We start from the raw sequence: 72,089 nt of genomic DNA on the forward strand, positions 1-72,089 counted from the left end.
TAACCCAGAAGACGCTGGGCCAAATGTTCGCCGCCCTATGGGACTCCCGATCATGGCCGGTTGTGATACAGCCGGGGATCAAACCCGGGTCTTAGAACTCTGCGCCACTCGGTCCCCCCGGGATGAGATTTTTATATGGGGGCCCATTGAACAACGCATGGGTGGGTGAACTCTGGGTGAGCTGCTGAACTTGTACCTTAAATAACGCAGATAAAAATAAAAGTCTGTACTGTTTCTGGAGATGCTGACGCGTTTCGGACAACACTGCATGGTACTTAGCAACCTCCTCCCGTGACAAACGCCCCTTAACGTGTGCCGAATACCCAGCATGGCATGCATTCTGCATCTAGGTCCTTTCATTACATCTCCTAAATAAGTCCTGCATTACCTCCGCTCGTCCGGACAGTTATAGGGATGGAACGGTGGGTGTGTCCGAATGGTGTAACTATAGAAACAAACAAACCAAGCTTTTTATATAACTGTATAACCCCAATGGTTATTTACTCTATTTCTACGGTTTAAGAAAGTATTTCTGTTTCGCTCCAAGCAGGATAGTGTTTCCTCTCTAGTTGTCATCCAACCCAGGCAGTACTGTAGTTCATTATGGACCATTAAATTGTTCCAGGGGTTAAATGCTAAGTAGAAAATGCTAGCAGTGACTGCCAAAAGAGTTGCGCTGAGTGTATGTGCTGCCTGTGGATGCTGCTAATAAGGGTCATTAGCCTAGGATTAGCCTAGCATTAGCACAAGCCTAGCATTAGCCTAGGCAGGGTCTACAGTCAATCACGGACTACAAGATGAAATCCAGCCCAGTCACGGACCAGGATGTCTTGCTCCCAGGCAGACTAAATAACTTTTTTGCCCGCTTTGAGGACAATACAGTGCCACTGACACGGCCTGCAACGGAAACATGCAGTCTCTCCTTCACTGCAGCCGAGGTGAGTAAGACATTTAAACGTGTTAACCCTCGCAAGGCTGCAGGCCCAGACGGCATCCCCAGCCGCGCCCTCCGAGCATGCGCAGACCAGCTGGCCGGTGTGTTTACGGACATATTCAATCAATCCCTATACCAGTCTGCTGTTCCCACATGCTTCAAGAGGGCCACCATTGTTCCTGTTCCCAAGAAAGCTAAGGTAACTGAGCTAAACGACTACCGCCCCGTAGCACTCACTTCCGTCATCATGAAGTGCTTTGAGAGACTAGTCAAGGACCATATCACCTCCACCCTACCTGACACCCTAGACCCACTCCAATTTGCTTACCGCCCAAATAGGTCCACAGACGATGCAATCTCAACCACACTGGACAAGAGGAATACCTATGTGAGAATGCTGTTCATCGACTACAGCTCGGCATTCAACACCATAGTACCCTCCAAGCTCGTCATCAAGCTCGAGACCCTGGGTCTCGACCCCGCCCTGTGCAACTGGGTACTGGACTTCCTGACGGGCCGCCCCCAGGTGGTGAGGGTAGGCAACAACATCTCCTCCCCGCTGATCCTCAACACGGGGGCCCCACAAGGGTGCGTTCTGAGCCCTCTCCTGTACTCCCTGTTCACCCACGACTGCGTGGCCACGCACGCCTCCAACTCAATCATCAAGTTTGCGGACGACACAACAGTGGTAGGCTTGATTACCAACAACGACGAGACGGCCTACAGGGAGGAGGTGAGGGCCCTTGGAGTGTGGTGTCAGGAAAATAACCTCACACTCAACGTCAACAAAACTAAGGAGATGATTGTGGACTTCAGGAAACAGCAGAGGGAACACCCCCTATCCACATCGATGGAACAGTAGTGGAGAGGGTAGCTAGTTTTAAGTTCCTCGGCATACACATCACAGACAAACTGAATTGGTCCACTCACACTGACAGCGTCGTGAAGAAGGCGCAGCAGCGCCTATTCAACCTCAGGAGGCTGAAAAAATTCGGCTTGTCACCAAAAGCACTCACAAACTTCTACAGATGCACAATCGAGAGCATCCTGGCGGGCTGTTGGTACGGCAACTGCTCCGCCCTCAACCGTAAGGCTCTCCAGAGGGTAGTGAGGACTGCACAACGCATCACCGGGGGCAAACTACCTGCCCTCCAGGACACCTACACCACCCGTTGTTACAGGAAGGCCATAAAGATCATCAAGGACATCAACCACCCGAACCACTGCCTGTTCACCCCGCTATCATCCAGAAGGCGAGGTCAGTACAGGTGCATCAAAGCTGGGACCGAGAGACTGAAAAACAGCTTCTATCTCAAGGCCATCAGACTGTTAAATAGCCACCACTAACATTGAGTGGCTGCTGCCAACACACTGTCATTGACACTGACCCAACTCCAGCCATTTTAATAATGGGAATTGATGGAAATGATGTAAATATATCACTAGCCACTTTAAACAATGCTACCTTATATAATGTTACTTACCCTACATTATTCATCTCATATGCATATGTATATACTGTACTCTACAACATCGACTGCATCCTTATGTAACACATGTATCACTAGCCACTTTAACTATGCCACTTTGTTTACTTTGTCTACACACTCATCTCATATGTATATACTGTACTCGATACCATCTACTGTATGCTGCTCTGTACCATCACTCATTCATATATCCTTATGTACATGTTCCTTATCCCCTTACACTGTGTATAAGACAGTAGTTTTTTTTGGAATTGTTAGTTAGATTACTTGTTGGTTATCACTGCATTGTCGGAACTAGAAGCACAAGCATTTCGCTACACTCGCATTAACATCTGCTAACCATGTGTATGTGACAAATAAAATTTGATTTGATTTGATTTAGCCATAGCTGTTGAGTCACAGTACAGTAACAGTATATAACACATGGCATAGTGCTGACTGACTCATTAGCTTGACTGTACTGTATCAATGGCCGACTTGTGTGAGGTTTACCTTCTCTGTTCCCTTGGAACCATGCTCTTAATGATGGCCTTTGGTAAACAGAGAGAGGTTGGGCAGGGGCCAGGTCATTCAGCTCCTGCTGCTGCCAGGTCTCACTTCACCATCCTGGGGACAGGCACACGATGACAGACCCTTAATGACCCATGATGGATGGAGAACAAAGCCGAAGTGTATTCTCAAATCCCCCTCTTTCCTCCCTAGAAGAGATTGGGAATTCCTACTGTCTATGTCATGCTTGACTTTTGCAGCAGTTGTTCGTTCCACTAAGGTGAAGTCAAATTGAGGTCCAGGCAGAAGCTTACATGACTCATGCTTTCCGGTAATGTATATTTTCCCCATGTTCCACATTTTCCCATTACAACCATCTAGGACTTTAAGGTTCTATCTGCATTTTAGTCCAAATTGAATTATTGCCATAGCCTTGTTCTGTTCAATGTTCTCTGCCTATATAGTATCTAAATACCCCAATTCATTTGTTAAGTTCCAAAGAATACAAGATACAAATCACTGACACCATTCAAGCCAATGAGGGTTCGGTACTTAAAATCCAATTATCTCAGAATCGTCTTTTTGCAGATATAAACTTAAAGGGGATTTTTTAAACTTTAAACTCGGACAAAACAGAGATACTAGTTTTAGGTCCCAAGAAACACAGAGATCTTCTGTTGGATCTGACAATTAATCTTGACGGTTGTACAGTCGTCTCAAATAAAACTGTGAAGGACCTCTGCGTTACTCTTGAACCCTGATCTCTGTTTTGACGAACATATCAAGAATATTTCAAGGACAGCTTTTTTTTAAAATCTTCGCAACACTGAAAGAATCTGAAACTTTCTGTCCAAAGATTATGCAGAAACATGTATCCATGTTTTTATCCCTTCAAGATTAGACTACGGCAATGCTCTATTTTCCAGCTACCTGGATAAAGCACTAAATAAACATCAGTTAGTGCTAAACACGGCTGCTAGAATCCTGACTAGAACCAAAACATTTGAACATATTACTCCACTGTTAGCCTCTCTACTCTGGATTCCTGTTAAGGCAAGGGCTGATTTCAATGTTTTTACTGCTAACCTACAAAGCATTACATGGTCCTGCTCCTACCTATTTTTCTGATTTGGTCCTGTCTGTACATACCTACATCTATGCTACGGTCACAAGACCTCCTTACTGTCCCTTGAATTTCTAAGAAAACAGCTGGAGCAGGGCTTTATAGAGCTCCATTTTTATGGAATGGTCTGCCTATCCATGTGAAAGATGCAGACTAGGTCTCAACCTTTAAGTCTTTATTGAAGACTCATCTCTTCAGTAGGTCCTATGATTGAGTGTAGACTGGCTCAGGAGTTTGAAGGTGAAAGGAAAGGCACTGGAGCGACTACTGCCCCTTGCTGTTTCTGCCTGGCCGGTTCCCCTCTCTCACTGGCTTACTGGTGCTCTTCCATGCTGTCCCTAGGAGGGGTGGGTCACTTGAGTGAGTTGAGTCACTGACGTGATCTTCCTGTCCGGGTTGGCACCCCCCTTGGGTTCGTGCCGTGGTCGACATCTTCATGGGCTGTAATCGGCCTTGTCTCAGGGTAGTAAGTTGGTGGTTGAAGATATCTCTCTATTGGTATGGGGGCTGTACTTTGGCAAAGTGGGTGGGGTTATATCCTGCCTAGTTGGCCCTTTCCAGGGGTATCGTCAGACGGGGCCAGAGTGTCTCCAAAACCCCTACCTGTGTCAGCCTCAAGTATTTATGCTGCAATGCTTTGTGCGGGGGGCTAGGGTCAGTCTGTTTTATCTCCTGTCTTATCCGGTGTCCTGTGTGAATTTAAGTATGCTCCCTCTAATTCTCTCTCTTTTTCTATTTTTCTCCTTCTCTCTCTCTTTCTCTCTGAGGACCTGAGCCCAAGGACCATGCATCAAGACTACCTGGCCTGATGACTCCTTGCTGTCCCCAGTCCACCTGATCGTGCTGCTGCTCCAGTTTCAACTGTTCTGCCTGCGGCTATGGAACCCTGACCTGTTCACCAGACGTGCTTCCTTGTCCAGGACCTGCTGTTTTGGACTCTCTCTCTCTACCGAACCTGCTGTCTCGAACTCTGAATGATCGGCTATTAAAAGCCAAATGACATTTACTCCTGAGGTGCTGACCTGTTGCACCCTCTACAACCATTGTGATTATTATTATCTGACTCTGCTGGTCATCTATGAACATTTGAACATCTTGGCCGTGTTCTGTTATAATTTCCAACCGGCACAGCCAGAAAAGAACTAGCCACCCCTTAGAGCCTGGTTCCTCTCTAGGTTTCTTACTCGGTTCCGACCTTTCTAGGGACCTTTTCCTAGCCACTGTGCTTCTACATCTGCATTGCTTGCTGTTCGGGGTTAGATTTGATTGATTGATAATCCCAAGTGCTCACATAATTTTGTCTTTATCTTCCATGAATTTGATTTACAGAAGTCCCTAACAAATGACTAGTCATGCATATACATTGCCAAACATCTATCATGTACACTGAGTACACCAAACATTAGGAACACCTCCCTAACATTGAGTTGGGATATTAAGAGTAACCTGGCAAAGAATATAAAGAAAAATCATTTAATTATATAATCTACATTCATGTGGAAAAAAAGGTGCTATCTGGAACCTAAAAGGGTTCTCCAGCTGTCCCCATAGGATAACCCTTTTTGGTTCCAGGTAGACCCTTTCCACAGAGGGTTCTACATGACACCCAAAAGGTTTCTACCTGGATCCAAAAAGGGTTATCCTATGGGGACAGCCGGAGAACCCATTTGGAACCCTTTTTTTCTAAGATTGTAGGCTACCATATAAGGACATAAATATTTGTTTTACTTTAGCATTATATATGTCTGTATATTCCTAGCCATGTCCATGACACCACTTACTTCTGCGTACTGCTGTGTGCTGAAGCACCACCACCTCGCCGTGTAGGTTGTCTGGTCATATCTGTCACACTGTGTTCACGCCGGGTTTAAAAACATTCTTTGCATTCTGAACAAGTCCGTAAATTTATATAGCACTTGAACATCTCATAACCTGTACATCATGGTGTTGATGAATGGGTTGTTACAGCTGCACGCGACAGTTGTGGACATGCATCCCTGTAGGACAATGTCAGTAGTGAAGGGGAGTAACGTTACTGGTAGAGGACATACTGTTATTTTACTAGGCTGCACAGTGCTCACCTTTGCGCCATCAAAGCTGCTGTGCTAATGGCAGCCCAATACTGCTAATGGCAGCCCAAGCTGCCGTGCCTTTACACAGGCAGCCCAATACTGATTTGCGTTTCACTGATTGGTCTTTTGACCAATCAGATTAGTTCTGAAAAAGATCTGATGTGATTTGTAAATGACCAATCAGTGGAAAATGATCCGCATTTGTCTGCCTGTGTAAACGCAGCCCTAATCACCCACAGTTTTGCACTCAAGTGAGCAAGCTTAGTCAGGTCTGTTAATAAATGTGAAGCAGATGCTGAGGTGGGGGATCGGACAGTGAGGAGACAGACAGGATTTTCTGGTGCTCACCACTCAGAGGCTTTTATTTACAATATTAACAGGTGCAGGACAAACTGGCCAATATACGTTGTACAGAAAATAACAAACAGGACGTTGACAAAGACTTGAATCTTTTTATTTTATCAAAGATATTCTCAGTAAAAACTATTCAGGCAACAACTATTTGCCCATAACAAAACTCACGTATGGCTCTACTCTAGCCAACCTGCTACCTGCCCAGCCTGTACTCTATCCAGGAACTCCTTTCAGGAATGTTCCAACATGATAGCCCACAAGACCTTTCTATCACAAATGCATCATTTCACATGGACATCCCAACGTATCATAAACAACGGTTTTCCATAATTTCACATGGACACATTGGGGGTTCTACTAAGTTAACACATGGAATTGTTTTAAGATGGTCATACCAAGGATCATTTAGATATTTGATTTTGAATTTTAGGTCCCTTGTAGCTATAAAAAAAAACATTATTTGATAAAAATATTGAATTTAAGCTTTACTACTTCTTGGCGATACATTGCAGTGACAATTAATAAAGAGTCTTTATCAAACCAATCATTTGTTTCTGTGTCTACTTCACACTAAATTCAGTCACCTCATACTTGGATCTTGTCACAGAAAATCCTACTTCAGTGAACCTATGGGCCCTGGCATTTCTAGTGGAGAACCTGGAACTGTAATCTACATGAGGGTCAAACCTTGCATCTTGGGGGAAGTGGGAAGGGGACTGTACAGTTGCAGTGGGGTGGAATGTTTTCTTAGTTGTGCATGGAGTGTCCTATATAGCAGAGCTGGGTCTGCAGCTGCTGTTCAGGCAAGAGCCATGCACCCTGCCAGGACGCTGTCTGCCACAGTTACAGTATATTACATAGGAATGTTACACTGTACTGTGTCGTTGAATGACCAGACTAGCCCACTTGTCCATGCTGTCCCCATTCTGTCAGGTATAAAGTTACTGTAATGGCTTACACTCGTGGGAATTGGCCTATAAGGATCGGGCGAAATGAAGATGTTTCTTACAGAAGAAATATGGAAAGCGTATGTTAGACTAAATTAGACTAAAGGACAAAACAGTCAATCTGACACAAGACTGAATCCAAAAATTACAGTGTTGATTTTATGTGCATTTGACATTTACTGTACTTTCCCCCACATTTGTTGATAACGAAATCTGAAACACTCTGGACACATTCAGTAACATAAGAATATTCATGGGACATTTGGGGTAGGTACAACATAAGACAACAAAAAGACCCCAAAAAAGTGTTTGAGTGAGGGACTAAATGGTTTCTTTCCCCAGGTGGCCACACACCTCTTCAAAGTAATGTCAATGCACTTTTATGACTCAGAGTCTTTACCTATAAGTTGTTGTTTTTCAGCTCTCCTAGCTGCTGTTGAGGAACAAGAGGAAGAAGACTTGTTGAACACTGGCCCGTTTTCCCAGCATCACACAAGTACTGTTGTTTACACATTCCAAAAAAGCTCCATTATGAATCCACATCTGGTCAGGGGGGCATCATTTGAAAGTGTGTTCTGTTGCCAACATGACTTAAGTTACAAAATGCCTTTGTTGTTGTTGAGTGCCCCAACTCCTTTTTATCTTGAATGAGTCCTCTAGGAAGTTTTTCTTGGTAAGCCATTCTTACGATCTTACAGTGTTAGGCTTTCACAAGGAAATTCAGAGAAGCAGATTGTAATTTTGGTGTGCATAGAATAGTCACGAGTGCATTCGGATGCTTGTTCCACGCCAAATTTCTTCACAATATGACAAAACAGTGTAACGATCTGAGTGTAGTGGGTGAGGAGTCAAGCGCAGGAAGCAGAGAGTTCAGGGGAGTGCTATTTTAATGCACTGAGAAACGCTGAACATAAGCCAACCCTCACAAAAACACAGGGCGTACTGAACGAACAAATGCCCCAAACAGGGGGGCTAAACTGTCCAGGAAAAAAAACACAAAATGGGAAAACACAAAACCCATAGACGTGCACACAAGTACACCAAACAGACGATCACAATAATGAATCAAGCACAAGGAAACCCTGCAGGCCGGCTGACTAATAAAGCCTTACTACCTAACTCAAAACAGGTGCACTCAATCAACACATAAGGAGGGGGAGGAAATAATCAGTAGTAGCTAGTAGGCCGCCGAACAAACAGGCTCATATATATATTTTTAATTATTATACACAATTATCAACAACTTACATCTCTACATAAAACATGTCTAACAAAAACAAAACACAGGTATAAACAAGAAAAAACTAAATACATTAAAATTAAAAAAATATATTAAAGTGCAATTGTATTCACTGAAAAAAATGGCATTATAATGATTCAGTAAGATGTTATTCTTTGTTATTCACTATGGATAATATCTTAACAAGATGATTAAATTCAATCAAAATTATTTGTCATTTTTGTTTGTGTATAAAGTATTTGGCAACAAGCATTTTAAAAAATCACTATTATTTCAATGGTCTTGTTATCATTGCAATAGTAACATATTATATCATCCTTGTTAAAAACACGAGTAGTGTTCAAAACGGTAAATACATGGTAAATACATATTCAGCAAGGTTTCCCCAAAAATCAGAAAACGCAGATATCATCAATAGATGTAGAAACGAGGTCATTCTGTTCAGAACAACCCAGGGTATGACGCCATGTCATCTTGTAACTGTACATCAAGCTTAGTGATCATAACCGTTGACACTGTGTAAGACATGAGTTTTATGATATGGAAATGTGAAGTGTACATTTGGACTAACTGGTGTTTGGCTTGTATGACATCAAGGCGGTATATTTATTCTAATCCTAATCACCTCGTCTTTCAAAATACATGGACTCCTCTTTATTTACAGCATTTCCCTCACTCAGACAACACCATTTTTGTTGTTGTTGCGTGCAGTGTTCAAATTCAGAACCGCTGTCAGTCAAAACCAATACTGAACTGTGAAGTGGAGACCTTGAACTCTGACTCCATGTATAGCATGTTACTGTACAGCCATCGCATCCAATTTAAACGCTTATCAGTGTCCAAATCTGCTATTTTGAACCCGTGTACACTCCTTCAAATTAGTGGTTTTTGTCAGACACCCGTTGATGATAGGTGTATAAAATCACACAGTCATGCAATATTCATAAACAAACACTGGCAGTAGAATGGCCTTATTGAATAGCTCAATGACTTTCAATGTGACACCATCATAGGATGCCACCTTTCCAGTCAGTTCGTCAAATTTCAGCCCTGCTAGAGATGCCCCTGTCAACTGTAAGTGCTGTTATTGTGAAGTGGAAACTTCTAGGAGCAACAACGGCTCAACCGCGAAGTGGTAGGCCACACAAGCTCACAGAACGGGACTGCATCGTGAAATGGATTTCCATAGGAGAGCATCCGCACACAACCCTAAGATCACCATGCGCAATGCCAAACGTTTGGCTGGAGGAGCAGGAGCTGTGGAAACACTTTCTCTGGAGTGATGAATCACTCTTCACCATCTGGCAGTCCGACGGACGAATCTGTGTTTGGCGGATGCCAGGAGAATGCTACCTGCCCCAATGCATAGTGCCAACTGTAAAGTTTGGTGGAGGAGGAATAATGGTAATGGGGCTGTTTTTCATGTTTTGGGCTAGGACCCTTAGTTCCAGTGAAGGGAAATCTTAACGCTACAGCATACAATGACATTCTAGACCATTTTGTGCTTCCAATTTTGTGGCAACAGTTTGGGGAAATCCCTTTCCTGTTTCAGCATGACAATGCCCCCTTTCGTAAACAGAGATCCATACAGAAATGGTTTGTCGAGATCGGCGTGAAAGAACTTAACTGGCCTGCACAACCCTGACCTCAATCCCATCAACCACCTTTGGAACGTCGACTGTGAGCCAGGCCTTATTGCCCAACAGGTGTCCACATACTTTTGGTCATGTAGTGTATGTTTAGAAGGTCCAATATACCAGATTCTGAACAGGGAGAAGTTCTGGTGGCCACCTTCTTGCCCTGATCACCTCTGATAAGCCCCCCTCCACATCCTCAGAATAGCACCCAGAAAGAGGGTCCACCATAACCCCTTTCTCTTTGCTTTCACCCTTTGACGCAAGCATCCGAATCATCCGGCCCTCCTGTAAAAATAAACAGCGTATAAATAGGGGATACCAAGAAGGATCCGAATACATTTGGATCCGGTTCAGTTCAGGGAGAGGATGGGAGGAGGAGGGTAGTATTCTGCCTCCTTTAGCTGGTTGGCGCGAGGCCCCAATGACTGTGGTCAGGTTTGAAGGGTATGAGCCTGCATTCCAGTGCCTCTCCTGCCGTCACGAACTCACCACAAGGCCCAACGCAGCATTTCAGCTCTTAATGGTGGATTAAGATGTAAAAACCACCCGATTGGTCCGCTGGCTGTAGGGACTGGTGTTATCACCTGGCGTTGTCACTAGGCAGAACAGGACAGAAGCCCTGGAGACAAGCTTCATATAGCACCTGGAACAGGCCCAAAAACTAGGCAAGACTAGACTTTAAAAAGTATGTATGATAACGATAGTCATAAGTAAGCGTTAATGCACAAGACTGTGCATTGTCAGGGAATAACTACACCTCCAGCGGTGTGAGAAGGCACACGGGCCGAAGGAGTTCACCCTGAAGGAGTTGTAGCTACAATGTCCTGGTCCATCCATGTTCCAAGGCTATATTCAAGGTCATGATGAGCTAGCTCTTGAACGCCAGTCCAGCTAAAAGAGCCCTGCTAGAGACTTGAGGGAGTGCTGAACTGCAGCCCCAGGAATGTGTGGCAGAGTGTCAGGGAATTCCTGTCTTTTAACGCTGTCACTTTGAAGCGAACGCATTTGCACCTGTAGCCCGTGTTTACACTTACCAAAACTTGACCGGCTGGATCGGAGGTGGGATGCTGGACAGTTGGCCGGTCAGCAAGAAGAAATTACATGTTTGAGACTATGGGAACCTTGTTACAATGACAGCTATTTTAAAAAGGTTTCTTGAAATGTTTTTTTCCCCCTTGAATAATCTGAGAGAAGGAAGTGTTGTCTCCACGCTGTCACGCCTTGGTCATTGTATCTTGTGTTTTTGTTATATGTTTGGGTAGGCCAGGGTGTGACATGGGTTTATATGTTGTATTTCGTATTGGGGTTTGTATTAATTGGGAGTGTGTATTATTAGGGGTGTGTCTAGTTAGGCTTGGCTGCCTGAGGCGATTCCTAGTTGGAGTCAGCTGATTCTCGTTGTCTCGGATTGGGAACCGTATTTAGGTAGCCTGAGTGCGCGTTGTATTTCGTGGGTGATTGTACCTGTCTCTGTGTTAGTCACCAGATAGGCTGTAATTAGTTTCACTCGTTTGTTGTTTTCTTCTTCAGTTATTTCATGTACCGCATTATCTTCATTAAAAGTCATGAGTAACCTACACGCTGCATTTCGGTCTGACTCTCTTCAAACAACAGACGAACTTCGTTACACACGATTTTAGAAAAACCACAACTAACTAGATGCTGCAGATGTTTTTTGATAGATTTATTAAAATGTACAAACAAGAGAAACAGGTGTTCTAGACAGAGCATTATTTATTGAAACGTCTTCTAGACAACTTAGCTTTTTACATTTTATTTGTGTCAAGATTTCAGACTTAAAAAAGTGACACACTACATTGGGATGTTTGTGAATGAGTGTGTAGAAAGAGTATAAACTATCCTTTAAAGAAAATAGTTTTCAGTTGTTGCCCATGTCCCACCTCTCCCAGCTGTTTCTCCCTAAAGACATATTTCCTATTACACCTCTCCCAGCTGTTTCTCCCTAAAGACATACTTCCTATTACACCTCTCCCAGCTGTTTCTCCCTAAAGACATACTTCCTATTACACCTCTCCCAGCTGTTTCTCCCTAAAGACATATTTCCTATTACACCTCTTCCAGCTGTTTCTCCCTAAAGACATACTTCCTATTACACCTCTCCCAGCTGTTTCTCCCTAAAGACATACTTCCTATTACACCTCTCCCAGCTGTTTCTCCCTAAAGACATACTTCCTATTACACCTCTCCCAGCTGTTTCTTTGTCATAGCGAAGCTATATAACAGTATCACTTTAATTTCCCCTGGATCATGAACCAACACTGCTATCTTCTTAGCTAAATTGTTTATAGACAGAGAAAACATCAACTTAACCAACTAGCCTATATATATGAATTGAAAGAAATACTTTGTTTTCAGGCGTTTCCGATGAATTTCTTCAGTCTAAAGAACACAAAGAAAACAATGTGGAAGTCAGCATGAAGTCATTGGGTCACTTACGATTCAAATGATTCATTTTGTTGTGCAGAACAGTTATTCATCTGTAAAGCACTTAGCTTCAACCTTTGCTAATCCTGCTTTGTAATCGATGGGAGCGTCACGATGGGGAGATCAACCTGGGCTACCTTTCAGGGCTTTTTAACTTTCTCCTCAGTTTTCTCCATCTATATTTCTACCTGGCTGGATTTTCCTGGAAAGTTGTGTCCTTAGTCATCCTGTGACACCACTATCCTGGCTCTCGTCAACTGTAACCCCCTGCCATACCTTCTGTTTTGACCATGTTTACGTGGCCTCTGACCTTTGACACCTGTGCTGAAACATCTGTTTGCGGGACAGGATACCGGACATGGGGGGGGGGGGGGGGGGAACTATTGAATTGATTTATGATGACCCTTTTATGGATTCTTCGATCCGGTGTATGCCCCCTAGGTGTGAAGACCGTGGAGTTGAGGTGGTTCAACTCCTTAAAAAGCCATTGATGACTACGACTAGATTAACTTCAAGGTTGACAAAAAGCTGCGTGTACAGATTTCATACATAAAACTTCTACATACCCAAATAAGAATTGAAGGCAGCTAACAGATGCTTATTGGATATCTATGGAGTGGAGTACATCACCAAATCAATGGAAACCGACCATGCTGTAGGAGTGTCTCATCCGCACAGCTCTTATATCCTGCCGTTGCACTTTCAAATGTGACCCCCCCCCCCCCGGTAATCTCAAAAGCATGCAATAAAAAGGAGACCAGGTAACAGAGAACAGCTTTATGTGATTACTAAGAGGCTGATTGCATATTGCAGAGCTTTATGTGATTACTAAGAGGCTGATTGCATATTGCAGAGCTTATGTGATTACTAAGGGTCTGATTGCATATTGCAGGTCAGGTGAGCTCTCGCACAGCTCTGGCTGGGCTAAACTGAGCTAAAGTTGAGCCATATAGGAACAGATAGGGATCTGTGTGGAGAGAACCCCCAGTTAGGCAGTTACTATAGTGAAGGAGAAACCTAGTCACTGAAAGGCTTGACATTCCACTGGGGATTTAGTGACTCTGGGGGAAATGCTACTAAGGCTAACCTGAGTCCAGCGAGAGACTACCACCTCCTCAATCTGGTCTCTGAACAAGAGCTCAAATGCTGGGTTACAAAAAGTAGTGATTACAATTGATTAGATTGCTCACATTGTAGTAAGGCCTAGGAGTCAAGTGTTTGAACTGTAGCGGAGGTAAGTTTCCACCTATCATTTTGTTAACGGATAGTAATAGACCAAAACCTCAGCCTGTTTTCAGTCTCATTACCTACAACCTGCATTAACCTGTTTACTACCGTCACCTTTACCCCCCTCTAAAAACCGACTGGAAACTAAGTGAAATCCAAAATCCTTTGTCCTAAACTGACTATGACATCACAGAGGGAACGTTTCAAACATGACAATTTATCACCGCTCTTTCCATCTCCTCTGGGCTTTTACAGCGTGCAGTAAAGCAGATCTGGCCTTTTGGAAACGTCCACTCGTCATCACAACGGTCTCCTCTAAACTACCTGTTCCACGCAGTCGATATTCCTACACTGCATGGTAGAATACAATAGAACTGTAATTGTCCATTTTGTCAGAAGACGTTTCCATAAAGACATTGTTGGAAACACTTAATGAATGAAAGGGCAATGCATGTGTCTAAGCTAATTACCTACCTATTAGTATGGGCATGTAAAAACAGCTAAATAACCAATGAGAGAAAATAACTAGGGACGCAAAACCTGTTTGATCTGACAGATTAACAACTGAAAGGTTAAGTGCTGAAAAGTTGAATAGCTAATCGTAATATCTTTTAGCAATGCAGCGATTTCCTACATATTTAGTATGCAGTTGTTAATATCAATGTGAAAGCTTGCTGAGGAAGAACACAACCGCAAGTTTATTTAAAGGTACAGTGTTTCTTCTAATAGGTTTATGTGCAATATAAACATAGTGCATTACATTAACAACAACAAAAGCCAAATTCATCATAGTCATGAATATGCACAGCCCTGCGTCAACTCGCATTACTTATTTCTCAACTAGTAACATTTCACTATCAAACATCCCCATTTTAAAACCACCATAAACACACACATCAAAATGTAGCAATAGTGGCAGAAGTGTAACATACTTAAAGCGTTAATTTAAAGTAAACTGTTCTTACACCTGGAGAGTGGGGAGAAAAGTCCCCCAACTGAGATGACTAACACACTGAAAGACACAGGCATATTAAGCCGTGGTGTGACTCGTCAGTTTGGGCCTGAGGAAGGAATGTTGGGGGTTGGAGCTGATGCTTGAGGCGATACCAGCAGGTGAATGTCCATCTTTCACCAAGTCTCTGATCACAGTAGGCCCAGAGGCCCGGAGAGTAGGTTCGACCCAGGAGGAGTGGACAGGAATGCTAAAACAACCAATTTTGTTGGATGGGGACACCGGCTGAAAATACAACAAGCAGAAGATGGTGACAGGTCTATACATACTATTGAAGTCACAGACAGTATAACGTTATGGGGATGGGCATTAAACTGTTATGGCTGCTGCTCCTTCCAAACAGTGTGCCTCCAGGACACGATCTGACCACATGGGGACTGTCAATGAGATCAGAACGATGACTGGTTTGGTACTATGACGTCAGTCCATCCAGAGATAGTAAGATAGTTTGAAATACCATGCTTTCTCTTGACTGATGTAGATATTTGGTTATGGCTCATGAGAATAGTAATACCGTATCAGGAACTAAGACTAAATCCATCCACAGTACTTATTGCTTTGTACATAGAAAGGTGACAGTATTTGTGAATGAGTGTGGAGAAGGCATCACCAGGGCCCAGTTATCCATCTAGATTTCACCTATCGGATAGGATTAAATGCATAGAAATAGAATGAATAGAACATAGTAATTATTGACTTGAATTGGGACACCTGTTCTATTAATTTAAATGGTATCCGATTGCCAAAATCCAGCTAGATAACTTTTGAAAAACTGAGCCTAGGGTCTCTAGAGGAGCTGAAAGGATCGGCCACTTCCCTAATCCGGCATTTGGCAGGCGGACTCAATTCCCCGGAGATTATCTGGATAATCCTGCCCCAGGGGAATTCTGTTCAGTAAACAAAGCCTGACATTAGTTCTGCAGACTACTAGAGACGTTCGACTAACTGCACCTCCCAACTCCCCACAAATTATTTTCTGAACTCATAGTAGGTACTCAGAGCACTGACTGTTTGTAAAACAACTGGAAGTGACAGATGGTGTTGGTCAGATGAACTGTAAGGGTTTTGTTCAATGGCTGGATTATTTTCCTTCATTGTTAGTCTAGGATACCAGATTTCAACTTCAGAGTATAAATACGTATAGTATAGATCTTAATTTGATCATCCTGTTGCAGGAGAACTTTCCTGCAATGCATGACATTTAAAACTCGTGGACTATTTGAGGTTCAAAAAGGTTTAGTAATTCTACGATGAAATTTTAGACTTGATTTTCCCTTACGAAATATGTATTTACCCCTACAAAAATTTAGATGAATTATAATCCACATTTCCTGTTGCAAACTGTCTCAAATTAAGATCCTACATCTGCAATAGACTGCCCTTTGGCCTGGTCTCCTTTGTAAAGCTCAATGGAACATCCGGATGCAATAATAGAATAGAGTAGTAGCCTCTATCTCTAGGATATAGTGTCTGGGCTATCTATAGTGTCTGGGCAAAGTGGGCATCACATCATAGCATGCTACCAGATCACACACAATGTCAAGGGCTACTGCTAGCCGCAATGAAGGTAGGTGCTATTCGAAAAACCCTGTGTCGAACAACTGGCCCCTATTTAGAGAACTGGGTGATCCCTGATAAGCTAAGCTACCAAGGTGTAAATACCATTTCCATGTAGCATATCAAACTTATAGCCATATTATTTTATTGCCTTTCTATCGTCTGCTTTCCTTTGTTGACAGACCGGTATTATTATTATTTAGCTCCTAAAGCGAAGTCAATAATGGTGTGTGTCTTACAGCACTTGGCAACCAGCGGTCTGCTAGCATAGCGGGAATACAAGAGAGAGAAGGGAAAATGTGACAGCTACGGTGGAACTCTTGGGAAGAGTCTAAAATAAACACTCAAAAAAGGTCAGAGGTCACCGTCCTCTGACATCCATCAAAGATGGGTAAGGTAGAGGGTATGGTGAACAATGAAATTGTAAAAGTGAGCTCATAAGAATTATCTTCCTTTACCTGGCTTGTGTGTGTGTGTGTGGCATCTTTTTATTTTATAGGTGCAATATGCAGAAATTTTCTGGTTGCTAAAATTCTAATAGTTAGCCTAATTTTAGTTTATGTGACCAAACATGCAATGTATAGTGTAGAGAATCATTATACCATCTAAACCGCTGTGAAATATCTTGTTAAAATACAAAAAAATATGTTCTGTTTGAAGCTGGTGTATGAAACAGAAAGTAAAATTCGCAACAACAAAAGGTAAGAACGGGAAGCATAGAAATAATGCACCTAGAACATATCTACCACTTCTTAGAGTTGAGAATGTCACATTTCTATGTGAATTTTGTCATGCCCCCCAAACAGTTACATATTGCAGCTTTAAGTGTGTGCAGGTCTAGATGTTCCTTGAGGACAATTCCCTCTAGCTCAACCTCTGCATGGACATGTCTCAGTGACCACTAAAGAATGTGGGTGTGTCTCCTAGGACACAGGGAGTACATCACTCTCCTCCTTGTGGTCAGCGTATACCCTTTAATTAGGCTGCGCTGACCTCTGACCTTTTCATTTAGCTTCACCGCAAAGGGTCACTGAAGGTCAAGGAACCCAAGCAGGAAGTTGGACCGACCCCACCTAGCGGTTTGTGATGTGGAGACAAGTTCAGGAGGTGAACACGTGAGATGTGTGTGGTATTATACAAACTAGATCTGACTGACCTCTGGACCAGATAGCAGTGGTAAACACACTGCCGATATGACTAATGGGTTGGGTCATGGTTTCAGGTCACGTAAAGGTGAGATACTTCCTTTCATAAAGAGAGGCACAGTATAGTGTGTAAAAATATCAGACCAGGGCTAGCAATAGATACTCAAATAAATGTCTCAATTATAATCCCTTGTATTCTACAGAAAGCTAATGAACAAGGCTAATCAGCTTACTACGCAACAAGAGTTTGATAGCAATGGAAGGCTATATTTTAGGCGACTATATGAGTATGATTAAACAGCTAAACTATAATTCAAACACAGAGTGAGAGAGAGAGAGCGAGAGAGAGAGAAAGAGAGAAAGAGAGCGAGAAAGAGACAGTGGTTGGAGGAGGTTGTAGTTCCTCATTGGTTATAGATAGCTCTCAAGCATCTGTTTGACTTGACCCCATTTGTCAAGGTTTCAGCTTCTTCTACAAAGGCAAGCCGTGACCACATAATGGGGCTTGCTTTCAAAACAACCTGCCTCTAAATTGTTTGGAAAGCCATGTCCTCTAGCATAGGCTACACATGAAGGTTGACATGGTGTTAACATTGGTGGAGCTCCATAATAGTCAATGAGCCTAACGGTATCTAAACTAGCTAAGGTGTTATCAGAATTTTGTCTTTGATTGACTTGTATACTTAGGGTTGTTACAGCAAACAACTGCCACTAAATCAACTGGCTGAACTAGAAAATGTCTTTTTCACTCAGTTATTGGATTTTTCACAAGATTAATTTGACACCCAGGTTGCTCTGACCTCTGCCACAGAAAGTAATAGTGTTTCAATGGCGAGCAGCTAGCTAGCTACATTCGCTACATTCCACCCACACCAGCAGCTGTGTACGGTACTGTGAGGCAGGGCTGCATCCTACCATTTAAATATAGTAATGGTTAAATACACTAATGGTTTCATTGAGTGTTGGTAAAAAAAAATATATAAAAATAAAAAACAGGAAAATGGCGAATGGCTACGACCAGGTCATGACAGATGCAAGGCTAACAGGAAGCCTTGGGTGAGCCAAATGTTTATAGTACATTAATTAGCACCTGTAAGTGGCCCTCTTGTAAATTTACCCTCTTGCATTCTAAACACATTTAGATCGTCCGAAACACGCCTGACCGCTAAAGCCAAAGGAAAAGACAGCTGGGTTGCAGTTGTAGGAAGTGTTTCTGTCTACCAAAAAAAGTGAATATACTCCCACGTGGAATATTTATTTATTTATTTATTTAACCTTTATTAAACTAGGCAAGTCAGTAAAGAACTAATTATAATTTACAATGACGGCCTACCAAAAGGCACAAGTCCTCCTGCGGGGACAAGGTCTGGGATTAAAAATTAAAATTGGACAAAAACACACATCACGACAAGAAAGAAAACACAGCACTACATAAAGAGAGACCTAGGACAACACAGCACGGTAGCAACACAACATGGAAGCAGCACAAAATATGGTACAAACATTATTGGCACAGACAACAGCACAAAGGCTAAGGTAGAGACAACAATACATCACACAAAGCAGCCACAACTGTCAGGAAGAGTCTCAAAGATTGAATAAACAGTGCATTCAGAAAGCATTCAGACCCCTTAACTTGTTCCACATTTGTTACTTTACAGCCTTATTCTAAAATGGATTACATTTTATCCCATCATCAATCTACACACAATACCCCATAATGACAAAGAGAAAACAGGTTTTAGAAATGTATTAGGAAAATAATTTACTTACATAAGTATTCAGACCCTTCTCTGTGAGACTCAAAACTTTGCTCAGGTGCATCCTGTTTCCATTGATCATCCTTGAAATGTTTCTACAAATTCATTTGAGTCTACCTATAGTAAACTCAATTGATTGGACATGATTTGGAAAGGCACACACCTGTCTATATAAGGTCCCACAGTTGACCGTGCACTTCAGAGCAAAAACCAAGCCATGATGTAGAAGGAATTGTCCGTAGAGCTCTGAGACAGGATTGTGTCGAGGCAGAGATCTGGGGAATGGTACCAGATCTCTTGGTACCAGACGCTTGTTGCGTCATACCTAAGAAGACATGAGGCTGTAATCGCTGCCAAAGGTGCTTCAACAAAGTACAGAGTAAAGGGTCTGCGTACTTATGTAAAATGTGATATTTCAGTTATTTGCAAACCTGTTTTTGCTTTGTTTTTATGGGGTATTGTGTGTAGATTGATGAGGACAAAAAAACTATGTAATCAATTTTAGAATAAGGCTGTAACGTAACAAAATGTGGAAAAAGTCAAGGGGTCTGAATAATTTCCAAATGGATTGTATATGTACAGTACTAGTCAAAAGTTGACACCTACACCAATTGTTTTTTATTTTTACTATTTTCTACATTGTAGAATAATAGTGAAGACATCAAAACTATGAAATAACACATATGGAATCGTGTAGTAACCAGAAAAGTGTTAAAAATATATAATTATTGGCATTCTCTCAACCAGCTTCACCTAGAATGCTTTTCCAACAGTCTAGAAGGAGTTCCCACATATGCTTGCCTAGTTGTTGGCTGCTTTTCCTTCACTCTGCGGTCCAACTCACCCCAAACCATCTCAATTGGGGGTGAGATCGGGTGATTGTGGAGGCCAAGTCATCTGCTGCAGCACTCAGTCACTCTCCTTCTGGTTCAAATAGCCCTTACACAACCTGGAAGTGTGTTGGGTCATTGTCCTGTTGAAAAACAAATGAAAGTCCCACTATGCACAAACCAGATGGGACGGCGTATTGCTGCAGAATGCTGTGGTAGCCTTGCTGGTTAAGTGTGTCTTGAATTCTAAGTAAAGCAGAGACAGGGTCACCTGCAAAGCAACCCCCACACCATCAAACCTCCTCCTCCATGCTTCACGGTGGGAACCATACATGCAGAGATCATCCGTTCACCTACTCTACGTCTCACAAAGACACAGCGGATGTAACCAAAAATCTCACATTTTGACAGATTTCCACTGGTATAATGTCCATTGGTCGTGTTTCTTGGCCCAAGCAAATCTCTTCTTATTATTGGTGTCCTTTAGAAGTGGTTTATTTGCAGAAATTTGACCATGAAGGCCTGACTCAAGTAGCCTCATCTGAACAGTGGATGTTGAGGTGTGTCTGTTACTTGAACTTTGTGAAGCACTTATTTGGGCTGCAATTTCTGAGGCTGGTAACTAATGAACTTATCCTCTGCAGCAGAGGTAACGCTGGGTCTTCCTTTCCTGTGGCGGTCCTCATGAGAGCCAGTTTCATCATAGCGCTTGATGGTTTTTGTGACTGCACTTGAAGTTCTTGAAATGTTCTGTATTGACTGACCTTCATGTCTTAAAGTAATGGACTATCGTTTCTCTTTGCTTATTTAAGTGGTTGTTGCTATAATATGGACTTGGTCTTTTACCAAATAGGGCTATATCTGTATACCACCCGTACCTTGTCACAACACAACTAATTGACTCAAAGGCATTAAGAAGAAATTCCACAAATTAACAAGGCACACCTGTTAATTGAAATGCATTCCAGGTGACTACCTCATGGAGGTGGTTGAGAGAATGCCAAGAGTGTGCAAAGCTGTCATCAAGGCAAAGGGTGGCTACTTTGAAGAATCTCAAATATAAAATACATTTTGATTTGTTGAACACTTTTCTGGTTACCACATGATTCCATATGTGTTATTTCATAGTTTTGATGTCTTCACTATTATTCTACAATGTAGACAATAGCAAAAATAAAGAAAAATCATTGAATGAGTAGGTGTGTCTGGTCCTGTATATGTCAATAGATCCACTGTTACAATCCGGCCTGGATCAGCACTACAAATAGAAGCAAACAAACAAGGTGTGAGGATTCACAGAGAAATCAACCATCTGTGATGGATGCAGCACAGCAACGTCAAACAGTGGAGGCTGCTGAGGGGAGGACGGCACAAAAATAATGTCTAGAATGGAGTCAATGGAATGGTACCAAACACGGTTTCCATGTGGTTTATACTATTCCAATGACTTCATTCCAGCCATTACTTTGAGTCGCCTCCCCTCAGCAGCCTTCAGTGACTTCAACGTAGGAGGGGACCCAGGCCAGTGTGTGTGTGTGTGTGTGTGTGTGTGTGTGTGTGTGTGTGTGTGTGTGTGTGTGTGTGTGTGTGTGTGTGTGTGTGTGTGTGTGTGTGTGTGTGTGTGTGTGTGTGTGTGTGTGTGTGTGTGCGTGTGTGTGAGAGAGAGAGAGAGAGAGTGTTTGCAGAGCCCAGCCAGCATAGGGCATGTCTGAAGGCCTTTAACTCATTATCTGAGCATCAAAGGGAACCTTTACTCTGCATCTCTCAACACACTGGCTGAGTAGAAACACGGAGACAGGGAGGAGACAGGGAGGCAATTCAAGACCTTCTGTGTTGCGCTGGTTTAAATAAGTAGGGCGGAAGGGATTAAAGAAGGGGGGTACGAAATGTTGAGGGTAATGGCTTTACAAAATGAGAAGTGGGGTGTCATTTGACAGTGTTGTGTGATAAACAATGACTATGAAGATGCTCATTATGTGGTCTTTCAGTCAGTAATGGAATTTAGGGATTACAAGTTGATATCAGGTCAGGATTTCATGTCAAACCAGATGCATGCATTTCATGATCAAAGAAATGTGTTTTGACATAACATTAGCTAACAGTAACATCCAAAGGCTGTATATAAAAGTATCACATTTAAAAAAACTAGACGCCAGAGATGCCATTTTGTCATAGGGCTTTTGGGACCCTCAGACAGTTAAGTACCATCAAGACTGAAACCTGACTCCACGCTCTCCACCTTCAAACTTCGGTCACAGGCAGCAGTCAACCACTAACACAAACGTGTGTGTGTTTTTAATCTCATTCAAACACAATAAGTGTTTCATTTCATGGCTATATACTGTAATAACTAGATCATTGTCAGGGTAGAGGACTACTCGTGCTATGTGAGCCACACAATACGACCTAATACTAATCTAATCTAATATAACATTATAAATATCAGTCTGTAGATACATGCAGCTGTTGTCATACTACACAACCTGAGATGGTCTATTGTTGAATGATTCTCAGTGTGGAGCCCTGCACAATGTCTAACTCAGTTGGTGAGCCAGGGCAGAGAGTACACTGCTTATGTCATGGTTTGGGGAATCAAGCTTGTCTGAGGCCTGAAGACTTGTGTTAGCTCCCCAAGCGAATGCTTAGGCTTTTAGCTTAGTGGGCTAACATTGTTGTGTTGTGCAGGACAAGAGGCAGATTTGGGATTAGCTGACACCAGATGTTTCTGTCCAGTGTATGTGTGTGTGTGTGTGTGTGTGTGTGTGTGTGTGTGTGTGTGTGTGTGTGTGTGTGTGTGTGTGTGTGTGTGTGTGTGTGTGTGTGTGTGTGTGTGTGTGTGTGTGTGTGTGTGTGTGTGTGTGTGTGTGTGTGTTTACATGAAAAAGAGTGAAACGATCCAATTTAATCAATGTGTGTGTGTGTGTGTTCAATTCAATACCGTCATTGGGCCTTTCCAGCCTGCCTGTCCACTAGTCCCTCCCTGTGATAAAGCATCAAGCCAGTCAGGTGACATGACAGAGCTCTGTCATCTCCATCACCACATCAAAACACACATGCAGGAAACGCCACCCAGCAGCACCCAGCCACTGTTATTACTGAGACCAGGCCCCTCTCACACTGCCATAGAGCCATTGGGACGTCCAAAACGGTGGTCTCAAACCCCAAAATGGAGGTCTGGTTTCTTTTTTATTACTGGGGACAGCATTGCCACTACATAAACAAGAAAAATATTCATTTTGGAGCCGATGAATGACAAATATATCTAAATAAAGTTAGACCTGTTCATCAGCACATGAGATATAATCTGACCCATGACCTCTGAGTCTTACACAGCCTTGCCCTGTCTTTGAACCTGTGTGTCCAATCACATCGAACGAAATCCCCTCTCGAACAATAAAACAGCCCACACTAATTACTAGCTAGGCTTGTCCACATTTTCTCCACTCGCTCTCTGGACCGAAGGTCTATTCCAGTCAAATTTAAGATAACCCCTGTGAGCTGACGGCATGAAAGCAAACCCGATTAGAAAATAACACAGCCGGCCTAACCAGCTAATTATGCTGTTTCATGAGCTGTCAGGTCATGTCCATTATCTCCCCTGGATGGGGGAGACAAGAGACCTTTCAAGTTCAGGCTTTCCAGCTTGCTCATCACGACCTAAACCAGGTGGAAGGAAGAAAGGACTGGTTGTTTCTTGCTTTTCTCTTTATGTCTCCTTCAAGGTCGATTCATTCTGTTTTCCACGTATGTAAAGCACAAAATAGACCGCTTTTGTTATTGTTTATGAGCAAGGCCCAGCTTGCCTTCCAAGAAAGGCATTTTCTCCTCGTGCTCAATGTGAAATCCACCGCTGAAGCAGCTGTGTCATCCAGTCTTTTCCACTGTATTGACAATATAGAGTTAATAACTACCATTCAACAGTGAGAATAATAGGCTGCACGCTTAGAAAAAAGGTGCTATCTAGAACCTAAAAGGCTTCTTTGGCTGTCCCCATATAGGACAGGGGTGTCAAACTCATTCCATGGAGGGCCTAGTGTCTGCTGTTTTTTCCTTTCAATTAAGACCTAGACAACCAGGTTGACATTAATTCATCAATTAAGTACAAAGGAGGAGCGAAAATCCTCGGCCCTCCATGGAATGAGTTTGACACGTGCTATAGGAGAACCCTTTGAAGAACCCTTTTGTGTTCCATGTAGAAGGTTTCCACAAAGGGTTTTACATGGAACTCAAAAGGGTTCTACCTGAAAACACAATGAGTTCTACCTGGAACCAAAAAGGGTTCTCCTATGGGGACAGCCAAATAACCCATTTGGAACCCTTTTTTAATGAGTGTAACTACCAAGCCTATCAGAGAACATACTTGCTTTCCATTGCCGAAATATAAATCATGTCGCTTTAGTTGCCGTGATCCAATATCACTCCCCCAGTGTGAAACTCTAAACCATATCAATAACCTGCTGCTAGAAGGTAGCCCTGGTAGACTCAGCTCTCACTGTTTGTGTAAGTCAAACGAAAGTTCTGGAAGGCAATGGTATAGGAGCAATTACGTACCAGAATCTCCAGGAACTAAAATGTTAAACGGTGTGTGTATGTGATAATATACGACTGTGACATAGGTAAATAGAAACTAGCATAAAACATGTTATTTTAACAGCTGTATTTTGCTACATTACACATGTAGGATTATTAACGTCGTCATATATTATCTACGGTTAGTTATTCTCCATCTACATGGTCAACTCTGTCTCCAACGATTCTGTTAAATACGTATGTAAATAAATGACATGGAATGGATCCTGGGACGATGAGGTGCATGGAGCCTTGTGTACTGTAAAATACTCTGAACCAAGGTAGTCATTTCTTCAGAGAGTGGCTCTGTCTGGACCAATTATCCAATCCTCTAATGAACTAATTATGGCAGCCTGAAGGCAATGATTGTAATTATATTCACAGCCACAGCATAGCCACCTTACTTGAAGCTAGCAAGACTTTCTCTCACGTTTTCTCCTACCTTAAAGACTGAGATTGGAGACATGTCATCTTTAAGAATGACTATGGTTACACTGCATATTTGTGTACATGCATAGTGTACACATGCATGCCTGCATTATAAAAACATAAAAATGCTCATAAAAATGTATCCATTAGTCCACTGCCTCTATTCTCCCCCTACTGACCCTCATTCCTGCTTAAACCATCCTGGAGGGGGGAGAGCGAGAGAAAGAAGAAATAAAGGAAGAGAGAGGGAGGAAAAGGGGAGACCCTGATTATTCTTCCCACCGGGATGGAGCAACGGTCTGCCTTACAAATCCCCACGCTTCTTACCCTGCCTTTCCTAAATACCCAAAAAGGACAGGTTTGTCAGTGGTGCTAGGCAGTAGCCTTCTCTTCTAATGCCACTCTCCTACATGACCACATTCATTCTGCTATGAATGTAGTTTTATGAGACCTAATTCATTCTGCTGTAAATGTAGTTTTATGAGACCTAATTCATTCTGCTATGAATGTAGTTTTATGAGACCTAATTCATTCTGCTGTAAATGTAGTTTTATGAGACCTAATTCATTCTGCTATGAATGTAGTTTTATGAGACCTAATTCATTCTGCTATGAATGTAGTTTTATGAGACCTAATTCATTCTGCTATAAATGTAGTTTTATGAGACTTAATTCATTCTGATATAAATGTAGTTTTATGAGACCTAGTTCATTCTGCTGTAAATGTAGTTTTATGAGGGATGGTCACTAGACATCTTTCTACATTATGTGATTCTACTATACTGTATGAGGAAATGTCAACACTACACGTCATCTTAAGGGTCACACAAAAACGCAGGCCAAGCAAAACAACTGACTGAGCGATAGAGAAAGAGGGGAGGAAGAGAGAGGTGAGAAAAAGTGAGGGACTGACAACCCCTGATGGACGTGAGATAACAGGGATTTCTGGGGGTCTGCTTTTTTCTGAAATGGGACGCGACCTGTGACTTAACAAGTTGCGTCTCGGCGGCGGGCCTAAGATCTGGGCCTATCATCGGCTGCTAAGAGCGGTGGATTTCTCAGGTCTTCCGGGTCCAGGCCCTGTGGCGGCAGGCTTCAGAGAGAAGAGACACAGGTGCAGGGGGCTATAACTAGAACTTCCTGTCTGACTGACTGGCTAGCTGACTGGCTGAGAGGACCCAAGCTGCTGGGGTCTGTCTGAGGAATCTACCTGGATTGCCTGATCGAAATGAGATAAGAGGCAGAGTTATGAGCAGAACAACTGTATGAGAGAGGATGAGTGGAAATTGGAAATGCATTGTTTAGTGGCAAGTGGGCAAGGAGATCTTGAAGAGGGTTGGGAGCTGTTTGGTAGATTGTGAAAGATTTGATGTGCAAGTTGTGGTCGTTTCCTTCTAGCTGCATGACTTGTTCTTGTCGAGGCTAAAACGACCTCTGTCCAATAAATAAGTTATAAAATTGCAGAGGTATAACAAATACGCCTTCATGTGTCCCTGTCACTCAACCTGGAGCCTATATAAATCCTCCCTACACCAAAAATTCAACCTTGATATATGCTGCAATATCTTATATCTGCAACTCTCCAACTCAATGGAGAGTTGAGTCGGGAGGCATCAACAACCACAAACATTCCTTCAAGGAATATATATCAATGTGGATTAGCCTCGTCAAGAAGACTTAGGAAGATGGGAACCCATAATCTAATGCAGACTGATAGATAATGGCCAGCGGTACCGGTAGATTGGTGGTTATGACGTCCTATTTATACTGCAATGTTAATTCAGGGAGACCGGTTCAGTAACATATCTGGCACTTCCAGCAGAAGTCGTTTGCGGCCTGCTGACCTGGCTGGGGGGGGGGGGGGGGGGGGGGCTGATCCGTTTACTAACACCTGAGCTGGGGAAGTAGTTCAGCAGCTGCAGGGGGGAGGTTGGGGGTTCGATGGGGGCTTACCGTGGTTGTGAAGGGGCTGCAGATAAAGGAGGATCTCTTTTAGGCCGGGTTGTCCAGAGGAACCTCAGAGAAGCTGCTGGTCATGGCCCTTCCTGAGAAAGTGTGTGAGAGAGAGAGAGAAGAAAGTGTGTGAGAGAGAAAAAGAAGAATGAGGAGACAGGGCATAGATGAAGTGATGACCGTGGGGAGTTTTAACCATAGATCTATGGCTCCATTTCACCTGCTAATGGTTACTGAAGGCTGCTGGAGTAATGGCAGCAGACCTACAGTCAGGTTCCCTGCCAAAGTAGAACATTCAATACTGATGCCATGGTAGAACATGTGTTCTGAATCATATACTGTAGAACCATCTGACAGTAGTGGGACTAAAAAATGGAATCCTACAGCCACAGTTAACAAATGTTTCATGCATTTTTGGACTGCTGAACGGCTGAAAGGACAACTGGCGTTCTCTGCGACATGTCTTAGTAAAGGGGAAGGGTCAAACACACACATCTGCTGCTAACCACTGCCTTTCACTTGCCATGGCTTGACCATATAGTAATGCTTTCCATCGGTTTTGACCAGACATTCAAAACTGACTCAAGTGTCCCCAGCATTCATTTATGTTCCACTGCTGTGAGAAACGCTATTAGAGCCCAACTGAATGTTGCTTTAGAAAACGACAGCTTGAACTAACTGTTGTGTCGAGTTGTTGGTTCAGTCTTCACCACCCAATTATAGAAGAATCCTTCACACTGAGATATGGACATAGCACCACAACTCCCAGACTATCACCATGCTGTGTTAATTACATTCTCCCCAGGAGAGGAATGTTCAAGGCATAGTAGAACACATCTGTTCAACATTGTATCCCTGAGTCAATTACAGAGAAAGAGGAAGTGGATAAACCAATCTGTCGCGTTGTGTTTTCAAATGACGCAAAGAAGCGAAAAGAGGTGTGATTTGTTTTTGGCCAGTTTTTTTAAACAGCAAGGAACAGTTTTCAATTAACGGCATCAATAGACATAGATACCATGACGTTAGAAGAAGATTTATACAAATGTTCAACGGAAATGTGTCTTCTTTACCCCAACCTGTCAGAAAGACACACATACACAGAGGTTGTAGCAGATATTGAACTATACCAACCTCTTGGAGTTGTTGAAGCGACCCTGGCGGTGATGATGGTGTTGTTGTTGGCCTCCACTGACTCCATTGAGGTCTTATTGGAGACTGTGTTCTCGTCATCAGTCTCCCCCGCTGGGGCCTCAGGGGCCACATCTCCAGGGGCCCCATCATCAGGTTCGTCCACAGGGCTGGCAGGAGGTGGGTAGTCAGAGATTTTTTCACTATCCGCTGCAGAGAGAGTACAGAGTTTAATATCTCTGAAGAGCTTGCCACAGCACATTTCAACACACCCATTAATACATAAACCTGTATTTAACACTTGTTCACCCAAATTCCGGCTAAGAAAGGCATATTTACCCTGCTCTGCAAGACTGTGCTTTGTCATTACCCCTAAGCATTACTATAATGATAGCATTTCCTATCTGAGTCTCCTGGCCGGCAGTGTTTCACTTTCTGTTCCTACAAGAATGTTTCTGCCCACTTTGACTGTTGGAGGATTTCTCCTCTACTGAACCAGCTGATCCAGGCCCAGGCCTCTGGTTGGTCGCCTAATGAGGTCCTGATTACTGACCGGGCCTTGCTGGGAGAGCAGCACCACACAACTGGTTAAGAGCTGTGGGAAAGTATGGCCGCCTCATTATTATCTTACCCACGGTGATGGGGGGGGGGGAACAAGGGTACTACGAGGCTGGGGAGGGGGGGAGGGTAACACCACTGCTGTTCTGGACATATCTGCAGCATTATTCAGATCTGTAAACCACAATTTGTTAAGCACCATTGCTACCTCTTGTGAGGACAGACGCCGGGAGACCAGAAGCAAGTACAGGGAGTGAATATTTAATAGATAACAGACATGAAACAAAACACGGACAGCGTCTGGACAAGGGAAACATAACATTATTGCTGACACAGGGATCAAACGGCGGCTATGGAACCCTGACCTGTTCACCGGACGTTCTACCTGTCCCAGACCTGCTGTTTTCAATTCTCTGGAGACAGCAGGAGTGATAGAGATACTCTTAATGATCGGCTATGAAAAGCCAACTGACATTTACTCCTGAGGTGTTGACCTGTTGCACCCTCGACAACCACCGTGATCATTATCATTTGACCCTGCTGGTCATTGATGAACATTTGAAAATCTTGGCCATGTTCTGTTAAAATCTCCACCCGGCACAGCCAAAAGAGGACTGGCCACCCCTCATAGCCTGGTTCCTCTCTAGGTTTCTTCCTAGGTTCTGGCCTTTCTAGGGAGTTGTTCCTAGCCACCGTGCTTCTACACCTTGCTTGCTGTTTGGAGTTTTAGGCTGGGTTTCTGTACAGCACTTTGTGACATCAGCTGATGTACGAAGGGCTATATAAATAAATTTGATTTGATTTGATATCGATATAGTGATCAAGACTGTAAAGACTGGCGATATAGTGATCAAGACCGATGCATGCACAACATGCTCACCTTTATAAATACATTTGATTGGATTTGATTGAATATATAGATAGGAGGCAATCAATAAAGTGATGGCGTCCAGGTGAGTCCAATGAAGCGCTGATGCCCGTAACGATGGTGACAGGCGTGCGTAATGATGGGCAGCTTGGCACCCTCAAGCGCCAGAGAGGGGAAGCGGGTGTGACACCTCTGGCTACTGTATGTGTTCATGTTTTCCTACCATATCAGGACCACAATGTCCTTTTCATGTCCTGAATTTGTTCAAATCCTATTTTTGGCTTAAGGGTTAGGTTTCGGGACTGGGGTTAAGGTTAGGAAAATAGGATTTTGAACGGGAATACATTTTTTACCCCTGAAAATGTCCTGAAAATGCACTCAGTGGCTGGTTGCTAAAGCTAATCCCCGTCATTAGTTCAGTTTCTTCCAGGCCCCCGACACGCTAATATACTGTCCAAGGGAATGTGGGAATGGAGAGTGAGATCTGTAATTAGCCGTGATGAGAGCTAAAATCAGTCTCTGGGACCAAACTCCATAGAGAAAATAAAGTGTCACGGTCGGTCGCCGCAGCAGTTGGTAGAGATTAAGGTCGTTTCAAGTCATCCCTCACAGCTGGAGCCAAAGCTAAGAGTGAGAGAGTGACAGGCAGAGGTACAAGTTGAGAGTGCCTGACTAATTAGAGGCCAAGGTATTGCTCTGCATGCTAGCAAGAATTAATGATAATGTTAGGGTTTTTCATAGTTTGTCAAATCTGGTTACACATATATATACACAGTACCAGTCAAAAGTTTGGACACACCTACTCAATCAAGTATATTTCTTTATTTTTGACTATTTTCTACATTGTAGAATAATAGTGGAGACATCGAAACTATGAAATAACACATGGAATCATGTAGTAACCAAAAGGTGTTATATGTTTTGTTTATTTAATATTTATATATTTGAGATTCTTCAAAGTAGCCCTTTGCCTTGATGACAGCTTTGCACACTTTTAGCATTCTCTCAACCAGCTTCATGAGGTAGTCACCTGGAATGCATTTCAATTAACAGGTGTGCCTTAAAAGTTCATTTGTCTAATTTCTTTCCTTAATGCATTTGAGCCAATCAGTTGTGCTGTGACAAGGTAGGGGTGGTATAGAGAAGACAGCCCTATTTGGTTAAAGACCAAGTCCATGTTATGACAAGAACAGCTCAAACAAGCAAAGAGAAACGACAGTCCATCATTACTTTAAGACATTAAAGGTCAGTCAATGCGGAAAATGTCAAGAACTTTGAAAGTTTCTACAAGTGCAGTCGCAAAAACCTTCAAGCACTACGATGAAACGGGCTCTCATGAGGACCGCCACAGGAAAGGAAGACCCAGAGTTACCTCTGCTGCAGAGGGTAAGTTCATTAGAGTTACCAGCCTCAGAAATTTCAGCCCCAAAAATTCCTCAGAGTTCAAGTCAGACACATCTCAAAATCAACTGTTCAGAGGAGACAGTGAATCAGGCCATCATGGTCAAATTTCTAAATAAAAAAAATAAAAACACTACTAAAAGGACAATAGCAAGAAGAGATTTGCTTGGGCCAAGAAACACAAGCAATGGTCATTAGACCGGTGGAAATCTGTCCTTTGGTCTGATGAGTCCACGTGCAATTTCTGGTTCTAACGGTGTCTTTGTGAGACGCAGAGTAGGTGAACGGATGATCTCTGCATGTGTGGTTCCCACCATGAAGCATGGAAGAGGTGTGATGGTGTGGGGGTGCTTTGCTGGTGACAATGCCGGTCATTTATATATTATTCAAGGCACACTTAACAAACAAGGCTACCACAGCATTTGCAGCAATACGCCAATCCCATCTGGTTTGCGCTTAGTGGGATTATCATTTGTTTTTCAACAGGACAATGACCCAACACACCTCCAGGCTGTGTAAGGGCTATTTGACCAAGAAGGAGAGTGACGGAGTGCTGCATCAGATGACCTGGCCTCCACAGTCACCCGACCGCAACTCAATTGAGATCGTTTGGGGTGAGTTGGACCGCAGAGTGAAGAAAAAGCAGCTAACAAGTGCTCGGCATATGTGGGAACTCCTTCAAGACTGTTGGAAAAGCATTCCAGGTAAAGCTGGTTGAGAGAATGCCAAGAGTGTGCAAGGCTGTCATCAAGGCAAAGGGTGGCTACTTTGAAGAATATCAAATATATTTTGATTACTACATGATTCCCTGTGTGTTATTTCGTAGTGTTGATGTTTTCACTATTATTCTACAATGTAGAAAATAGTACAAATAAAATCAAAAATAAAAACCCTTGAGTGTGTGTGTGTGTGTGTGTGTGTGTGTGTGTGTGTGTGTGTGTGTGTGTGTGTGTGTGTGTGTGTGTGTGTGTGTGTGTGTGTGTGTGTGTGTGTGTGTGTGTGTGTGTGTGTGTGTGTGTGTGTGTGTGTGTGTGTGTACTTCCGCAAGCAGAGAACTCTTGAAAACAAGAATAGCAAAGTTGACCCTTTTTCTCCCTAAACAAGAGGTTCTTACAACATCATACCAAGTACATAGTAACGCAATCTAACCCTTACATCATGGTACTGAAAAACAATCCTGCAAAGTGGAAGTCGACCAAATCGATCAGGACATGTAGGACATTTGTCAAGCAAAACCATAAAAAGGAACACAAATACATAAAGGACCGACAACAACCAAAATATTTCAAAAAAGGAGACGGACTGCACTGCAAGGATCTTGACACCCGTAAAGACAACAGAGAGGTTAAGAAATAGAGACCATGTCTAATTGTGTATCTGTGTGTCTTTGTGTTTTGGTGTGTGCATGTGTAATTCATTCTAAAAGAAGTTCAACTGTTCTCATTACTCTGCTTCATACACATAAGATCCTTCCAATGTGTCCATCTCAAACCCAGTCCTAGTGACAGTTGTCGATCATTTTTAACAGACTGACTTTACAGTCATGGGGCAGCAGTATGCTTTCACAACAGTGGAATTCACACCTCTCCAGGTCATGGTTTCATTTGTTTGACTTGTATCCCTTTTAGAAAGAGCACAGAAAAAAGTAAAGGTGAAAGGTCATGGCCGGGAGAACTTCAAAAAGAAGCAGACGTCTGTCGCTATTGAGCTGTATCAAAACAGTAGTAACACATGATGCCAGTGCAACCTCGAGTTGATGATTTAAAGAAAGGAGAGGGAAAAAAACTACTCGAGGTAGTTACTTTTTAAAGAGCCAATCAAAACTGACCCTTTCCACAAAGTGTGACCCAGAGCAAAGAGAGAAAGACAGGCTCAGACATGTCCACAACAGTCACAAAGCCAGGGAAGACCTGTGAGAGAAATAAGAATTCAACCACTTTCAACCTAAATGAAAAGTTAGGTCAAAAGGAAGGGCTATAACAGATTGAGAAAAATTAAAACAGCTGCATGGTGTTCTCTTCTCTTAATAACGGTTGATGTTTCCATTATTTCACTGTGTGTTTTTTTACACAGGTGTCTGATGCCTGACATCCAGGATTCTTTAGCAGGGTTCTACAGTGCCACCATTTTTCTCACGTGTGGCAAAATATTTTGCTGTCCGACCTGGACTTGTCATTTAGGAACACCAGTGCACATATTTAAAAAAAATATCATTCAAGCTTTAATATTTCTCATTGTGCTCCTAAATGTTCTTGCGTGAGCTCGCCTAGATTTTTCAACATAGGTGCTCACGTGCTCTTACTAAAAAAAAAAAAAGTCTGTAAAGCCATCCCTATTTAAACATGTTTACTTTGCAGATAAGAGTGGGTTGAGGACAATACACTTGTTTGACAAGATAGCACTCTGGTAAAAGAGGATATGGTCATCCACAACCAGCTGAGCAGCATATTAGAGCTATGGGATTTTCTGACACAAAACCTGTCACTATTTTGAAATGTCCTCTGTTTAAAGCACTGAGACCAATAGACCACAGTATAAAAGGTAATGTCTTATAACACAAGAACATATTAAAAGGTGGAGGTACATATCAATCAGAGACAATCAACTCCCTCTGTGCTTTGACTCTCCTGTTCATTCTCTAGGGTTTTGTTTCCATCCAGTGGCGGACGTTGGTACGGCACCTCACCACAAAGATGACATTACACAGAGTAGGTTGGGTGCTGTCATTCAATGGCGCAAGACAGGACATTCCATTTTCTAGTGTCTCTTATATTACATTCAACAGATTGAAAGCACTGAAAAGCCAATCATTTGACATTTTGTAAAAGTCCCAAATGCGTAAACCCTTCCCATCTGGCAGGCAAGCTCGGTCAAATGCTTAACGCTTAACGTTTTGGCAAGAAAATGAATACTGTTTGAACCCAGGTCTGCTGCATAGAGGTCAGTCTCCCCCTTATCTGGAGGTTATCACACTGAGATCAGGCTGAAGTCACACACAGACATACACGTGTCATACAGTCTATTCTCGCATATCAACCTCCATGAGTCATGCGGCTTTGTTATTCAAAGTATGATCTGACACCAAGCAGAGTTAGCCTGGGGCGTGAGAAAACATTTTACAAATCAAACGTGTTGGATGGATGGTGACCATGGTGTCACAAAGGAGTGGGCAATGAGAGCTGACCCACTAGGCAGTTCAACATCTAGTTTTGATTTACAGTGCATTTGGTTGAGTTGTTAATTAACGTGAATTCAATGTGACAAAAAATGTCACCATCTCATTGGATTTAGGTTCAAAAGTAAGGGGAAATATAAAAATCCCTAACATTGATGACTTCTTTCAAATCCAATCAGTTTTCTACTTGGAAACAATGTTGATTCAACCAGTTCTGCCCAGTGGGGAAGCTCTTATCTAAACAATGTATAGTCATGACCGAAATTGGCCCCCTTGCTAAAGATGAAAAAAAGACTGTATAAATAACATAAATACTGAGATAGTGGGGCAAAAAAGTATTTAGCCAGCCACTAATTGTGCAAGTTCTCCCACTTAAAAAGATGAGGCCTGTAACACTTCAACTATGACAGACAAAATGAGATTTTTTTTCTCCAGAAAATCACATTGTAGGATTTTTAATGAATTTATTTGCATATTATGGTGGAAAATAAGTATTTGGTCAATAACAAAAGTTTCTCAATACTTTGTTATATACCCTTTGTTGGCAATGACAGAGGTCAAACGTTTTCTGTAAGTCTTCACAAGGTTTTCACACACTGTTGCTGGTATTTTAACCCATTCCTCCATGCATATCTCCTCTAGAGCAGTGATGTTTTGGGGCTGTTGCTGGGCAACACGGACTTTCAACTCCCTCCAAAGATTTTCTATGGGGTTGAGATCTGGAGACTGGCTAGGCCACTCCAGGACCTTGAAATGCTTCTTACAAAGCCACTCCTTCGTTGCCCGGGCGGTGTGTTTGGGATCATTGTCATACTGAAAGACCCAACCACGTTTCATCTTCAATGCCCTTGCTGATGGAAGGAGGTTTTCACTCAAAATCTCACAATACATGGCCCCATTCATTCTTTCCTTTACTCGGATCAGTCGTCTTGGTCCCTTTGCAGAAAAACAGCCCCAAAGCATGATGTTTCACCCCCATGCTTCACAGTAGGTAGGGTGTTCTTTGGATGCAACTCAGCATTCTTTGTCCTCCAAACACGACAAGTTGAGTTACCAAAAAGTTATATTTTGGTTTCATCTGACCATATGACATTCTCCCAATCTTCTTCTGGATCATCCAAATGCTCTCTAGCAAACTTCAGACGGGCCTGGACATGTACTGGCTTAAGCAGGGGGACACGTCTGGCACTGCAGGATTTGAGTCCCTGGCGGCGTAGTGTGTTACTGATGGTAGGCTTTGTTACTTTGGTCCCAGCTCTCTGCAGGTCATTCACTAGGTCCCACCGTGTGGTTCTGCGATTTTTGCTCACCGTTCTTGTGATCATTTTGACCCCACGGGGTGAGATCTTGCGTGGAGCCCCAGATCGAGGGAGATTATCAGTGGTCTTGTATGTCTTCCATTTCCTAATAATTGCTCCCACAGTTGATTTCTTCAAACCAAGCTGCTTAAATATTGCAGATTCAGTCTTCCCAGCCTGGTGCAGGTCTACAATTTTGTTTCTGGTGTCCTTTGACAGCTCTTTGCTCTTGGCCATAGTGGAGTGTAACTGTTTGAGGTTGTGGACAGGTGTCTTTTATCCTGATAACAAGTTCAAACAGGTGCCATTAATACAGATAACGAGTGGAGGACAGTGAGAGCCAGAAATGTTGCATGTTTGTTGGTGACCAAAAACTTATTTTCCAACATAATTTGCAAATAAATTCATTAAAAATCCTACAATGTAATTTTCTGGATTTTTTTTCTTCTCATTTTGTCTGTCATAGTTGAAGTGTACCTATGATGAAAATTACAGGGCTCTCTCATCTTTTTTAAATGAGAGAACTTGCACAATTGGTGGCTGACTAAATACTGTTTTGCCCCACTGTATATTGTATGTTCAACATTTTGGGGAAATTATATTATTTTATATTAATACAATTGCTCACAGAAAAAATATTTAGTTGAACAAGTAATAATTTAAAAAATGGGTATCAAAATTATTGAAAGTCCGGAGATGGGATGGCTACCACAAATGTTTTATTTCTTTGTGGATTTTGATGGATTTTGATGTATTCTTGAGTCCATTCTCTTGCTGGAAGATCCACTTGTGGCCAAGTTTCAGCCTCCTGGTAGCAGCAATCAGGTTTTTGGCAAAGATGTACTGTAACTTTGGGCTCCCAGGTGGCGCAGCGGTTTAAGGCACTGCATCTCAGTGCTGGAGGCACTACAGACACCCAGGTGGTGACCCCAGGGTGCGACCAAGTTCGGTAATTCTCCAACGATGACCCTTGGTCTTTTCTTTGCCTAACCATCTTTCCTCACTGTGATTGGGGACAAGTTACACTCGGGTCTTCTACCAGAAATGCTAACCGCTGTTCCAGTGGTTTTAAACTTTGTAAATGTTGCCCAGTAGTTTCCTTTTCCCCATTGTGATGGATGACAAATGGATTTTTACATGTGTGTTACCTCATTTTTACCCCAGTGAAACAGGAAGTCATGAAAGGCCACAATACAGTTCTTTAAATGATGCATTTTGTGTCACCATGAATAAGTGGCCAGGGACACTTTGCTTCAGGGGGAGTTGTAATATGCAAGATAACATGTGTGTAACAGGACAAATATCTTCAAAACTTGACTGCTTAACATGCAAAACATTTTGGGACTGTATCAACATTGGACTAAAGAAAAAACAAAACCAAAGTTCCCCTTTAAACTGAGATGAATAAAAAAATATATATACTAAGTTACTGCTGATTCAATTTTGTTTGATTTTATTTATAAGAATCTTTAGGGGTGCTGATCATATTGATCTTTTTTTAAATTTGTTTTATTACTTGTTCAACAACAAAAAAATTCTGTGAGCAGTTATATTAGTAATATAATGTTCCCATACATTGGCCAGGTCGCAGTTGTAAATGAGAACTTGTTCTCAACTGGCCTATCTGGTTAAATAAAACAATTAAAAAGTATTTGCATTATTTATTTTACACAGTTTCACACTCTTTTGATCATTATCAAGGGTGCCAATGATTTCGGTCGTGACTGTAAATGTAAGCTCTCAGGGACTCTAAACCTCACACAGTGCTCAATTCACTGTTTTGAATCAAACGTGACTAAAAACAGTGATATGAGCAAGAGCCGGCGAGAGCAGTGTGTGGGTTTCTCTTTTCTTTGAAGTTCTCACTATTCCCACACAAGACATCATGAAGTTTTAAAATTAAGTTGAAAAATGTATTATTTCAGCTGTGACTCTGGCCATTTTAAAACGTAGTTAACTATGAATGTACAGTATAGTTATCAGCACACATTGACTTCCTTCTCTCTTCTCTGTTGCAAAAGAGGAAATCCACTCTGAACACAAAATCCATTCCAGTAACCAAACAATAAGTCACACTTGACAGATAATAATAATAATAATATATGCCATTTAGCAGATGCAATAACTCAACTCAAACACTACAAATATAGAATTCTCAATAGAGAATTGTTTCTCTTTCGGGGTCCACATTGTCATAGGCCCAGCAAAGTGACCCTACGAGAGGACAGTACATGCACTTGTCCATTGCTTCATCAAGCTCACCTCTTTCTCCCTCACTTCCCTTAACCAGGACCTCGGTGCTGTTGAGATCCACGGCGGTAAAGGTGTCCATCCCTGGAGAGGTGATCAAAGACAACATGCGTTAGCCATGGTTTATAGGCCGGCATTGTAAACAAGAATTTGTTGTTAACCGACTTGCCTAGTTAAATATAAGGTTCAATAAAAAATGGTTACTACTAGTCTAACACGTATTATCAGTTTGACCACAAGTTAATGTACATTAGCTAGATGCTCATTATTATTTTTGGGGTAGTTCAGTTTGTCTTTCTCTCTGCATTGTTAGGAATGGCCCATAAGTAAGCATTTCACTGTTAGCATGGGAGGAATCAAATCTAAATCAAGATTTACAGAAGTGTTTTGGTGATGTCTAAGTTTCCCTATTAATGTGTAGTAAATGATCGTTAATGAGGAGAGTGTAAATAAATGTAGTGTATTCTCATCCATACAGATGTATAATACTGCATGTTTTATTCTATACATATTCTATGTCATTCTGTTGTCACCCTTCTGTGTTGAGGAGTTGTCAAACACGGCATCGGGATCCGCAGTACTCAGAGGCAGATCCTCATGCCTGTCTCGGAGATCTACGGAGTACCTCTGGAAACACAGCAGGGTACAACACACACACACACCTCAACGGGCTAGAAAACAGACAGGCATCTACAGACCATCATTGAATGCTAGCGTTTTGGTGTTTGTACAAAGTGAAGTTGAAGATATATCATAGAATGTTAGAATGGATTAAATCACAGAATTTAACTGGACAAACAGCATATATACCCTACTCACCCTTGATGCCTTCTTTGTAAAGAAGCATGCTGCTCCAAGCACACAGGCAGCGATGATGAGCACAAGAAAGATGATCAACCCTATCAAGAAACAGAAAACAATCAATTGTTGAGCAACAAGATAAAAGTCATTCTGGACCTAAATGTTGATGTCATTTATAATGTGGGTTAGTCTGACAAATGACAACCAATTCAGATTTGGTGTCAGAACACACACCGTTGGGCAAGTTTGAGACATTTTTTAAATGCAATCATGTTACCAATGTGGGGCGATTTTCTCGCAGAGGGTTTTGGTTGAGCAGTTCCCGCCAAACCTTTTGATTAAAGAGAAGATAAAAGTTGTGTACTGATGGATTCACTTCACAGTGGGTTCACTTCACAGTGGATTCACTTCACAGTGGATTCACTTCAGTCTGGTGAGATCAACTCACTTCTATTCTCGGTGGTGCTAGTAGCAGAAGTGCTAGCAGTTGTGCTCCTGGCCTCTGCTGGGGGCTTTGATGTAGAGACGTCCATTGGTGAGGGCCAGGATGTCGGTCCTGGAGAGGCATCTTGAGAAAAATGACTGTTACTTTACCTCCACCAAAGCAGGTAGGAAATTAGCATCGATCAGAGATGGAGCCAAGACTTAGACCCCTCAAGACCGAGACTGTATCGACTGGTCTTGAGGGGTCTCAAGACCCAAGACAACGAGGTCAAGACTCCATCTCCAGTATCGACCACTGACCATAAACTGACCATACAGTGAAAGCAGCAACTCCAACCTACCTGAGCTGGTCTTCAGTGGTGTGGTTACCGTGTGGTTAGGCCTCCCGGTGGAATTGGTTATAGGGACGTTATCAAAAATGAGATCAGTCAGGTTTGGGGTTATGGCGGATAATGTTAAATTATTGTTGTCTACAACCGTGGTGTGTCCTAGAGTGGCTGTGTTGTTGGCTGGGTCGGAGGCTGAGGTGGGCTGGGTTACAGTGGGATTGACTGGCTGTGTCTGGGCTGTGGTGGTAGAAGCCAGGACGAGACCTGGAAAAAGACATGGGTATGGTTTAGAATTAGTGTTGGGGAGTAGTGAACTACATGTAGTTCAACTGGTCCTATTAATTACATTTTGCTGTAGCTTGGTGGTACTGTAGTTTAACTAAATTCACATCTTGGTAGTGTTTTCAGTAGTTCATTACTTTGTTGACATGTAGTGGTGTAGCTAACAACTGGAACTACACACTACTTGTTTTTGCAATAAGAAAATGAAGTAGGAAATAATCTCCTTTCTTTTTTTTCTTTTTTAGAAATGATCATTTTCACAAAGTAGCTTCGATGTAGTGAACAACTTTTTTTTTTTTTTAGTTAAAACGACGTTGTAGGCACATTATGCATATTGAGCAGCAACTGTCCCGTAGACGGGACACCGATCCACAAGAAGTTTAAGTAAACTATAGTTCCCTTGAGGTAGGGCTCTACAGCACCACCCTTTAACTCGCATATGCACCTAATTCTTTTGCTGTGAGACCTGGAATAGAAATATCAAGGATGTAATATCTCAAATATCTTTCATTGTGCTTCTAAATGTATTTGTGTGCGCCTGCATTTTTCAACTTAGGTGCACACATGCTCCTCGTAGAGCCCTGTAAGGGTAGCTTTAGTGTAGCTCATCTTCTTCTAATGTAAAGTAATTGGGAGTTTGGTAAACTATAATATCAGAGTAGCTTCCCCAACACTGTTTAGAATATAGAGAGAAGAAATCATTGCATAGATAGAGCATTGATTACATCAGCAGCTTTTTTGGGCAGATAAACTGAATTGACAAAACCGGTTGAGAAAACAATCTCGTATTTGTACAATAACCTGTGCAAAATAATCAAAGACTTGATCTTAACTATACAAAAACAAGCAAAGTACATCAAAGTAATGTTATACTAGATACAAATTCATCAAGTAATCTAGTGGTTAAGAGTGTTTGGCCCCAAAAAATGAAATCCATTTTTGTTATTATTTTAAAGATAAAAAATAACTTTGACAGTAAACGAAAGGTCGCTGATTCGAATCACCGAGCCGACCAGGTTGACGTGCTCTTGCACAACGGCACATCAACACGTCTCCTGTAAGTCGCCCTGGATAAGAGCGTCTGCTAAGTGACTCAAATGTAAACATACTGTAAATGTCACAAAAACAGAGAAAGGCAGAGAGGCAGCTTACCCAAAAGGACAGTCAGACAGGGAAAAGTCAACTGCATTTTGTCCATTTTGAGTAACCCTTGTGTGTAGTTCCCTTTCCCTGTCACTCTAGTAGCCTGCTGTAGACTGTGTCACTAACAGAGTGAGGAAATGCAGTGCAGTCTAGTGCATCCCTCTCAGGATGCTGGGCCATGAAGCCACAGAGAACATTCACCGCCACAGGATGTATAATAGAGAAATTGCGTTGCTCAAAAAATACTGGGGGAAATGACACATTTTTATACAAAAGTGGACGCTGGATTTGATTCCTGATGTGTGTGTGTGTGTGTAATACAGTACCCTTACAACACCCTTATCTTACCTCATCTTAAGACTGCATTGGGTCATGTCTGTCTTTATCAGGTTGCCACAGATACTTGTTGTTGATCCGAGTCATCATGCTGTATTTATAACTTCCTTGTAACCTCTGTTCTTTCCTTTGAAGGCAACAGACAGCAGGCACATACAGCGACGATGGAGCTCATGCAATCTTTTTAAGGACAAATAACTAAATATTTACTTACAATAGCAGTAGTCAGTACTCACAGAAAAAAAGGTGCTGTCTGGAACCTAAAAGGGTTCTTTAGCTGTCCCCATAGGATAACCCATGAATGAACCCTTTTTTGTTCCAGGTAGAACCCATTTGCAACCAAAAAGGGTTATCCTATGGGGACAGCAGATGAACCCCTTTTTCTAAGAGTGTAATGCCACCCCAACTCACACCCTGACCAAACCAAAATAGAGACATAAAAAGGATCTAAGGTCAGGGCGTGACAGTACCCCCCCCCCCCCAAAGGTGCGGACTCCGGCCGCAAAACCTAAACCTATAGGGGAGGGTCTGGGTGGGCATCTATCCGCGGTGGCGGATATGGTGCGGGACGTGGACCCCGGTCCACCTTAGGCTTGGCCCACTTAGGTGGCGACACTGGCAGCTCTGGACAGGAGGGCGACTCCGGCAGCTCCGGACAGGAGGGCGACTCCGGCAGCTCCGGACAGGCGGGCGACTCCGGCAGCTCCGGACAGGCGGGCGACTCCGGCAGCTCCGGACAGGCGGGCAGCACAGGACTCACCAAGCTGGGGAGACATACAGGAGGCCTCTTCCTTGGCCGAGGCACCGGATACACAGGGCCGTGGAGGCGCACTGGCGGTCTCGAGCACAGAGCTGGCCCCACCCGTTCTGTCTGGATGCCAGGTTCCACCTGGCAAATGCGGGACGCTGGCACTGAGCACACCGGCCTGTGAATGCTCGACCGAGACACAGTTCGCATCACCCCATAGCATGGGGCCTGACCAGTCACATCCTCACCCTGGTAAGCATGGGGAGTGGGCTCAGGTCTCCAACCTGACTCCGCCACACTCCCCGTATGCCCCCCCCCAAAAAAATGTGGGGCTGCCTCTCGGGATTCCTTGCCAGCAGTGTTCCCTCATACCGCTGGTTCCTTTCTCCTGCTGCCTCCGCTCTCCTGGGTGCCTCCACCTGTTCCCATGGGAGGCGATCCCTTCCAGCCAGGATCTCCTCCCATGTGTAGGATCCCTTGCCATCCAGAATGTCTTCCCATGTCCAGTCCTCTCTTCCACGCTGCTTGGTCCTTTGGTGGTGGGTAGTTCTGTAACGGCTGTTGGAAGGAGAGGACCAAGGTGCAGCGTGGTACGTGTCCATCCTTTTATTTGAACTGAACACTGAAATAACAACGAGATCGAACAAAACCGAAACAGTTCTGTCTGCTGCAGACACAAAAACAGAAAACAACTACCCACAAAACAGGTGGGAAAAGGCTACCTAAGTATGGTTCTCAATCAGAGACAACGATAGACAGCTGCCTCTGATTGAGAACCACCCCCGGCCAAACACACAGAAATAGAAAACATAGGACACAAAACATAGAATACCCACCCCAACTCACGCCCCGACCAAACCAAAAGACGTAAAAAGGATCTCTAAGGTCAGGGCGTGACATCCTATGTGATTGGTCCTTCAACTGCTTGAAATTTGAGGCAACATAATTGTTAACGCTGACATTTCTATAACCTAACACATGAGCAAAACCGCATGCAGGGCGTGAATGTCAGATACAATCAAATCAAATATTATTTGTCACATGCGCTGAGGCACAAATAGTATTTTGATTTTCACCCCCCCACAACCACAGGGCTCTCCAGAGGGTGGTGCGGTCTGCCCAATGTATCACTAGGGGCAAACTACCTGCCCTCCAGGATACCTACAGCACCCGATGTCACAGGAAGGACAAAAAGATCATCAAGGACAACAACCACCCGAGCCACTGCCAGTTCACCCCGCTATCATCCAGAAGGCGAAGTCAGTACAGGTGCATCAATGCTGGGGCCGAGAGACTGAAAAACATCTTCTATCTCAAGGCCACCAGACTGGCCATCATATACTGTATTCTATACTACTGTATCTTAGTCTATGCCGCTCTGACATGGCTCGTCCAAATGTTTATATATTCTTAATTCAATTCCTTTACTTTAGATTTGTGTGTATTGTTGTGAAATTGTTAGATATTACTTGTTAGATATTACTGCACTGTTGGAGCTAGAAACACAAGCATTTCGCTTCACCCGCAATAACATCTGCTAAACATGTGTATGTGATTTGAATGGATTGGAGATCAGAATGCCAGTTTTATTTTGATCCACAAGAGGTCAGCATAGGCAAATAAAACCATCACCACAGCGCTCTCCTCTAAATCCAAAACGCTTTGTCAATGGAGCTTTTGAGAGTGTCTTGGCAACATCTGACCCAACAGTGAGACAGACGCTGCTGGTACCTTTGGGCGGAAAGTTGGACTCTGACTCAGTCCTCAAGAAACATTCCAAATGATTTACACCAAATGATTTACACTTTCCCCATTAAAACAAGCCAAAGTTCTGAGAAACCCTTTTAATCTCAAATAATGTGCTAGTAATTCATGTAGCTAAACGTACAGTCAGTACAGGCCAGTGTTGATGTCTACGGAGCCAAAGTAGACAGAGTTGAGGCCTAAAGTAAAATAATATCTAAACCAATTGGTTCATAAGATCTCAACATTGGACCGGAGTGCGAGTGTGGTGCTATGTGGTTAGGTCGAGGTGAGGTCTTGGGTTGTGGGTTGTTCCTGGGGTTTAGACTTGAGTGGAAGTTGAGGTTCTATTTGGCCTGGTTGCTATAACATGGAGGAATACTAGTTAACCTTTTATGGCTCATTACTGTAAGCTTAGTTTTCATGTTATTTTGTCATGCAGAAATATTTTAAAGATAAAAAAAATGTATGTTTTGATAGGCTTTGATATGATATTTTGATAGGCTTTGATATGATATTTTGATCGGCTAACTACAGTGACACAGGGCAGAATAAAAAAATAACGAAACGTGTCTAGATGTAATAGGTTGCTGTGCCTGTGTATAGAAACACTTTGATGGGTGGAGGAATGCAGTGTGAAGGAGTGTGCGTGTGTGCGTGTGTGTGTGGCAGATTGGCGTTTATTGGGATGAATACAGAATTTAGCGATATCCGCTAGATAGGCCAGCTGCAAAGTCAAAATTGGCTACATTGTAAACATTTATGAAAACTAAAATATGCCTTTTGGTCTTCATTTAAGGTTAAGGTTAGGCATTAAGGTTAGCAGTGTGGTTAAGGTTCGGTTTAAAATCAGATGTCATGACTTTGTGGCTGCGCCAGATAGTGACCACTCTGCAGAGCTGCCTCCAGAACAACATTCATGAGTATTCAGACCCCTTGACTTTTTCCACCTTACAGCCTTATTCTAAAATGGATTAAATTGATTTTCCCCCTCATCAATCTACACACAATATCCCATAATGACAAAGCAAAAACAGGTTTTAGAAATGTTTTCAAAAAAATTCAAATACCTGAAATATCACATTTTACATAATTATGCAGAACCTTTACTCAGTACTTTGTTGAAGCAACTTTGGCAGCGATTACAGCCTCATGTCTTCTTGGGTATGATGCTACAAGCTTGGCACACCTGTATTTGGGGAGTTTCTCTCATTCTTCTCTGCAGATCCTCTCAAGCTCTGTCTGGTTGGATGGGGAGCATCGCAGCACAGCTATTTTCAGGTCTCTTCCTAGAGATGTTTGATCGGGTTGAAGTCCAGGCTCTGGCTGGGCCACTCAAAGACAAAGACTTGTCCCGAAGCCACCCTTGTGTTGTCTTGGCTGTGATCGTAAGGTCGTTGTCCTGTTGGAAGGTGAACCTTTACCCAGTCTGAGGTCCTGAGCGTTCTGGAGTAGGTTTTCTTCATGGATCTATCTCTCTGTACTTTCCTCCGTTCATCTTTCCCTCGATCCTGACTAGTCTCTCAGTCCATGCCGCTGAAAAACATCCCCACAGCTTGACGCTGCCACCACGATGCTTTAGCGTAGGGATGGTGCCAGGTTTCCTTCAAACGTGACGCTTGGCATTCAGGCAAAAGAGCTTAATCTTGATTTCATCAGGCCAGAGAATTTTGTTTCTCAAGGTCTGAGAGTCCTTTAGGTGCCTTTTGGCAAACTCAAAGAGAATGTCATGTGCATTTTACTGAGGAGTAAAAGTCCTTCTGGCCACTCTACAATCCTGTCATGGAGCTCTATGGACAATTCCTTCGACCTCATGGTTTGGTTTTTGCTCTGACATGCACTGTCAACTGTGGGATCTTATATGGACAGGTGTGTGCGTTTCCAAATCATGTCTAATCAATTGAATTTACCACAGGTGGACTCCAATCAAGTTGTAGAAACATCTCAAGGATGATCATTGGAAATTGGATGCACCTGAGCTCAATTTCGAGTCTCATAGCAAAGGGTCTGAATACTTACGTAAATAAGGTATTTCTGTTTTTTTACTTGAAATACATTTGGAAAAATTCAAAAAAACTTATTTCGCTTTGTCATTATAGGGTATTGTGTCTAGATTGATGAGGAAAATGTTTTATTTAATCAATTTTATAATCAGGCTGTAACGTAACAAAATGTGGAAAAAGGGAAGGGGTCTGAATACTTTCCGAATGCACTGTAGTCTCCCTGTCTGTGTCGGCCCCTGGGCCCTGGCCCTGTAAGAGCAGGGCAGAGTGCCGGGCTGGCTGGCCGGTGACAGGCCCTTGGCTCCCAGCCTCTCTCATACAGTGATCCCCTCGGGGCAGCCTGCCCAGCGAGCCACCAGCCCTTTCATACATTCCCCCACACCGCCCCCAGCTCCAGGCCTTTACCCACCCGCTGCCAACCAACGCAAAGCCACACAACCGTGCCACCCAGCGCTCCCCAGGCAGACACAGACACCTGAGCTGGCACAGCAGAGAAGGAGAGGAGGGATGGATGGATGGAGGGATGGAGGGAGGGAGAGCCCAGCCAGACTTCTAGCCAGTCGGCCAGCAAGCGATCCCTGCACCCCGCTGCAGCTGTTCCGTCCCGCTCCACAACGCTCCCACTGTTCCACTTCCAATACAGAACTAATTAAAACTGTGCCCATCTCCGTCCCTGCCAGAACGCCCCCCCCCCCCCCACGCGCACACACACACACACACACACACACACACACACACACACACACACACACACACACACACACACACACACACACACACACACACACACACACACACACACACACACACACACACTCCCCCTCCCTCTAGCCACAACTCCTCCCCCCTCCTAAACCCACCCCAACAGCTGCCTCCACTGCACAGTTGAATTGAGTTATTGACCAGCCTTTTTGTAAACTAAATTTACTGCTTTCGCGCTTTCCTCCATTGATTAAATCATCATGTAATTGATTCCTTCTCTGTGGGCTTCTCTCTGCTCTGCTCCCCCTCCCTATCTCATGTTCCCCGTATGCCTTTACAGAGCTGCTTGAGACATTAAGCGCAGGGCAGTGGTGCACCCTGCTGCCATCAAGGCATATAAATACCAATTGCACCATAATAGTAGGTGATCTTGGCCTAATTAAAACATCTCAGTTATAATCTCAGAGGTCAGTAAATACCATATAAGGTCAGGCCACCAACTGACACGGTATTATCAGGTGTTCATTACACATCCCTGGTGTTATTGTTTTCCCACGTTGCCAACCTCCAGGTTTGGTGCTCGGAAACCTTCCTCTTACCACAAAATTACACAATAGTGATAGCTTCTTTCTGTAATTTCAAGGCAAATGTGTTGTTCCAGAGGACCAGAAATAGGTTCTAGCTTCTCTCTCTCGCATCCATCCACCCCGTAATTGCCATGCAAAAAAATAATGGAGAGTGTTGGCTTCCAAGAGCAGCAACCCTCCTAGTCTCGGCCACTTCCTTCCACTTGTCCTCACCAAGCATTCCGATATAGATGAGCTGGAAATCTTTCCTGCTCTGCCAGGATAATCCCTTGACTGTGTATTAGGAATGATTTAGGCACACTGTATTCCGGCCAGAGCAGGACATGGCCGGACCTTAGTTTTCATTGCACCCCCCATGATTTGGGTGTTCCGATTGTTTTACATTGTTAAGGGAGGGGGGTCTTTTGTCATTGAAGAGTCGGGGCAAAAAGTGGGCAATGTATACTACTTATGCTGAAGAAACAGAGTTCAAAGTCATCATGTGGACGTGAGGAGATGAATTAGAGTCACTGTTAAAGGGCAGAGTCGGAGCCCTTGGAGGAGAGTGTGTGTGTGTGTGTGTGTGTGTGTGTGTGTGTGTGTGTGTGTGTGTGTGTGTGTGTGTGTGTGTGTGTGTGTGTGTGTGTGTGTGTGTGTGTGTGTGTGTGTGTGTGTGTGTGTGTGTGTGTGTGTGTGTGGTTTGGAAACCAGGGGGTCCTGGGAGTGAAGTTATTAGGAGGTTTTCTCTCTCTCTCTCTCTCTCTCTCTCTCTCTCTCTCTCTCTCTCTCTCTCTCTCTCTCTCTCTCATTCTCTCATTCTCTCTGCTTAATTAACAGATGTCACAAAACATAAGGAAGCTCTCTGTGGGATTCTCTTTCTTTCCTTCCTCCCTCTCTCTCTTTTCTCTCCTCCAACATTAGCCCCTCATCATTACTGACAGGCTATCAGTTGTTCTCAGTTCAGATTATGTACTGCCAATGACCTCCAGGTCATGACATGCCCCTCCCCACCACTTTCTCTACCACCACTTTGTCTTTGCTTCCACCGAGCCACTTCAATGGCTTTTAAGGCTTTGCTGACTCGGAACCAAAGATACCATCGGTTGCAGGCAGCCGTCCATCCATTCTTTTCTCATTTTGTGTCTCCATTGCAGTTTGGATGTTATAGGAATTTCAATTAGCTAAATCTGCTAGTTTGGCGAAATCTCTTAAGCTAGTAATTTAGAAAAGAAAAATATATATACCATAGATCTAGCAACTGGAACAGCTTGTCCTTCATTAAGGGAAAATGAACATTGTTTTTCATGAGCTCCACATGGCCTTGATGGTAATATCCAATAAGTCCCCGTACCACCGCACAATGTCCTCAGATTAATAATGCATCATTAGACAATGTAAAACGATAACTTGGTTTCCAGCCAGAGGTCCCTTCAGGGGGGGAGTTGAGTTGATATCAAATGAATCATAATTATAGTATCCTGTTGTGTGACGTTAGTGTCGCGGCTTCAGATATCACACGTAATCCTTCATTGTGACTGAAGGTTTTACTGGTGCAGACAAAGGTACACATTCCAGGTAATTTCCTATTGATCCTGTTATCTCTCTGTGTGTGTGTGTGTGTGTGTGTGTGTGTGTGTGTGTGTGTGTGTGTGTGTGTGTGTGTGTGTGTGTGTGTGTGTGTGTGTGTGTGTGTGTGTGTGTGTGTGTGTGTGTGTGTGTGTGTGTGTGTGTGTGTGTGTGTGTGTGTGTGTGTGTGTGTGGTTTGAAACCAGGGGGGTCCTGGGAGTGAAGTTATTAGGAGGTTTGAAGTCTGAGGGGTATTTCCACATTTTTCAGCCACACCAACCGACGTTACCCACCACAAAGCTGGGTTACATTCATCAGTCAGGATTGTTAGTAATATGAATGAGGATTTCAACAAAAGAGAGCTGCAACGCCTTAGTGTGGGAGATGAAATATCTGTACATGGGCGTGTTCTATTGGACACAGTGTTACATACACTCTTAGACAGGAAGGTTCCAAAAGGGTTCTTCGGCTGTCCCATAGGAGAAGCCTTTTTGGTGCCAGGTAGAAATAACCTTTTGGATTCCAGGTAGAACCCTCTGTGGAAAGAGATCCTTAGAGAACACAAAAGGGGTTCTACTTGGAACCAAAACTGTTCTACCTGGAACCAAGAGGGTTCTTCAAAAGGTTCTCCAATGGGGACGGCCGAAAACCCTTTTAGGTGTATAGACAGTGATACATAACATGGAAAATCCAATATAGATGTGAGCTAGAGGATATAGGCATGATGTCCACAGTCGTTTCTGACAGCCCCCTGTCAGGTTCTATATACTGATCTGAGACTCTACAGTGCATTCGGAAAGTATTCTGACCCCTTGACGTTTCCCACATTTTGTTAAATTACACTTATTTTAAAATGCATTAAATGTTTTTTTTTCCTCATCAATCTACAAACAATACCCCATAATGACTAAACGAAAACAGACCCTTTGCTACGAGACTCGAAATTGTTTCCATTGATCATCCTTGAGATGTTCCTACCACCTGATTGCAGTCCACCTGTGCTAAATTCAATTGATTGGACATGATTTGGAAAGGCACACACCTGTCTATATAAGGTCCCACAGTTGACATTGCATGTCAGAGCAAAACCCAAGCCACGAGGTTGAAGGAATTGTCCGTAGAGCTCCGAGACAGGATTTTGTCGAGGCACAGATCTAGGGAAGGGTACCAAAACATTTCTGCAGTATTGAAGGTCCCCAAGAACACAGTGGTATCCATCATTCTTAAATGGAAGAAGTTTGGAACCACCAAGACTCTTCCTAGAGCTGGCCGCCCAGCCAAACTGAGCAGTCGGAGGAGAAGGGCCTTGGTCAGGGAGATGACCAAGAACCCGATGGTCACTCTGACAGAGCTCTAGAGTTCCTCTGTGGAGATGGGAGAACCTTCCAGAAGAACAACCATCTTTGCAGCACCATCAATCGGGCCTTTATGGTAGTGGCAAGAAGGAAGCCACTCCTCAGTAAGGCACATGACAGCCTGCTTGGAGTTTGCTAAAAGGCACCTAAAGGACTCTCAGACGATGAGAAACAAGATTATATTTTGCCTGAATGCTAAGCGTCACGTCTGGAGGAAACCTGGCACCATCCCTACTGTGAAGCATGGTGGTGGCAGCCTCATGTCTGGAGGAAACCTGGCACCATCCCTACTGTGAAGCATGGTGGTGGCAGCATCATGTCTGGAGGAAACCTGGCACCATCCCTACTGTGAAGCATGGTGGTGGCAGCATCATGCGGTGGGAATGTTTTTCATCAGCAGGGACTGAGAGACTAGTCAGAATCAAGGGAAAAGATGAACGGAGCAAAGTACAGAGAGATCCTTGATGAAAACCTGCTCCAGAGCACTCAGGACCTCAGACTGGGACGAAGGTTCACCTTTCAACAGGACAACGGCCCTACGATCACAGCCAAGACAACGCAGGAGTGGCTTTGGGACAAATCTCTGAATGTCTTTGAGTGGCTCAGCCAGAGCCAGAACTTGAACCCAATCGAACATCAAAATCAAAATAGATGTGCAGCGATGCTCCCCATCCAACCTGACAGAGCTTGAGAGGATCTGCAGAGAAGAATGGGAGAAACTCCCCAAATTCAGGTGTGCCAAGCTTGTAGCGTCATACTCAAGACTCGAGGCCGTAATCGCAGCCAAAAGTGCTTCAACAAAGTACTGAGTAAAGGGTCTGAATACTTATGTAAATGTAATATTTCCGTTTTTTATTGTTAATACATTTGCAAAAATGTCTAAAAAACTTTTTCTGCTTTGTCATTATGGGGTGTTGTATGTAGATTGATGAGGGGAAAAAACTATTTTAATCCATTTTAGAATAAGGCTGTAACGTTTGATTTTTATTTTTGACCTTTATTTAACCAGGTAGGCTAGTTTAGAACTAGTTCTCATTTGCAACTGCGACCTGGCCAAGATAAAGCAAAGCAGTTCGACACAAGCAACAACACAGAGTTACACATGGAATAAACAAACATACAATCAATAATACAGTAGGAAAATCTATATACAGCATGTGCAAATGAGGTAGGATAAGAGAGGTAAGGCAATTAAGGCCATGGTGGCAAAGTAATTACAATATAGCAATTAAACACGGGAATGGTAGATGTGCAGAAGATGAATGTGTAAGTTGAGATACTGGGGTGCAAAGGAGCAAGATGAATAAATATAAATAAAATATAAATAAATAAAAGAGAAAAATAGAAGGAGAGGCGGCAAAAGGAAGAATTGTCTTTGGGGATGACCAGTGAGATATACCTGCTGGAGCGCGTGCTATTGGTGGGTGCTCCTATGGTGACTAGTGAGCTGAGATAAGATGGGGCTTTACCTAGCAGAGACTTGTAGATGACCTGGAGCCAGTGGGTTTGGCGACGAGTATGAAGCGAGGGCCAGCCAACGAGAGCATACAGGTCACAGTGGTGGGTAGTATATGGGGCTTTGGTGACAAAATGGATGACACTGTGATAGACTGCATCCTGTTTGTTGAGTAGAGTGTTGGAGGCTATTTTGTAAATGATATCGCCGAAGTCGAGGATCGGTAGGATGGTCTGTTTTACGAGGGTATGTTTGACAGCATGAGTGAAGGATGCTTTGTTGCGAAATAGGAAGCCGATTCTAGATTTAATTTTGGATTGGAGATGTTTAATGTGAGTCTGGAAGGAGAGTTTACAGTCTAGCCAGACACCTAGGTATGTGTAGTTGTCCACATATTCTAAGTCAGAACCGTCCAGAGTAGTGATGCTGGACGGGCGGGCAGGTGCGATGAATACGGCTGCACAGTAATGTCTCTTATCGATGGCGGTTATGATATCGTTTAGGACCTTGAGCGTGGCTGAGGTGCACCCATGACCAGCTCTGAAACCAGATTGCATAGCGGAGAAGGTACGCGGAGATTCTAAATGGTCGGTGATCTGTTTGTTAACTAACGTAACAAAATACTGACAAAGTCAAGGGGTCTGAATACTTTCCGAACCTGTGAAAGAGTGTCATCACACTAGGCTGGGTAATAACATGGTATATCACGCCTGCTCTACCGCAGATTGCGTATGTGTGTGTGTGTGTGTGTGGGTGTGTGTGTGTGTGTGTGGCGAGCTAAAATCAGGAGCAAATGGCTCTCTAACAAGATTTCTCATTTTATGACATGGTCTCAAGCTGTGCCGGAGCTCCCTGGAGTGGGCCAGGTCAGCATGTATCATTTTAATTATTCATTCATGGGAACACACTGTGACTGTGTTGTATTACTCAGAGTGACTGTCTGGGTGACGAAGCAGTGGCAGTCCCAGGCTGAGTCCGCAAATGGCACCACATTGCATATCTAGTGCACTACTTTTGATAGGGCTTTGGTCAAAAGTAGTACACTATATGGAGAATAGGGTGCCATTTGAGACGCGAACCAAGTCCTACGCCGGGTACATAATACAGCATTAGACATGGAAAATCCCTTCCCGGATGGGCCAGGCCGAGGGGAGAAAAGACGGGCTTATTTCACCTAAAGTGAATAGGACAGTATGGGTAAGACAGGCGTTTTAGTGGTTTTGCAGTTCAGTGCCTGTGTTTGAAAGCATGCTTTTTCAACAACGTGGGTGGCAAGGTTTCTTCTTACTACCATCTCTCCCCAGTATTGTAGTTGGCTCTTTGCACTTGTCAGAGCCATTGCTCACTTGCTCGGAAAATGTTAATATTGTTTTATAATGAAAGCCGAGAGGGACGTTGTTGAATTCCCCCTCACACACAGCACAGCCCGCAGGACCGTAGAGCTTGTTGTCATCGCAGATGTCCAAATTCAATTAGCATATTTATTGTTTTCCTATTTCTTTCCGAGTGCTGTGTTCCCGTAGCTACTCGTCCATGTGAAAACACAGTGTGTCACGTAAACACAGGACGGAGAACAAGAAGCACAAGCAAAGAGAAACTTTCCACTCCTTCCTGATCCTCCCTTCTCTCTCTCTCTCTCTCTCTCTCTCTCTCTCTCTCTCTCTCTCCCTCTCCCTCTCTTTCTGTCTATCTCCCCCTTCCTCTCCTCCCACTCCTTGTTGTCCTATATTTGTAGTCTAACACTTGGCATTAAATCTTATTATTTTTTGGTAAATAAACCTGTTTCTAGTAGGAATTACACACAACTTAGTGTGAGGTCCTTTTCATAAAGGGGGTCTGGAACCTTTCATTTAAAAGGTTTTCTATTTGTGCTGCTTTGAAAGAGAGAAATCAGGTTTTCTCGCACTTCTGGGGGTGAGTTTGGGATTCTGTCTGGGCATTGTGGTGAGAGTTATTCCAAGAGGCTTCATTTCTTCCTGATTTCCCTCCTTTGTTCTCAGCTATGCTGTAAGTAGTTCCAGGTCCCCCCCACACACACATACCCTCATCTGTGTGTGCATCTGTGTGCATGTGAGGGCAACGCGACATGACACCTGCTGTTGGGATGAATGGGGTCAGCGGCAGGGCCCATCTAGCAGCTGCCTCTTCCCACTGCAGCCACAGACACTCACAGTGCCAGATAGAGCCCTGCTAGTACAGCCACAACCAGAACCACTGGGACTGGGGCCCATATGGTGCACAACACAGTGCCCCCTACCACCACCCACTGTCACTGCAACCTCAGGGAGAGCAGACAGTGCAGGAATGGGACATATCATTATGCTGTCACTACAGAAAGGGTTGGGGATTAGAGAGGTGCTGAGAAACGAGACATCTGTTTTTTTGGTCTGACCTGTCTGTGCTCACTTGCTGAGTGTGTGTGTGTGTGTGTGTGTGTGTGTGTGTGTGTGTGTGTGTGTGTGTGTGTGTGTGTGTGTGTGTGTGTGTGTGTGTGTGTGTGTGTGTGTGTGTGTGTGTGTGTGTGTGTGTGTGTGTGTGTGTGTGTGTGTGTGTGTGCGTGCGTGCGTGCGGAGCAGTTGTGGAAAAAGTACTAAATTGTCATACTTGAGTAAAAGTATATATACCTTAATAGAAATTTGTAAGTCGCTCTGGATAAGAGCGTCTGCTAAATGACTTAAATGTAAATGTAAGTGACTCAAGTAAAAGTGAAAGTCACCCAGTAAAATACTACTTGAGTAAAAGTATTAAAGTATTTGGTTTTAAAAATACTTAAGTATCAAAAGTAAATGTAGATGCTAAAAAATACTTAAATATCAAAAGTAAAGTACAAATAATTTTTTATGACTTATTAAGCAAACCAGACGGCACAATTTTCTTGTTATTTTTACACTCAGACATCATCCATAAACAAAGCATGTGTGTTTACTGAGCCAGATCAGAGGCAGTAGGGATGACCATGGATGTTCTCTTGATAAGTGTGTGAATTGGACCATTTTCTGTCCTGCTAAGCATTCAAAATATAACGAGTACTTTTGGATGTCAGAGGAAAATGTATAGAGTAAAAAGTACATAATTTGCATGAGGAATGTAGTGAAGTAAAATTGTCAAAAATATAAATATTAAAGTAAAGTACAGATACCACAAAAAAAGTAGTTAAGTAGTACTTTAAAGTATTTTTTCTGAAGTACTTTACACCTCTGATGTAGAGTGTGGCAGCTTGTTTTACCCTGATTTCCTGTCATGACGGGTCATAAAATGGGCATGACCATGTTAGTACTGTAAGTCAGAAGCATTATTATGGATTTAAAGGCAATTTTCTCTGTGGAATCCAAAATCATGAAACGTCTACAATCCCGACTGACTTCCATTCCCATGTGAAGGGCAAGTGAAGCCACAATACATTACAGAGCCCACACAACAATAATAATAACAACAAACTTTATTGGTTGGTCCCCATTCAACAATTATACCGTTATTCCAGACATTTTACATAATCAAACAGACGATCTCTCAAAGTGCCTTAATTAATTAGCACGACTCAACAAATACATGCATTTCAACAGCTTTCGGTTATGTGGCCTATCTATGATCCCTTCTATGGAGAAGTCAGGGAGATGCTGCTATCTATGATCCCTTCTATGGAGAAGTCAGGGAGATGCTGCTGACTATGATTCCATCTATGGAGAAGTCAGGGAGATGCTGCTATCTATGATCCCATCTATGGAGAAGTCAGGGAGATGCTGCTATCTATGATCCCATCTATGGAGAAGTCAGGGACATGCTGCTATCTATGATCCCATCTATGGAGAAGTCAGGGTGATACTGCTGACTATAATTCCATCTATGGAGAAGTCAGGGTGATACTGCTGACTATGATTCCATCTATGGAGAAGTCAGGGTGATACTGCTGACTATAATTCCATCTATGGAGAAGTCAGGGTGATACTGCTGACTATAATTCCATCTATGGAGAAGTCAGGGTGATACTGCTGACTATGATCCCATCTATGGAGAAATCAGGGTGATACTGCTGACTATAATTCCATCTATGGAGAAGTCAGGGTGATACTGCTGACTATAATTCCATCTATGGAGAAGTCAGGGTGATACTGCTGACTATGATCCCATCTATGGAGAAGTCAGGGTGATACTGCTGACTATGATCCCATCTATGGAGAAGTCAGGGTGATACTGCTGACTATAATTCCATCTATGGAGAAGTCAGGGTGATACTGCTGACTATGATCCCATCTATGGAGAAGTCAGGGTGATACTGCTGACTATGATTCCATCTATGGAGAAGTCAGGGACATGCTGCTATCTATGATCCCATCTATGGAGAAGTCAGGGTGATACTGCTGACTATAATTCCATCTATGGAGAAGTCAGGGTGATACTGCTGACTATAATTCCATCTATGGAGAAGTCAGGGTGATACTGCTGACTATGATTCCATCTATGGAGAAGTCAGGGTGATACTGCTGACTATGATCCCATCTATGGAGAAGTCAGGGTGATACTGCTGACTATGATCCCATCTATGGAGAAGTCAGGGTGATACTGCTGACTATGGATCAGGGTGATACTGCCATCTATGGAGAAGTCAGGGTGATACTATGATCCCATCTATGGAGAAGTCTGCTGCTATCTATGATCCCATCTATGGAGAAGTCAGGGAGATGCTGCTGATATGATCCCATCTATGGAGAAGTCAGGGTGATATTCCATCTATGGAGAAGTCAGGGAGATGCTGCTATCTATGATCCCATCTATGAGAAGTCAGGGAGATGCTATCTATGATCCCATCTATGATTCCATGCTGCTATCTATGATCCCATCTATGGAGAAGTCAGGGTGATACTGCTGACTATGATTCCATCTATGGAGAAGTCAGGGTGATACTGCTGACTATGATTCCATCTATGGAGAAGTCAGGGTGATACTGCTGACTATGATTCCATCTATGGAGAAGTCAGGGTGATACTGCTGACTATGATTCCATCTATGGAGAAATCAGGGTGATACTGCTGACTATGAACCCATCTATGGAGAAGTCAGGGTGACGCTGCTCTCTTGAGAAAAAGACAAAAATCCTCCCTTATCTTTCCACCAGAGGTCAGCCTTTTATTAACAAATAATGACGTATACACTCCTCTCAAAGACTAGTCCCTACGGCCTAATAGTCCTCTCGTGTACTGGCCTGTCAGAAAACTACTCACTACATGAAGTCCCTATCAAGATCCCTTATGCTGACAGTATGGCAGTGCGTGTGAAACTTGTTCTTAACCGTGACCTTTTCCGAGACAATAAGCTGGGAAACTTAAACAAAGGAAAATTCCATGTCATCACAGAGCGTTTTGAGTCTGAAGCATGGCAGGCAGACTACAGAGTGTGGTTCCTTGACGAATGTGTTTGTCAAATGAGTGGCTTCTTTGACTGACAACAAACAGCAGACCACTAATGGCACCGTGTAGCAATCTAGGATCTTTGTTGACTAACTGAAGAGAGGCCTGGCAAATGATAGGCTAAAACAGACCGTTACCACACTTTCCAGTTGTGTGAGGAATTCTTAGCATTACTCGGCTTTAACTATGTTGTGATAGCTGAACTCCACCTCAATTTACCCCACATCTACCTCGTGAATTGTCCTATGAAGCTGCTTCAACACAAATCTATTTTCCTCCCATGTGCTACTTCAACACGGCTCGACCCAAAATGCCCGCCAGTAACTACTTCACAACAGTGTTATCAGTCAGAACCAGAGGCACCGTCAGAGCTGCGGACGTCGTGGTTGTTGTATGGGCCTGGTCCGTTTGGAAAGTTTGTACTGGAGGTACATGGAGGTCTTGGACTGGGAGGCTCTCCTCGGCCAGCACGTGTGGCCGTAGCCAGAGTAGTCCTCCAGACACTGACAGGTGTAGGAACCAGAGGTGCTGAAACACTGGGAATGACGGCTACACAGGTGAGTACTGTCCAGACACTCGTCCTTATCTGGGGAGAGGGAGGAGGATACGGTGACATGATAAGAAGAAGATGATTATTAGCACCAAGCAATAATGCTTGTGTGGATTCTAATTAAGAGAATCAACCTCAATACACAAATATTGTTTTGTCAGTCTCATCCTAACTGAAACAGCCATATCGAAAGTATCAACAGATCTGAATTCAAATCAGTCAATTCTCCATTGAATCTAACACTGAGACACGTGTGGATGTTGTAGAATGTTTTCCAGATGTCCTAATCTACAGTACTAGACAGCATCTATGTCAAAGTCAGCTTTGTGTTTACTCTCCTCTCTCTCTTCTCTCTCGCGCTTCTCTCGCTTCTCTCTCCTGTCTCTTTCTTCTCTCTCCTTTCTCTCTTTCCCATCTCTCTCTCTCTCTCTCTCTCCTCCTCTCTCTCTCTCTCTCTCTCTCCTCTCTTGGCCCTGATCCCAATGCTGCTCATCACGTTCAACACAAACTGGTGGTCTGTTTAATTAGCGTTCTGATTTAATTTCAGTTACTTCTCCTTTGCCTGTAAGCTCTGAATTTGGCAACCCAAACCAACCTGGAAAGCATAGACCAAACCCATGCAGTTTTACAGTAAGACCCATGCTTGTTTTGAGTATTACTGGATAGCTTTTCTACCTTTTCACTGGCTCTGAGGTAAAGACATTATCGGCCAGCCAGCACACAGAGAGAGCCAGCAGGAAGCCATGACTTGACTCGACTCACTGAGTGTGAGGTCAAGGGGTTGTTGAGTAACAACTAGTCTGTCTCAAAGCTCCAGGAAATAGGTGTTGCAATGTTCGCCAAGGAAACATAAACAATAACAGCTACCACAGCTGAGCGAGCGGGGGAGGCAAGCTAGAGGAATTACATTCAGGCTCTCACTGGGTTGCTGCAGCCAAAGCTCATCTACAGAGGATCGGTCTGTTTGACAATGAAACGTAGGCTAAATGAGAGGAACATGTGAGGGCGTGCTGTGAGGTAGTCATTCATTTAAACAGCACTGACACTGAGAAAAGTGGGTCTGTGGCTTACACACACACACGCATGAATGCACACACACACACACTACCACAGCATATTTTACGAGACACATGGCCATCTGCTGAGAGATGCTGAAGGAAGAAATTATATTAATGTCATACATCGGTTAAAGTCATACAGACAGACAGACAGACAGACAGACAGACAGACAGACAGACAGACAGACAGACAGACAGACAGACAGACAGACAGACAGACAGACAGACAGACAGACAGACAGACAGACAGACAGACAGACAGACAGACAGACAGACAGACAGACAGACAGACAGACAGACAGACAGACAGACAGACAGACTTAGACAGACTGTTTCTCTAACATTCCCTGTTAATATTAATACTCATATCTAACAGCCTTACATTCCCTGTTAATATTAATACTGGTATCTAACAGCCTTACATTCCCTGTTAATATTAATACTGGTATCTAACAGCCTTACATTCCCTGTTAATATTAATACTGGTATCTAACAGCCTTACATTCCCTGTTAATATTAATACTGGTATCTAACAGACATTCCCTGTTAATATTAATACTGGTATCTAACAGCCTTACATTCCCTGTTGATATTAATACTGGTATCTAACAGCCTTACATTCCCTGTTGATATTAATACTGGTATCTAACAGCCTTACATTCCCTGTTGATATTAATACTGGTATCTAACAGCCTTACATTCCCTGATATTAATACTGGTATCTAACAGACTGTTTATTAATACTGGTATCTATTACATTCCCTGTTAATATTAATACTGGTATCTAACAGCCTTACATTCCCTGTTGATATTAATACTGGTATCTAACAGCCTTACATTCCCTGTTAATATTAATACTGGTATCTAACAGCCTTACATTCCCTGTTAATATTAATACTGGTATCTAACAGCCTTACATTCCCTGTTAATATTAATACTGGTATCTAACAGCCTTACATTCCCTGTTAATATTAATACTGGTATCTAACAGTTAATATTAATACTGGTATCTAACAGCCTTACATTCCCTGTTAATATTAATACTGGTATCTAACAGCCTTACATTCCCTGTTAATATTAATACTGGTTTCTAAGAGCCTTTACAGCCTGCTGTACAGTATGGGGGATGTCCGTACCTCGACACTGCACTGAGTCCTGGAGCGTCCCCAACACGAAGCCCTCCCTGCACACACACAAAAAGCTGCCTAAGGTGTTCTTGCAAGTGCGCCGGGGAGGGCAAACATCTGACGCCCAGCGACACTCATCCACATCTGCAAAACAGCACAACAAGGCCACACAAACTCAACACCTGAGCATGCATAAACACACACACCCACTAGACGTAACATATACAAGGGAGACGACAAAGTGCTGTAAAGAACCTAGGGTTGTTTTCTCAGCTCAAAACAATCACTAACAATACATCAGAAAGAGGACATGAGTGCTTTGGCCATCTTGGGAGTTTTTTTGTACAGGTGCTTTGAAATGTACACTGCTGTTGTTCAACAAGAAGGAATCACAACACACTCACACACAATACTTTTCAGGTGCTTCTCTGTCTCTCTGTAACTAGACCAATTCTAATGTTTCAAATGTAGATGTGGTTGAAATGAAGGCAAATGAGTGATACTGTATATCCCACAATATGATGTCACTTCAGACACTGACAATGAGTTGGTCCAAGTACAGAATAACAGGGGAATTGAACCTGTCATGATGATGCTATGGTTATGTCTTTGTTCTAATGGTTCTGTTGAAGCTGCCCATGTCCTGGAGAGAAACCCTCCTGTTGTAACTAACCTGATTCAGCTTATCAACCAGCTAATTATTTGAATCGGGGTTGGAGTGAAAACCTACAGGACGGTAGCTCTCCAGGAACAGGATTAGAATGAAAACCTACAGGAGGATATCTCTCCAGGAACAGGGTTAGAGTGAAAACCTACAGGAGGGTAGCTCTCCAGGAACAGGGTTAGAATTAAAACCTACAGGAACATTTCTCTCCAGGAACAGGGTTAGAATTAAAACCTACAGGAACATTTCTCTCCAGGAACAGGGTTAGAATGAAAACCTACAGGAACATTTCTCTCCAGAAACAGGGTTAGAATGAAAACCAACAGGAACATTTCTCTCCAGGAACAGGGTTAGAATGAAAACCTACAGGAACATTTCTCTCCAGGAACAGGGTTAGAATGAAAACCTACAGGAACATTTCTCTCCAGGAACAGGGTTAGAATGAAAACCAACAGGAACATTTCTCTCCAGGAACAGGGTTAGAATGAAAACCAACAGGAACATTTCTCTCCAGAAACAGGGTTAGAATGAAAACCTACAGGAGGATATCTCTCAGGAACAGCGTTAGAATGAAAACCTAGAGGACGGTATCTCTCCAGAAACAGGGTTAGAATGAAAACCTACAGGAACATTTCTCTCCAGGAACAGGGTTAGAATGAAAACCTACAGGAACATTTCTCTCCAGAAACAGGGTTAGAATTAAAACCTACAGGAACATTTCTCTCCAGGAACAGGGTTAGAATGAAAACCTACAGGAGGATATCTCTCAGGAACAGGGTTAGAATGAAAACCAACAGGAACATTTCTCTCCAGGAACAGGGTTAGAATGAAAACCAACAGGAACATTTCTCTCCAGGAACAGGGTTAGAATGAAAACCAACAGGAACATTTCTCTCCAGGAACAGGGTTAGAATGAAAACCTACAGGAGGATATCTCTCAGGAACAGGGTTAGAATGAAAACCTAGAGGACGGTATCTCTCCAGGAACAGGGTTAGAATGAAGACCTAGAGGACAGTAGCTCTCCAGGAACAGGGTTAGAATGAAGACCTAGAGGACAGTAGCTCTCCAGGAACAGGGTTAGAGTGAAAACCTAGAGGACAGTAGCTCTCCAGGAACAGGGTTGGAGTGGAGACCTAGAGGACGGTAGCTCTCCAGGAACAGGGTTGGAGTGGAGACCTAGAGGACAGTAGCTCTCCAGGAACAGGGTTAGAGAGCTGACTAGGCCTCTGCAGTACCTAGAGAAGGGGTGTTCAACTCTTTCCCTTAAGAGGTCCGGAGTACTGCTGCTTTTCTGTTCTACTTGATAATTAATTGCATTCACCTGGTGTCCCAGGTCTAAATCAGTTCCATTTAGAGGGGAAGAATACAAAATAAATTAAAAATATGTTCCACTGTAACTACCTACAGTATATGACTGTTAGGATTTCTCTGAGGTCTCAGGCCTGGTTGGTTAGTTCCTAGAGCTACTCTCCTGTGGTGAGAATGAGGCAATGGCTCTCAGGATCAACCAGGGAGGCTGGGCCTCGTTACAGGACAGGAGGTGTCTGCTGCGAGGACTTTATGACCGCACTACAGTTATTGAGCTAAGGGACTTCAAAGTAATGAGTGCTAGCTATTTTAAGGAGAGGGCAAAGAGTAGAGTACAGCTACTGGGACCCGGGGTCTGTTTTCTTAACACTTGGGGTAATTGCGGGGTTTATCGTTCTGTGGACAGACTCAGTGGGAAGGCGCTGTTAGTAATAGCTGGTTTGAGGTCGTTAACATGTCCTCTAGTAGTGTACATATGGGAACCTGTCTCTCCACCTGCTCTCTAATGGCAGCCAGAGACCGAACTAGTAGCTACACACTGTCTTGCTACGATCATGGTTAGCACACAGTACACCCCATAGTAATGCCAAAGGAATGCACCAAACTCTGGGCTGTTTCCCAATCCCAGTCCCCCCTTACTTCTTCCCATGGCATTGGAACTGAAAGAACTAGAGGGGAGGGAGGAGTTTGGGGGTTGCCATGGCAATGGGGTTACCATGGGGTTGCCGAGGAAGCCCACCTTCACAGGTCCTGTTGTCGGCGGCCAGGTGGAGGCCGGTGGCACACAGACAGCGCACCTCTCCCCACCGGTCGATCTGGCAACCGAACTGGCAGCGTGCGGAGGAGCACTCAGGCTCTTCTGGAAGAGAACACAGGATAAACTGGCTGAGAGTCAAGGCAGAAATGGATGGTTGGAACGAACACATGCCACCACACACAAACCATGTGCTGTACTGTAATACTATAGACTCACAAGCAGTGATATGAAACCAGTTTGGTTTGGTCTTATGTCATACTCATATTATATTCCTTGCTTTAGATTGATTACAACAATTAACAGTTGCTCCTCTATATTGCCCCCACAGTGTTGGGGAGTAATATATTATTTAAAAAACTAACATTACCAGCAAAAATATTGTAATCGGATTACAGATAGGCCTACTTTTCTAAATTACTTCTAGTATTACTTTTGTTGTTTTTACGTTACGTTACTGAGTTTGGATCACATAAAAGTTATGTAAGAATGAACAATTTTGGACAAGTAACCAGTAACTGTAACAAATTACATTCATAAAGTAACCCACCCAACCCTGACTGTACCATAGATACCTACCCAACCCTGACTGTACCATACAGTAACCTACCCAACCCTGACTGTACCATACAGTAACCTACCCAACCCTGACTGCACCATACAGTAACCTACCCAACCCTGACTGTACCATACAGTAACCTACCCAACCCTGACCTGTAACCCTGACTGTACCATAGATACCTACCCAACCCTGACTGTACCATAGATACCTACCCAACCCTGACTGTACCATACAGTAACCTACCCAACCCTGACTGTACCATACAGTAACCTACCCAACCCTGATTGTACCATACAGTAACCCACCCAACCCTGACTGTACCATACAGTAACCCACCCAACCCTGACTGTACCATAGATACCTACCCAACCCTGACTGTACCATACAGTAACCTACCCAACCCTGACTGTACCATACAGTAACCTACCCAACCCTGACTGTACCATAGATACCTACCCAACCCTGACTGTACCATACAGTAACCTACCCAACCCTGACTGTACCATACAGTAACCCACCCAACCCTGACTGTACCATACAGTAACCTATCCAACCCTGACTGTACCATACAGTAACCTACCCAACCCTGACTGTACCATACAGTAACCCACCCAACCCTGACTGTACCATACAGTAACCCACCCAACCCTGACTGTACCATACAGTAACCTACCCAACCCTGACTGTACCATACAGTAACCCACCCAACCCTGACTGTACCATAGATACCTACCCAACCCTGACTGTACCATACAGTAACCTACCCAACCCTGACTGTACCATACAGTAACCTACCCAACCCTGACTGCACCATACAGTAACCTACCCAACCCTGACTGTACCATACAGTAACCCACCCAACCCTGACTGTACCATACAGTAACCCACCCAACCCTGACTGTACCATAGATACCCCCAACCCTGACTGTACCATACAGTAACCTACCCAACCCTGACTGTACCATACAGTAACCTACCCAACCCTGACTGTACCATACAGTAACCCACCCAACCCTGACTGCACCATACAGTAACCCACCCAACCCTGACTGTACCATACAGTAACCCACCCAACCCTGACTGTACCATAGATACCTACCCAACCCTGACTGTACCATACAGTAACCTACCCAACCCTGACTGTACCATACAGTAACCTACCCAACCCTGACTGTACCATACAGTAACCTACCCAACCCTGACTGTACCATAGATACCTACCCAACCCTGACTGTACCATACAGTAACCTACCCAACCCTGACTGTACCATACAGTAACCTTCCCAACCCTGACTGTACCATACAGTAACCTACCCAACCCTGACTGTACCATACAGTAACCTACCCAACCCTGACTGTACCATACAGTAACCTACCCAACCCTGACTGTACCATACAGTAACCTACCCAACCCTGACTGTACCATACAGTAACCTAATAAGAATTGACGCTATTGACCCGTGGACGACAGGGGGTTCTGGGTAATGGATCATCCAGACTGGAGGTATGTAGCTGACGGACAAGCTGAGCAGCCAATCAAGATCCAGAACCACTGAAACTTTACCCCTTGTCTATAATAACATTTGACCCATATCAGCACGCCAGTACATGCAGTCCTGACACTGAGCCCTGTGGTATCACAGTAGGATGAAATTGCCCCCAAGAAGCTGATCTATGATCGGTTTTGCATTGTACCCCCTAGTGTATAATGTTAGAGTTTAGAAGATGGTGAGCTGATCCTAGATCAGTGTCTAAGGGCGACTTCTACCCGGGCTTGGTATTTCATCAATGGTTGGGACATGATGTTCCAGGAAATTGGGCAGAAACCGGTTTGAACTGGTATGTACTGGTGCAGGTTGATCCATCTGTCATGAGGTAGTATCCGGGGTCGCAGTAACACCGGTAACTACCCTGGGTGTTCATACAGCTGTTGGAGCATCGTCGCTCTGGGAGACCACACTCATTCACATCTGGAATCAACAACCAACAACAATCAGGATCAGGAATCATATCAAGATCAGCATGCATGAATCAAACATAATAACTGGAATCAATAACCAAGAATCAACATGCATGAATCACACAGTATCTGGAATCAACATGCTTGAATCATACAGAATCTTAAATCAACATGCATGAATCATATAGAGTCAAAGATAGCCACCTTGGTCACATTTCTGGCCCTTGTATCCCACAGAGCAGGAGCACTTGTCTGGACCCACACAGACTCCATTCCTGCAAGGCTTGTTGCACACAGCTAGATGGTCAGAGAGAGCAGGTAAACACATATGATAACCTCGGCTGGTGTATTGTTGCATTGTTGTTGTTTCTGGAGGACTTGCCCAGTGGCCGCTGACTTACGCTGGCAGACACCCATGACATTCCTTCAGCCTAAACAGCAGGCAGTAGACGTGCCAAAGTTGCAGAGCCCCACGGACCCCGACGGCCCACCGAGACGCCCAGACAAGTCCCTCACTGTCCTGGGGGGATGGATGGATAGGTAGATAGATGGAGGGGTGGATGGAGGGAGATGGAAAGGTGGGTGGATGGAGAGGAAGAGTGGGTTAATAATTCATCTGCCACAATTAAGAAAGACCCCAAGGTTTCTGCACTACCATGGCTATAGTTGTTGTCATCAATGCCTTATTTGTGTTGCTACACTGTTTCTCTCTTCAACAGTATGACTAAACACACACACACACATATATATAGTACCAGTCAAAAGTTTGGACACACCTACTCATTCAAGAGTTTTTCTTTACTTTTACTATTTTCTACATTGTGAAGAAATCAAAACTATAACATAACATATTTGGAATCATATAGTAACCAAAAAAGTGTTAAACAAATCTTCAAAGTAGCCACCCTTTGCCTTGATGACAGCTTTGCACACTCTTGGCATTCTCTCAACCAGCTTCACCTGGAATGCTTTTTCAACAGTCTTGAAGGGGTTCCCACATACACTGAGCACTTGTTGGCTGCTTTTCCTTCAGTCTGCGGTCCAACTCATCCATAACCATCTCATTCGGGTTGAGGTCAGGAGATTGTGGCCAGATCATCTGATGCACCACTCCATCACTCTCCTTCTTGGTCAAATAACTCTTACACAGCCTGGAGGTGTGTTGGGTCATTGTCCTGTTGAAAAACAAATGATTGTCCCACTTAGCGCAAACCAGATGGGATGGCGTATTGCTGCAGAATGCTGTGGTAGCCTTGTTGGTTAAGTGTGCCTTGAATTCTAAATAAATTTGTCACCAGCAAAGCAACCCCACACCATCACACCTCCTCCATGCTTCACGGTGGGAACCACACATGCGTCTCGCAAAGACACAACAGTTGGAACCAAAAATCTCAAATTTGGACTCATCAGACCAAAGGACAGATTTCCACCGGTCTAATGTCCATTGCTTGTGTTTCTTGGCCCAAGCAAGTCTCTTTCTTTTTGGTGTCCTGGGGCGTTAGGGTAGCCTAGTGGTTAGAGCGTTAGAGCGTTGGACTAGTAACCGGAAGGTTGCAAGTTCAAACCCCTGAGCTGACAAGGTATAAATCTGTCGTTCTGCCCCTGAACAGGCAGTTAACCCACTGTTCTTAGGCTGTCATTGAAAATAAGAACTTGTTCCTAACTGACTTACCTGGTTAAATAAAGATTCGATTAAAATAAATAGTAGTGGTTTAATTGTAGCAATTCAACCATGAAGCCCTGATTCATACAGTTGATGTTACTCTGTGAAGCATTATTTTGGGATGCAATCTGAGGTGCAGCTAATTGCCCATTTCTGAGGCTGGTAACTAATGAACTTATCCTCTACAGCAGAGGTAACTCAGTTTCATCATAGCGCTTGATGGTTTTTGCGATTGCACTTGAAACTTTCAAAGTTCTTGAAATGTCCAGATTGACTGACCTTCATAAATGGGCTGTCGTTTCTCTTTGCTTATCTGAGCTGTTCTTGCCATAATATGGACTTGGTCTTTACCAAATAGGGCTGTATTCTGTATACCACCCCTACCTTGTCACAACACAACTAATGGGCTCAAACACATTAAGAAGGAAAGAAATTCCTCAAATTAACTTTTAACATGACACACCAGTTAATTGAAATCCATTCCAGGTGACTACCTCATGGAGCTGGTTGAGAGAATGCCAAGAGTGTGCAAAGCTGTCATCAAGACAAAGGGTGGCTACTTTGAAGAATCTGAAATATAAAATGTATTTTGATTTGTTTTACACTTTTTTGGTTACTACATGATTCCATATGGGCTATTTCATAGTTTGATGTCTTTACTATTATTCTACAATGTAGAAAATAGTAAAAATAAAGAAAAACCTTGCAGTGGGTAGGTATGTCCAAAATGTGGACTGGGACTCTATATACACAAAGTATCAGTCCACATTTTGGACAACCTACTGTATAGTTGAGAGTGCAGAGGCTCGCTAAGGCTTATGGAAGAGGATCTATAATCAATTGGTAACAACATATTCATATGGAGTCACTATTACAAAGCATTGTCGTAAATACAGCAGAACTCTAGAACACACATTCTATTTCTATGACTGGAAGTCATTTGGAGCTCTTGTAACTACTTATGAAACATTTTCTAGGTTCACATGCAGTGGAGAGAAGCCTCGACACACACATGCTGTATTCCAAATGGCAATAATTGCTGTTTCATTAAAAAGAGGGAACTAAACAAAACTGCAGGGGAGATTGGATACCATTTACTGTGTAGCTGATGTTAAACCTTTCCTACAATCGTCAGTCCAAAATGCCAGAGGCAGTCATTGTGAGGGGTGCATAACCTCCACACCAAAGTGGTATATAATAAGGCTAGGAAAAGGAGACGATTGAGTGATTACTCCCACACCAAGTGGGTCTGACAATTCACAGACTTTAGAATATAGTAACTGTAAGTAGTAGAACAGTAAAGAAAAGTCTCTAAACATGGATCGTCAGGTGTCATGAGATTAATAACCTACAGTCATGATCAGTAGGTAAATAGACAATGCGATTTAGCCTGCATCATCACCGCACATCTTATTTAATTAGCGGCAACTGCAAATTATAGTTGTTTCATACCTGCTCCTGTCCTGTTGAAAAGCCATGGAGAACGCAATAAAACGCATGGTGATAACCAGCAACCACTGGCGCACCGGACGCGCGCTGACAACAGTAAATACCATCATATCACGAAGGTAATTGTCAGCTCATAAAACAGCTACATATTATTTTCCTTATTTCGTGATGAGCGCATTTCAGAGACATGTTATTGTGCCAGCATGTCTCCTGCGGTGAGTCTGGAGTAAGGCGTGGTCACCTCCTAGTTAATTTTATGATTGAGTGTCTTGGAACTTTAGGAATTTTGTCCAATAGGTGGGAAAGGTTACCTGGCAGGCGAGAAAGAGAGCGAGCGAGAGAGAGAGAGAGAGAGAGAGAGAGAGAGAGAGAGAGAGAGAGAGAGAGAGAGAGAGAGAGAGAGAGAGAGAGAGAGAGAGAGAGAGAGAGATGGACAACTTTGAATATCACATTTAAATAATAAATACACAGACAGAAAATAGCGAGACAATTTCAGTTTTTATTCACACTAATTTACTTTTAATCTTAAACCCACACGAGGACGTGACTGACTCTGGACCAAAGGTCTCACCCATGGTCTGTCTCAATCACGTAAGAAACATGTATTTTTTAAATTGGACTAAGAGTTTATAGGGCCATTTTGTGATAAAAGGCGCGAGAATCACCAGTGACAACGGCAGAACCAAAGCATTCGAAGTAACACGCTAAACCGTTAACTACTTCCAGGCATGACCAGTGAGCAATCAGTTACATTAGACTGAGAGGCAGAAATCAGGGTTAATCACCTGCATGGTGGCCTGAATTAAACAAATAGTGATCACGCCAGGCACTATATAGGAGAGTTAAAGGGAAACAAGCTGTGCATTGATTTGGGACATTACTTCAATGGGCAATGCAAAGTCATGATTTTCCTATTGCTTCCTCTGATAAGGACGAAAGTTAGATGTATTTATTTTAAAACACTGAGCTGATTGCATCCCTATGTAGGCCTGCATTACATCCCGCTTGTTTATCCTGAGAGGGCTTGTTCCCTCTCTCCCCTGCTCCAAATCAACACTGCAATTTGTCCGACCCCCAAAACAAGTAAAGACCTACTGTAAATGGCACATATTTGGCAGCGCTCTCCAACCCCCTTGTGCTAATTATGAGATGACTGTGGTAGATAGATAGCCTGAGGGTTCCTCTGAGTATACTGCAGAGCCACCATCCACCACGCACTGTACAGGGAGCACACACATGTGAGGCATTTAAACCTCCCCAACCACACATGGCATCCAACCTCCAACATCTAACCAATCACAGTGATTAAATAATTTGGCAGCGGGGGTGGTGGTGGTGGGGGTGGACTGCGCTCTTTTGAGAAGCACACATGCACAGTGTCAAGTGCACCGCTGCGCATCACCACGCGAGGTAGAAGAAACCACCCAGTAAAATCCCAGCCAAGCCTCAGACCTCATTCGTCATTATGATACAATTAAACACAATCCGGCCTGGCAACGAAAGAAGGGAAGAATAAAAGAGAAGTGTAGTTAGTGACCATGGTGAACAGGAGGAGGAGAGGAAGGGAGCGAGGTAGTCTGTTTTCTGGGTAGCGCAATGTGCGGCAAGTGCTGCGGCTCTTCCTGTCATTCTCTTTCTATCCCTATGGCTCCCTTTTGCTCTCTCTCTCGCTCTCTTTCTATCTTTTTCCCACTTTCTCTGTGATGCTCTGTGGTTTTCTTCTGTACGGTATAATTCTCTCTCTCATCTCTCTCTTATTCATCCCTCTCTCTCACTTTGTTTGCTTTAAAAGCCCTGGGGTACTTGAAGTGCAGTAATGTACTGGAGGAGATTGTTCTACCCTCGATTATGCCCACATTAATTTTTGTGGGAATGGTTAATTTGCAGCTCCACAAAGTACACCAAATCACCAAGTCCTCCTCTCCCACCACATCATAGCTATTCAGTGCAGTGGTGGTCTGTCTCCTCAACCTGGGGGGCCGACTCATACAGACAGAAGTCCACCACTTAGACACTGTGTATAGATACAGACAGAGTAAATCAGCCTCATACAGACAGAACTCCACCGCTCAGACGATGCGTATAGATAGAGACAGAGTAGATCAGCCATACAGCCAGACAGTGCACCCTAGCTCAGACATAAGGTATAGAAACAGAAAGAATAGAATAGATCAGCCAGACAGACAGAGAGTGTACACCATGGCTCAGACACAAGGCATAGAAACCGACAGTTCTCCATTAAAGTAGATCATTCATACAGACAGTTCTCCATAACTCAGACCCCAGGTATGGAATAGACAGTTGAGTAGATCAGTGGCATCATGGTAGCTGTAAAGGGAAAGGTGGGGCTGTCCAACTCAAATCAAATCAAATCCAATTTTATTTGTCACATACACATGGTTAGCAGATGTTAATGTGAGTGTAGTGAAATGCTTGTGCTTCTAGTTCCAACAATGCAGTAATAACCAACAAGTAATCTAACTAACAATTCCAAAACTACTGTCTTATACACAGTGTAAGGGGATAAAGAATATGTACATAAGGATACATGAATGAGTGATGGTACAGAGCAGCATATGCAAGATATAGTAGATGGTATCGAATACAGTATATACATATGAGATGAGTATGTAAACAAAGTGGCATAGTTAAAGTGGCTAGTGATACATGTATTACATAAGGATACAGTATATATGTATGCATATGAGATGAATAATGTAGGGTAAGTAACATTATATAAGGTAGCATTGTTTAAAGTGGCTAGTGATATATTTACATCATTTCCCATCAATTCCCATTATTAAAGTGGCTGGAGTTGGGTCAGTGTCAATGACAGTGTGTTGGCAGCAGCCACTCAATGTTAGTGGTGGCTGTTTAACAGTCTGATGGCCTTGAGATAGAAGCTGTTTTTCAGTCTCTCGGTCCCAGCTTTGATGCACCTGTACTGACCTCGCCTTCTGGATGATAGCGGGGTGAACAGGCAGTGGCTCGGGTGGTTGATGTCCTTGATGATCTTTATGGCCTTCCTGTAACATCGGGTGGTGTAGGTGTCCTGGAGGACAGGTAGTTTGCAGACCTCACTACCCTCTGGAGAGCCTTACGGTTGAGGGCGGAGCAGTTGCCGTACCAGGCGGTGATACAGCCCGCCAGGATGCTCTCGATTGTGCTTCTGTAGAAGTTTGTGAGTGCTTTTGGTGACAAGCCAAATTTCTTCAGCCTCCTGAGGTCTTCACGATGCTGTCTGTGTGAGTGGACCAGTTCAGTTTGTCTGTGATGTGTATGCCGAGGAACTTAAAACTTGCTACCCTCTCCACTACTGTTCCATCGATGTGGATAGGGGGGTGTTCCCTCTGCTGTTTCCTGAAGTCCACAATCATCTCCTTAGTTTTGTTGACGTTGAGTGTGAGGTTATTTTCCTGACACCACACTCCGAGGGCCTTCACCTCCTCCCTGTAGGCCGTCTCGTCGTTGTTGGTAAGCCTACCACTGTTGTGTCGTCCGCAAACTTGATGATTGAGTTGGAGGCGTGCGTGGCCACGCAGTCGTGGGTGAACAGGGAGTACAGGAGAGGGCTCAGAACGCACCCTTGTGGGGCACCAGTGTTGAGGATCAGCGGGGAGGAGATGTTGATGCCTATCCTCACCACCTGGGGGCGGCCCGTCAGGAAGTCCAGTACCCAGTTGCACAGGGCGGGGTCGAGACCCAGGGTCTCGAGCTTGATGACGAGCTTGGAGGGTACTATGGTGTTGAATGCCGAGCTGTCGTCGATGAACAGCATTCTCACATAGGTATTCCTCTTGTCCAGATGGGTTAGGGCAGTGTGCAGTGTGGTTGAGATCGCATCGTCTGTGGACCTATTTGGGCGGTAAGCAAATTGGAGTGGGTCTAGGGTGTCAGGTAGGGTGGAGGTGGTCCTTGACTAGTCTCTCAAAGCACTTCATGATGACGGAAGTGAGTGCTACGGGGCGGTAGTCGTTTAGCTCAGTTACCTTAGCTTTCTTGGGAACAGGAAAACTGGATCAAATGAAGAGTTTTTACAGTCTATTGAACCCTTCTATCGGATGCACTAAAGTCTTCAGGGTTGAAGAAACCGGCAACTGTCAAAACAGGCACTAGACAGGCTGAAACAACATCAAACAGTGGTGGAATCTGATGTGCTTCAAATCAAGTCAAAACTGTTGGAATAGCGACTGAACAACACACATATTCAGTATTTGAGTTGGA

General features: G+C 43.5%; 1 protein-coding gene across 3 annotated transcripts; it reads right to left on the minus strand.

Annotated features, from left to right (window-relative positions):
- Nucleotides 1–11,955: 11,955 nt before the first annotated feature.
- On the minus strand, nt 11,956–41,006 carry LOC124012784 (mucin-5AC-like). 3 transcript variants are annotated; one of them, XR_006834772.1, is made up of 11 exons: nt 40,899–41,006; nt 39,477–39,728; nt 39,140–39,259; nt 38,969–39,022; nt 38,710–38,789; nt 38,424–38,517; nt 37,903–37,974; nt 28,344–28,550; nt 27,213–27,304; nt 12,489–15,195; nt 11,956–12,445 (listed from the first exon to the last, which is right to left on the minus strand). XR_006834772.1 is itself a non-coding variant. In XM_046326743.1 (10 exons), exons 1-9 carry the CDS (start codon nt 40,942–40,944, stop codon nt 27,252–27,254), a joined length of 978 nt encoding a protein of 325 aa, XP_046182699.1. In that variant the 5' UTR covers nt 40,945–41,006; the 3' UTR covers nt 11,956–12,686; nt 27,213–27,251. The 3 variants fall into 3 exon arrangements, 2 of the variants coding, with proteins under 2 accessions (XP_046182699.1, XP_046182698.1); XM_046326743.1 differs by having other exon boundaries at nt 11,956–12,686; XM_046326742.1 differs by having other exon boundaries at nt 11,956–15,195.
- Between the last annotated feature and the right edge of the window lie 31,083 nt (nt 41,007–72,089).

The sequence above is a fragment of the Oncorhynchus gorbuscha genome, linkage group LG24 (assembly GCF_021184085.1).
Source record: "Oncorhynchus gorbuscha isolate QuinsamMale2020 ecotype Even-year linkage group LG24, OgorEven_v1.0, whole genome shotgun sequence".
Taxonomy (NCBI): Eukaryota; Metazoa; Chordata; class Actinopteri; order Salmoniformes; family Salmonidae; genus Oncorhynchus; species Oncorhynchus gorbuscha.

Excerpts from the sequence above, each read along its gene's own strand:
- LOC124012784 (XM_046326743.1), bottom strand. The coding sequence starts at position 40,944 with ATGGACAAAATGCAGTTGACTTTTCCCTGTCTGACTGTCCTTTTGG. Across the intron at positions 39,729-40,898 it reads CTGTCTGACTGTCCTTTTGG|GTCTCGTCCTGGCTTCTACC; the intron begins GTAAGCTGCCTC and ends GTCTTTTTCCAG. Across the intron at positions 39,260-39,476 it reads ACCACTGAAGACCAGCTCAG|ATGCCTCTCCAGGACCGACA; the intron begins GTAGGTTGGAGT and ends ATTTTTCTCAAG.